Source organism: Lolium perenne, chromosome 4, assembly GCF_019359855.2.
Source record: "Lolium perenne isolate Kyuss_39 chromosome 4, Kyuss_2.0, whole genome shotgun sequence".
Lineage (NCBI taxonomy): Eukaryota > Viridiplantae > Streptophyta > Magnoliopsida > Poales > Poaceae > Lolium > Lolium perenne.
Genome location: NC_067247.2, coordinates 88,772,815 through 88,844,903, shown reverse-complemented (window position 1 = coordinate 88,844,903; position 72,089 = coordinate 88,772,815). Strand labels below are relative to the sequence as shown.

The window sequence follows — 72,089 nt, the reverse complement described above, 5'->3', positions numbered from 1 at the left end:
GAATGCTTCGAGCGTTCCTCGCGACGTCACTGATGACGTTATTGACACTTTGATTTTGACTGACAAGACGCGACCCGCTGGGCCCATCCTTCCTCTGCCTAGCCCTGTTTTTAAGTAATATCCACATTTCTCGTACGGTTACCAAGGCGCCTCCTCGATTCCCGTGATCACCAATGGAAAAAGATCCCCTAAATGAACTGGCAGCAACGACACGTGCCCACGCAATCCTCAAGTTCTCCCTTACTTAAAATCTCACAGGACAAAATCCTTAGTACTTTCCCATATTCACCGTAGCATCTTCCTGTCCTTCTTCTACCTCTCTCTTTCACAACCGCTGCGCCGCCACCACCGCTTTTTAGATCTTCTCCAGATCTTGCAATGGTGAAGAAGAAGAACCTTGCTGCCGCCGCCAGCTCCACGAGCGGTGGCGCCGCCTCCAAGGCCTCCTCGAATCTTCTGAAGAGGAGCGCTCCAGATGCTCCGCCCCCAACTCCGGCGCCGCCAGCGCCGCCAAGCTCGATAGCCAAACCCGGAGACTGGCTAGCGTCCTCCGTCACGAAGCGTGATGAGAAGAGGGCCCGAAGCCTCGGGCTAATCTCCTCCGATGAGGGGAATGTGATTCTCCCAGGTGCGATCTCTCGGCCCAATCCTCCTGTTGGTTTTACCGTGATGTTCCTGTCATTCTTGTATCGGGGTCTATCGCTTCCTGCCCACGAATTCCTTCATCATCTTCTGCGGACTTACGAAATCCAACTGTGGCAACTCACCCCTAACTCAATCCTCCACATTGCTGTGTTCATCACCCTCTGCGAAGCGTTCTTGGGCATCGAGCCTCACCTTGGGTTGTGGAAGAAAATTTTCTCTGTAAAGAGATACAGCAGTAGCAATGGACCCTTTGTCATTGGGGGAGTGGGGTTTGTTGTCCGTTCAGAGGTCAACTATTTCAGTTTCCCAATGAGAGAATCTGTGCAAGGATGGAGACTGAAATAGTTTTATGTTAAGGATTCCTCAACAACCGAGTCCCAGCTTCCGTGCTTTGCCGACGTCCTTGAAGCCAAGCCTAAACATTATTGGAAGAACATCCTCTCTCCCGACGAAAGGACAGCAGCCGACGAGTTATTTGCCAAATTCCTTCAGATCAAAGAAGCCGATGGCCAAACTATGATCGGCACAGAGGTGGCCGCGGTGTTCTTGAAACGTCGAGTCCAACCAGTCATGGCCAGGGTTCGTCCGATGTGGTTGTATTCGGGTCCAAAGGATGAAACCAGGATAAACATCGCTGAACTATCGGAAAAGGAGCTGCTTGATGAAGTTCGTCGCCTCACTCTCTTTAGTCAGGAAGACTCGATCCCGTTGATATCTTCTTATTCTCCTCTTGATGCCGATCATCCACCGTCAGAGGTAAATTTTCCTTCTCATATTATTATTACCCTGTTCCACTCTGTCGACACAACTACTATTGTTCTTATTTGTTCTTTTCTTCGACAGATCCCCATAGTTTCTGAAAACTTGCATGATTTGCCAAACGACACTTCCGAGGGAAGAGGCTCCTCAGCCCCTGTTGATTTTCATACTGCTGAGTACACGAGCCCAAAGAACGAACATGATGACCCGATAGACTCTGAGGCTGTCTACACCGATCTTCCTCCCTCAGCCAATGATGCTTGCGACACAGAGCTTTGTTAATGCAGCTGTGGAGGAGACCAGAGCTTCACCCACGAAGAGATCAACCGGCGGCTTTGCCGATGAAGATGATCTCTTTGACATGTAAGCGCCTTCTTCCTAGGATTTGTACTCTAATTCCATCATTCACTTTTTTTTAACTTGTGCCAACCATCCCCTTTCGTAGTGACGAAGGTTTCATTGAGCCTCCATCTAAGAAGGCCAAGTCTGGCGCCGTTCCGCCGAATGTCGCGGCTTCCGAAGCTTCGGCTCCTACAGCAGCCCCCGCGGCTCAAGTGTCGACTGCCTCCTCCCTTTCTAGGGGGAAGGATATTCCTTCGACTGCTGCCACCACGACCCTTCCTTCAGGGAAACCTGTAAGTCTTTCTCGATCATAACATAAATCTTCATAGATATGCCTTGATTGATGGTTCTTTGTCAAACACCTGTTTTTCCCCTTTCCTTAAGGATCTGCGGGGCGTTATATCTTCTTTGGAGGCCTTCGCCTCCCAATTTACTTCCCTTGAGGCAGACAAGGTTCGGCTGCAGAAGAAAGTTAAATCTTCTTCCTCGAAACTAGACGGTGCAGTCAAAATAGCCGCCGCAGCTCGCCAAGAAGTCGACTCCCTCAAAGAGGAACTCGGCAAGCTGAAGGAGAAGCTGAAGGAGGAGGAAGCGTCTAGGCTGGTTGCCGAAGCTCGGGCAGCCGAAAAAGATGATCTTGTTCGCTAATCTTCGTTGGCTTTGCTTGGTAATTCCTCTTTATGCTTCCTTGTTGACTATTACTTTGCAATTCTAATCCTTTGATAGTAATCTTTCCCATTTCATTCCTTTGCAAAGGCCGCTGACATCCCTGTCGATGCCTTGGATAAAATTCCAAACAACTCTCCGGCAAACAGTGTGTCAATGACTCTTGCCGCACACTAGCTTACACGGGAGCTTCTTGATAAGGGCAAAGGTGCCATGGCACGGATGCACTCGATGATCTTCCCCAAGATCAGTCAAGACAAGACTCTGGGGCAGCTGATCGATGCCTTCGCAGTCGACACCAAGGAGGTTATCGAGGTATTCAAACGCACTTCACGTACCTATGGTGCCCTCCTAGCCTTCCAACTTATGATGGGTCATGGCTTCAAGGCCGATATCGAAGAGATGTCTAGGGAGCTGCCGAAAGAGCAAGATGGGCGGTTCATTGATTTAAGCATCTTCAAAACGCCAGCCCTTAAGTGTGCACGCCAGCTCCTTGAGCTGGTTTCATCAAGGAAAACATCGGCTGGCCCCAGTTTATCGACCCAGACCCAAGCCCCTTGATTTTTGTAACAAACTTCCCTTTGAGTTGATGTGAAACAATGTTCTGTCGCAAAACTTGTGGTTGTAATAAACTCTGTGCTAGCAATGTTGCTAGTACACCCTTGCTATGACATTTTTACTTGTACTCTCCCGATGGGAGTAACTTCCGATGCTGAAACGATGCAATCCGTCATGCTTTTGACGCTGTTCCTTGCAGGTTTTCCCAGTGCCTGCGTTTGTTGATGATTCTTCGGGTGCTCTTTCTGAAAATGATCGACTCCAGCGTATGAAGGATCGGATCGCGCAGCTGGAAAAGGACTTGCGCAATACCTATGCCTTGGCTGCCATTATCAAGAAGAAGGGCGAGATTGCAGCCGACGTAGAGCGCTATGCTCTTACTGAGCTGCATAAGGCCACTGAAAGCTTGAACTGTAAGTTCTCTGATCCTTTGTGCTTATTATTCTTTGTCAGAAATGCATTGTCTGATCTTCCGTTGATTCCTTTGCTAGTCATAGCTCTAAACCGTGTTGAAGAGAACAAGCGAATTCATGAGCGCGTTAACGCATTAACCCAGATGTCATCAGCCGAGGAGATTTTCTGGAGGGAGCACTCGAAAGCTTCGGCTGTCGCGCAGTTCCAAGATTGGGTCCAGCAGGTCCACCATTTCTTCGACAAGTGCTATAAAGCCCTAAGGGTAATTTGGATGACGATGTTCCCCTTGAACGCAGTCCCTCCTACGATGTTAACTCTGATGTCTGAGTTTGGGAATACCAAGAAAATTCGAGACTTGGTGCGAGCTCAGGTTTTTGCAGGGGCCAGATTTACACTTGCCCTCGTTCTTGCACGCTATCCTTCGGCAAATCTTCTGACTATCGCCAACGCGGTTGGAGATTTGGAGACGCTGTACCCGAAGGTAGTATTGCCCGCCAATATAATTGTGGACAAGCTTGAAAAGGATTCGAAGGTACCTGAAGAAAGAGAAACTCCGCAAGAGTAATTCAGGGTTAAGTTCTTATTGTAAATAGGTAATTTGGCTACTTCATCCAAGCGTTTGGATTGCGTAGTTGAAACTTTTTTGTTCAGTAGATACATGTATATGTACTTTTACCGTGTTAATGCCGTTGGCAAATTTTGAAGGAGCAAATCTTAATTGCCCGTTTAAACGTATGTGTATTCGTTGGTCAGCAAATTGTTTGAGTGATCAGCTCGTGTTGCGGGTCTTGCTAAACCCGTTTTATGTGCAACTTTGCTTTCAACCGATGTATGTTCGGAGAGCAGCTCCCGAATATATCGGGAGCATTAACTCTGCCGATGAGCCCGTTGTTCTATGATATTTCCATAAGTGAAATATCGAACGTGGGTTGTGTCATATGTATTTCCAAACTCTCGCTATTTACGGCGCTCGTAGAGGCATCTATAGCGGAGGGAAAGGTTAGCGCCCTTGTTTATTTTGCATCCTTTAGCACTCGTAGAGGCTTTTTCGGAGCACGATCTTTTGCCGCGTACTACGTTGCACCGTCGTTCGCCAAGGGGCGCAAGCAAGGTTTACGATGATGCGGTTTGGGTGCTCCGAATTACTGCAATGCTTTTCAAGGAATCAAAACTTAAGTTCTCATTAATAAAAGAAACACGAGACTAAGGGGCGAAAAAAGGAGAGCCCTATTTAAAAGAAAGGGAAAACTAAACACTAGTGAACCGCTTAAGCAAGGAAGGGGTTCTTCTCATCTTCCGGCTTGTCCACCACGTTAGTGGTTATCGAAGCGTCGTTGATTTCACCAGGGGTCTTGACAGCGATTGCCAGTGTCTTGCTGTCTCCTATGTCTTCTGTGCCATCAGCTGCCGAAGCTTCGGGAGCAAGGTCGGTTGGCTTCTTCTTCGTCTCCCTGACGTGTTTTTCTTCCTTATTATCGCGTGACGATGACTTGGAAGGGAGATCGGTGATTTCCTGTTTCATCCCAAACTTGGCAGCAATCCTCTGAAAGTCGCGATCACAATTGTCCGAGCGTGAGAATCTTCCATAGACTGTGATGTTTGTCCCGTTGCTCCCAGGCATTTTCAGCTTGAGGTATGCGTAGTGCGGTACAGCCATGAACTTGGCATAAGCTGGTCTTCCGAGTATAGCGTGATACTGCGATTCCCAGTTCACGACTTCGAACTCGATCTTTTCCTTCCTGAAGTTGTCGGGTTTGCCAAAGACGACATTCAGGTAAACTTTACCAAGAGAGTACGCCGGTGAAGTAGGGAGAATCCCATGAAAACAGGTGTCTGTTTCTTCTAGCATTCTCATGGTGATCCCCATACTATTGATTGTGTCGACGAATATCAGGTTTAGTCCACTTCCACCATCCATGAAGACTTCGCTCATTTTGAACCCCCCGATCTGTGCCTCGACTACTAAGGCAGCGTGTCCTGGTTTTGGTATGGTCATCGGGTGATCTGCTCGACTGAACGTAATGTTCTGAGACGACCACTCGACATACTCAGGGATGTTCGCCATGATACTCTCTGCCAGATTGATTTCTCGGGTGAGCTTCTTCATTTCTCTTCTTGAAACACATGTCTTGTGGATCATGCTCATCTGCCCACGTGGTGGTTGATACGTCTCCGACGTATCGATAATTTCATATGTTCCATGCCACATTATTGATGATATCTACATGTTTTATGCATACTTTATGTCATATTTATGCTTTTTCTGGCACTAACCTATTGACGAGATGCCGAAGGGCCAGTTGCTGTTTTCTGCTGTTTTTGGTTTCAGAAATCCTAGTAAGGAAATATTCTCGGAATTGGACGAAATCAACGCCCAGCATCTTAGAATCCCCGGGAGCTTCCAGAACACCCGAGAGTCACCAGAGTGGACCCACAGGGGGCCCACACATGGGGCTGGTGCGGCCCAGGCCCTGGCCGCGCCGCCCTATTGTCTGGTGGCCCCAGACCCCTTCTGACGCCGCCTCTTCGCCTATAAGAAGCCCCTCGACCTAAAACCTCGATACGGAAAATCCACGGTACGAGAAACCTTCCAGAGCCGCCGCCATCGCGAAGCCAAGATCTGGGGGACAGGAGTCTCTGTTCCGGCACGCCGCCGGGACGGGGAAGTGCCCCCGGAAGGCTTCTCCATCGACACCGCTGCCATCTCCACCGCCATCTTCATCACCGCTGCTGTCTCCCATGAGGAGGGAGTAGTTCTCCATCGAGGCTCGGGGCTGTACCGGTAGCTATGTGGTTAATCTCTCTCCTATGTACTTCAATACAATGATCTCATGAGCTGCCTTACATGATTGAGATTCATATGAGTTTTGTATCACTATTCATCTATGTGCTACTCTAGTGATGTTATTAAAGTAGTCTATTCCTCCTCCATGATGGAATGTTGGCAGTGTGTGCATCATGAAGTACTTGGTTTATGCTATGATTGTGATCTCTTGTAGATTATGAAGTTAACTATTACTATGATGGTATTGATGTGATCTATTCCTCCTTTCATAGTGTGATGGTCACAGTGTGCATGCTATGTTAGTACTTGGTTTGGTTATGTTGATCTGTCATGCACTCTAAGGTTATTTAAATATGAACATCGAATATTATGGAGCTTGTTAACTCCGGCATTGAGTGTTCGTGTAAGCCTACAGAATTAGTGGTGTTCATCATCCAACAAGAGAGTGTAGAGTCTAGCATCTATCTATTTATTCTGTTATGTGATCAAAGTTGAGAGTGTCCACTAGTGAAAGTATGATCCTGTTGGCGTCCGAAACCCACCGGCGAGTAGCGACGGGCAACACGTAGAGCCGGGAGGCTCCCAGAACTGCGGCTGGCCCTGGTCCCTCGAGCGACGGCCCGCAAAGCCCCGGCACGCACGTCCCGATGCTGGTGTAAGGGTGTGCCACCTGACCTATACCTGGTCAGGAAGGTGATGGATTGCTTCGCTTAGTTTCCTGCATGGCATACACGTAAACATTAAATACGAGCCTCGATCGGCTCTCAGGTTGTCCTGTGAATCGGCTCAAGGAGCCGATCCACCCATGATTCGTATGAGGTCTACGATCACATGGTGGTCCTGCTTGATCAATATAAAGCTAAAACGACCTACGACGATTTAGGGTTTTCACCACATAATCAGAACATCCTACATGTGATTGAGCCTGGCAGCCACGCAAGATGATAATAAACCAGCCCTAGCTAAGGCCTAAAAACCAACATGGAGTTGATTCCCGGAACATCTTATCTAGGGCTAGCAAACTACACCCTACGTGCTACTGGATCCTTCAACCCGTTTGCAAGGCCTAACTATGCAGATATTAAACTAATCCTTGAAGAACAAGGAACAATCATAACAGATCAGATCTACTAAACACGGATCAAGCAAGGTGCCGCCCTTACACCTAAGATAGGTGTAAAGGCGGCTAGACGTCTAGGGATAGCATGGAGCAAAGCATATATCGTGGTAACGCAATGCTAACCCTAACACATCTATGATAACTACGTTGTTCGCCATCAACAAGGCTTCAGCACGAGCAACGCATGAACAACGAATAAACGTATACTGCCTAGATCGCGAGATGCGATCTAGGCAGCATGATGCTTATCCGGAAGAAACCCTCGAGACAAGGGGTTGGCGATGCGCCTAGATTGGTTTGTGGTGAACGTGATTGTTGTCTTTCTCAATAACCCTAGATACATATTTATAGTCCGTAGACTTTCTAACGTGGGAATAATCCCAACCGTGTACGAGCCAAATTCTATCTAACCGACATGTATCCTACTATATTTACAGATACACGGGCAAACTAGCCCAAACTTCGTGCACAAGGCCGATTCATGTATATCTTCCGTGTATATTCTTCAAGCCCATCTTTAATCACGGCCCACCTCTGATCCGGTCAAATTCTGGTGATAACACATGCCCCCCTGGTTTTGGAAATGATAATTCCAAAACCACTCTGCTTTTTCTTCGTCGGGTCATGTCGTGGCAGGGCAAAACCGCCGCAGTATCCTTCATCATGATGCCTTGCCTTCTCAACTTCTCCGCGTGATTTGACCGTTGTTTTTTTTTCTTTGGGCACCACTTCCTCGTAAACTGTTGTGGCATTAAATCCACTATACCCCCTTTTATTTAACCACGCCGAACAGTTCGCCTCTTCATCCCCTCGCTCTGTTCTAGCCATCGGCACCCCAAAAATTCCCCATCTCCTGTAGCAATGTCTACCTCTTCTTCCTCCTCCGCCTCGTCGGATCTTTCTTCCCAGTCCTTCTCCTCTTCGTCCTCCTCCACCTCATCGGATCTTTCCTCCCAATCTTCTTCATCTCGTGAGGCGACGCCGGAGTGGGGCTCGCTGGCGGCGCACGACATCCTCGCCTCAACGGAGTGGGACAACGAGGACCACGAGCCCTTCGTCTGGTCCGAGGACGACAAGTCCTTGACCAGCGGCGACGATGACCTCCAGTTCCTTGCCAACGGGGAACTGGAAGCGACGAGTGAAGACGACTCGTTCTCCTGGGATGGCTACACTTCCTCCGAGGAGGAGGAAGAAGAAGACGACGACGACTCCCTCGAGGACTATCCGCCGGCGAAGCGCTTCCGCGCCGGATCGGATGACGACGACGACGACGAGGAGGAAGCTCCCATAGAGGGCTATGGGAGCAGTGACGAGGAGCCCGCCAGCAGCAGCGCCGACGAGAGCTCCGACGATGAGGGCAGCGACGGCCCGTAGGGTAGCGTCTACTAGCATAGGTCTAGTAGTAGTAGATTGGTCAATAGACCTCTCTTTTGTTCTTCCTCCTTTGAGCAATCGGCTCTTTCTTTGTAAGAAATCTCCCTTATTAATGAAGAAAATATTCATCTATTGATTTTGTTTTCTCGTCCAATTTGCCGATTGCTAATCGAAGTCAACACTCAAAGAGCCGATGGCAAGGCATCGGCTTTTACTAAAAAACTCAATTTAAGGCCACAACAGGTCCCATCCGTGTCCACGCTATCCTCCAATCTCGAACGCGCAGATCCAACTCCTCAGCAAATCCAATGGGAGAATCATCTGGCCTGAACTGATCTGTTAACCTGCTCAACTGAGCTTGTTCCTCTAGAGTTGACGAACATGCGTCGGCTTTTTATTCTTCTGAAGTCGATGTCCGTGCATCGGCTGTACTGGTCTCCATATTTCTAAAGTTGATGTCTGTGCATCGGCTGTGAATTGTACATGAAATTTTTTTTTTACTGGCCGATTTTATACATCGGCCCCCATGTTTCACTGTCCATCGTCCCACATGCTTGGGAAATATTTCTTGAGGTGTTGACCATTGACAGCTACTGGGAATTTAACACCGTCCAGCTGCTCGAGCATGTATGCATTACCCTTCAATACCTGAACGACTTTGTACGGACCGTGCCAATTAGGAGACCATTTGCCATATGCTTTATCCTTGGTTCCTAATGGCAACACGGCTTCCCATACTAGATCACCAACCTGAAACTCCTTTGGTCTCACCTTCTTATTGTATGCACGAGCTACTCTGGCTTTATTTTCTTTAATCTTCTCCAACGACCAAAGTCTAAGTTCCGTTGCATCCTCCATGGTATCACTCATCAGGGCTGCATATTCTTCAGCTGTTAGATCATTTTGAAACGTGACACGTCTCGATCCAACCGTAATTTCCCAAGGTAATACTGTCATAGTATCGTCACGGCATATGCCATAGGGTGGCTAACGAAGGTGGTTCCTAGGAGATCTCACGGCGGTATCCGGATGCGGGTATGGGGACGAGCGACACGGCGACGTACCCAGGTTCGAGGCCCTCCGATGGAGGTAACACCTCTACTCCTGCTAGAGTGTATATGATGATCACACAATACAAGGTTGCTCCTTGAGCTGTGTCCGGCTGCTCCTGGGAGGCTAAGGAAGACAAGAGTCTCTCTCACAAGGCAGCGCTAAGGGTGGAAGTGAAGTGAGAATGATCGATCCCCTGTACGAGAGGGGGTAGTGCGGCTTATATAGGCACCGGCACTTTACATATAAGACCCTATAGTCTACTAGCCGGCTTGGCCGGCTCCGGCTTCCGCTCCTTCCCGAGGCAGTGACGTCAGGAGCCGTTGAGGCCTCATGGCCTGTCCCATCCGGCTGCCGAAGTCAGCGGTATGGAGAGGAGGTGTCCCTATCGCCATCAGCCACTGTAGCCAGTACGGATTGACGTGGACCATGATGGCCTGTCCGGCGCGTGGCACTATTGCTCCACAGTGCCCCGCGCTTTACGGAAGATGAAGTCAGCGTGGACTTTGGGAACCCGGATCACCAACCCGGTTCCTTCTAGTGCAAGACTCGCCAGCCTCGAGTCGGTGCGAGTCTGAGACCCCAGTCGGATATGGCTTGTAGAAGCCGGCCCAGCTACAGCATTGGCGGCCGTAGCCAAGCCGACTAGGACCTAGAGCCAGCCGGCTTCCGGACCAGCCGGCCACGGCGCCAGCCGGCTGCTCCTCAGCCGGCCTTTGCCGCGAGCCGGCCAGTGGCCAGCCGGCTGCTCCGCGTCCATTTCCCTACCCGGGGTCTTCCCCCCGACAAATACGGCTTCCTGCCCATAGACAAGCTGGTATGGCGAAGTTTTTATAGCTCCATGGCATGACATGCGGTAGTCCCACAAAGCTTCTGACAACGTTTCATGCCAAACCCTAGGGTTCTCGTCAATTTTCCTTTTGATCAGCTTGATCAGGCTCTGATTGGACGCTTCAGCTTGCCCATTGGCTTGAGCGTAATATGGAGATGATCGGATCAGCTTAATTCCCATGTCATCGCAGAACTTTCTGAATTCCTTAGAAATGAAGACCGAACCTCCATCGGTCGTGATGGTTTGGGGAATCCCGAACCTATGAATGACGTGTTCTTTCACAAACTTGATCACATCTTCTGATTTTACCTTCTTCATAGGGACGGCCTCCACCCATTTGGTGAAGTAATCTGTAATGGCCAGAATCCACTCGTGGCCTTTGCTCGACGCAGGATGGATTTTGCCGATCATATCCATGCCCCACCCTCGGAATGGCCAAGGCTTGATGATGGGATTCATTGCTGATGCAGGTACCATCTGAATCTTCCCGAACATCTGACACGCTTGGCACCCTTTGTAGTAGTTGAAGCAGTCCTCAAGCATGGTGGGCCAGTAAAACCCTAATCGCCTAATCAGCCACTTCATCTTATGAGCCGATTGGTGAGTTCCACAGGCGCCTTCATGCACCTCACGTAAGAGCCGATTAGACTCAGTTGGTCCCGGGCACTTGAGCAGTAACCCTTCCAACGTCCTGTAGAACATGTCATCTCCTATAAGGACATATTTCATGGCCTTGTACCTTATCCGTTTAGGTGCCCCCCCGAGCCGAATCCTTCAAGTAATTGAAGATATCGGCTCTCCAGTCATCCTGTTCCAGGAACTGCACCTGAACTTCTGACCCGTCTGGTATGTCCTTGTAGCCTGACGCCACCTGTGCGAGATCGTTGGCCTCGGTATTTTGAGATCTTGGGACCCAATTGAAGTTGATGTACCGAAATTTTGCCATCAGCTCGCGGCATTCCATCCAATATGGGAAGAGTGACTCACTCTCACACTTGTATTCATCCGTGAGCTGGGAGATCACCAACTTCGAGTCTCCAAAAAGTTCCACCGCTTCTGCCCCGGCTTCCAAAAGCAACTCCATTCCCTTGCGTATCGCCTCATACTCAGCGACATTGTTGGTGCAAGGTGTAGATAGCCTGATGGAGAAGGAATATGTTGCCCCCCGAGGCGACACGAGCAGAATGCCGATGCCACAACCATCGTCACAAGCCGATCCATCGAAGAACATAGCCCATGCACGTATAGATAGTGCTGCTATATTAGTATTGATCCGTTCAGCTATGAGATCGGCCAACGCTTGTCCCTTGACTGCTTTCGCAGGCTGATACCGGAGATCGAACTCCGATAACGCAAACATCCACTTACCAAGTCGGCCTTTCAAAACAGGAGCCGATAGCATGTGCTTGACAACGTCTGACTTGCATATGACGATGATTTCTGCCATCAAAAGGATATGATGAAGCTTGGTGCAGGTGAAGAATAGGCAGAGGCATAACTTCTCGACCTCAGGATACCTTGTCTCTGCATCCAACATCCTTCTGCTGAGGTAGAAAACGACCTTTTCAACACCCTCATAGAGTTGCACCACTACTGAAGCGATGGACGTGTCAGCTACCGATAAGTAGATATAGAACGGCCTGTCTTGCTGAGGTGGAACTAGCACAGGCGGCGTTGTTAGATACCGCTTAATCTCGTCAAACGCCTACTGCTGTTCTGCCCCCCAGTGAAACTCGTCATCAGATTTGATCTTCACCAATGCCATGAACGGCTCAATTCGTCCTGACAGATTAGAGATGAACCGTCGGACGAAGTTGATCTTGTCGATAAGACGTTGGAGCTCCTTCTTCGTGGTAGGCGGCTGCATGGTACGTACTGCCTCCTGACTTTTCAGGCCGATCTCAATTCCTCGTTCATGAACCAGAAAACCTAGGAACTAACCGGCCGTCACACCAAAGGCACACTTCTTTGGATTCATTCTAAGTCCGAATTTCCGAGTCCGGTCTAGGATGCGTCGCAAATCATCCAAGTGTCCTTCCATGGAGACAGACTTGACCACCACGTCATCGATGTAGATCTCCACCAACTTGCCGATCAGATCATGAAAAATATAATTCATGGCTCGTTGGTACGTTGCACCGGCATTCTTCAACCCAAAAGTCATGACCACATATTCAAACAAGCCCACGGATCCTGGTACTCTGAATGCAGTCTTGTGTATATCTTCTGGAGCCATGAAGATTTGGTTGTAGCCGGTATTGTCATCCATGAAGCTTAACACCTTGTGGCCGGCAGCTGCATTGATCAATGTCTCTGCCACAGGCATTGGATATTCATCCTTTGGAGTGGCTCTGTTGAGATCTCGGAAATCTATGGCCACACGCCATCGGCCGTCCTTTTTCTCTACAGGTACGATACTGGAGATCCATTCAGCATACCTGCATGGCCTGATGAATCCGGCGGCCAACATCTTCTCGATCTCTTTCTTGACTTCTTCGAGAATTTCGGCCTTCATCTGACGTGCTCGCTGTTGGAACGGCCGAAATCCTTTCTTGAGCGGGAGCCGATGCTCAATGATGCTCCTGTCTAACCCAGGCATCTCTGTGTAATCCCATGCAAAGCAGTCTGGGTATTCTTTTAACAGAGCTATCATCTGGCTCCTGAGATGTGGATCTAACTTTTTGCTGATGAAAGTTGGTCGTGGCTTATCCCCAGGACCAATGTCGACTTCTTCTAGCTCACCAGCCGATGTAAACCCATACCCTAGCTTTCCGTCACCTGTTAGATCGACGCTGAACACAGGCAAAACGTATGGCGAGGATAATAATATGGGCCGATTGCTGGAATCGGCCCCCATTTTGATTGCATTGCTCAATGAAGGTTTACATCTTGGTCGTGCTTTACTACGTCTACGTGGCATGCTTGGGACAAGATCATCACTTTTTATTTTTTGGGGCCGATCACAAGGATCGGCCTTGCCACGTACGTCCATAGCCTTTGCTCTTGTTACACGGTCAGGCCGGTGGATAAGACCAGCCTCACCCCATTTTTTGTCACGTCGATGCGCTCACAGTCGTCCAAAGTGATGCCGGAGAGTGGCTCTTGGCCTGCCGTCTCCCAAACGTTCATGCCAGCCGTTGAGATCTCGGCTGAGTCATCTGCATGGACGATTTCTACTTCATCTCCATCCCACTGTATTAAGCATTGATGCATCATGGATGGAATGCAACAGTTGGCGTGGATCCAATCTCTCCCTAGCAGGACGGCGTAGGTGCTCTTGCTATCGACAATGAAGAATGTTGTAGGGATGGTCTTCCTCCCCACGGTCAGATCCACGTTCAGAACACCTTGTGCCTCTGATGCTTGGCCGTTGAAGTCGCTCAATGTGACGTTGGTCTTGATCAGATCCGAGCTAGAGCGTCCCAGACGACGTAGCATGGAGTATGGCATGATGTTGACTGCCGCTCCGGTGTCGACCAGCATCTTGTTGACCGGCTGCCCATTGATATAACCTCGTAAGTACAGGGCCTTCAGGTGTCTGTAACTTCTTTCTCGTGGCTTCTCAAAGATAATCGGCCTTGGGCCGCAGTCAAGTTGTGCCACAGGTGCCTCTTCGGTTCCAGGAGCACAAAACTCCGCTGGAAGGATGAACACCATGTTTGTGCCAGCCGATGTCTCATCATCGGCTTTCTTCTGCTTGGGGCGCCACTCTTTCTTCTGTGGTCGACCCTCCTCGTCCAGAGTTCGCTGAATTTTCGCGGCCAGATCAGGCTGCGCTTTCCTCAACGTATGCAGGTATAACCTTTCGGCTTCCTCCAAGCAACGTAGTCGCTGAACCCTACGTTTTTGGGAGTGGCTGAGTCCATCAGGGCACCACCTTGGCCGGTGGTATCTATCTTCTTCTTCTTCTTCGTTATCTTCTAACTCCTCGAGATCTTCCACCCGAGAGGACTCAGCCTGCTTGTTCCGAGATGGGAGAGGTCCTAGACGCTTGAACACTGACACGTCTCCCGTGCCCTTCTTCTTTTGTCTACATTCCGGGCAGTTGCCGATTGTGGGCAATCGGCTCATTCCTGAATCCCAGCAGTGCTTGAAGAAGGGACAGTCCCAGTGCCTGTCCACGTCGTCCTGCTCTCTTGACTTCTCCTTGGCATGGCGCTCATATCTTTCCTCGTCTCGATCATGCCGACGATGTCTCCTGGCGTCCCTGCTAGCCAGACGATCTCTTTCGTCATCATCGTTGAATCGTCGGCGTTGGTCGTACTGACTCACATGTTTGTTGAGGAGATGATCAGAGAGAGGTCGTTGATATCGTACCTTCACTTCTCCCTCTGTGATGTAGCGCTTGCCATCGTGTCGGAGCCGATCGCGTGGAGCGGCTTCCTCCTTGTCCTTGCCACGAGAGCGGGTGCCCTCGTCTCTGTCCTTACCAGAGTGGTGCCCAGGCCCGACCATGTTAATGCTGAACGAGAAACATGGCTGGCACCTCCCAGGGTAAGTGCACTCCACCATGTTAACGGCGGGGAAGGGGTGCGTGTCGACTTTCATGGCGTACTGGCTGAAGATTAGACGCCCTTGCTCTATCGCCATTTGGACCTGCTGACGCCACACCCTGCAGTCGTTGGTGGTATGGGTGAACGTGTTATGCCATTTGCATTATGGCTTTCCGTTCAACTCCTGTGCCGTGGGGATTTTGAGGCCTTCGGGTAACTTTAGCTGCTTCTCCTTGAGTAAGAGATCGAAAATTTGCTCAGCTTTGGTCACATCGAAGTCAAACCCTCTTGGAGGACCTTGTGGCTTAACCCACTTGCAGGACACGGGGCTTGCCCCCTGAGTCCATTCAGCCACTGCTACCTCTTGATCTCCCGCAGAGCCTTCATCTTCCTCTGTCTCAACCAGGACTACCGCACGCTTGAATTTGTCCTGGTACAACTCTGGGTGGCGCTGTTCATATAATGACAGTTTCTGAACCATATGCGCCAGTGAAGGGTAATCTGCTTGGGAAGCCATATCCTTGATCGGCGATGCAAGACCCACCACCGCCAACTCGACTGCTTCTTTTTCAGTCAAACGAGCCGAATAGCATCGGTTCCTGATGGCCCTGAAGCGCTGGATGTATTCTGACACTGTTTCTCCGCGCTTCTGCCGTACTTGTGCTAGATCGGCAATGCCAGCCTCGGAAGCCTCTGAGTGATACTGCATGTGGAACTGCTCTTCCATCTGCTTCCAAGTCCGGATTGAATCTGGTGGTAGCGAGCTGTACCACCCGAAAGCCGATCCTGTGAGGGACTGTGCGAAGAACCTCACGCGTAGTGCATCTGATGCTGAGATCGTGCCCAGCTGCGCCAAATATCGGCTCACATGCTCGATTGAACTGGAGCCATCTGACCCACTAAACTTGGAGAATTCAGGGAGCCGATATTTGGGTGGTAGTGGGATCAAATCGTACTCGTTGGGGTACGGCTTGGAATAGCCGATTGCCCTCCTTTTTGGCACCATGCCGAACTGGTCTCTCAAGATGGTACTGATCTGATCCGCGGTGCTAGCTGCAGGAGGCGAACTCTGAAGATTCGCTGGAGTGGCATACTTAGCTAGCCACGCTTGCTTCTCAAGATCTGAGCTAGCTGCAGGAGTTGAGCTTTGGAGATTTGTTGGAGTGGCATACTTAGTTAGCCACGTCTGCTTCTCAAGATCTGATCCAGAAGCCCCTCCTGCTGTTCCAGAAACCCCTGCTGTTGCAGTCTGGTTCGTGAGTGCCCAGTTACTGTAGTCTGGCACATAGGTGCACGTGTATCCGTGCGGGATCTCCTTAGGCGCCTCATACAAGAACTGGTAATCACTAGGATCACCACCGATCTTGTGGACGACGAATGCCGGTGAACTCGGCACCTCTGGTGCTGCCAGCACGAATGGCAGCGGTGGTCGGGTCTGGAGTGGTATCTCTCCTTGGTGAGTCCCTAGAGCAGGTCCTGACGGAGAGTACTGGCGTCTCATGATTTCCTGGATCACCCGAAGCACGACACGCTCCAAAGCGTTCACCAGGCTCTCAGAATGGCGGTGTAGCGAATGAGCTACCATGTGATTAACCTCCTGACGAAGAGACCTGGTGCGTTCTTCTGAAGGGGTAGACAGGTCCACTCCATCGAGCGCGCCTTCAGGTGAGAACCCTTTCCACCTGATGCCGTGTGAGCGGGTCCTCTGGAAAGAGCCGATGAGGTCGGCTTCGAAGATAGCTTTGACATCGTCATACTTCTTCTTGAGCTCCTCAGTCAGATCTTCGTACGTAACTGGAGGACCTTCCGCCATCTCAGATGTAGATGGCGATGCCGTTGATGTCGAAGACTGTCCCACCGGGCGTGACAGAATGTGTTGGCGTCCGAAACCCACCGGCGAGTAGCGACGGGCAACACGTAGAGCCGGGAGGCTCCCAGAACTGCGGCTGGCCCTGGTCCCTCGAGCGACGGCCCGCAAAGCCCCGGCACGCACGTCCCGATGCTGGTGTAAGGGCGTGCCACCTGACCTATACCTGGTCAGGAAGGTGATGGATTGCTTCGCTTAGTTTCCTGCATGGCATACACGTAAACATTAAATACGAGCCTCGATCGGCTCTCAGGTTGTCCTGTGAATCGGCTCAAGGAGCCGATCCACCCATGATTCGTATGAGGTCTACGATCACATGGTGGTCCTGCTTGATCAATATAAAGCTAAAACGACCTACGACGATTTAGGGTTTTCACCACATAATCGGAACATCCTACACGTGATTGAGCCTGGCAGCCACGCAAGATGATAATAAACCAGCCCTAGCTAAGGCCTAAAAACCAACATGGAGTTGATTCCCGGAACATCTTATCTAGGGCTAGCAAACTACACCCTACGTGCTACTGGATCCTTCAACCCGTTTGCAAGGCCTAACTATGCAGATATTAAACTAATCCTTGAAGAACAAGGAACAATCATAACAGATCGGATCTACTAAACACGGATCAAGCAAGGTGCCGCCCTTACACCTAAGATAGGTGTAAAGGCGGCTAGACGTCTAGGGATAGCATGGAGCAAAGCATATATCGTGGTAACGCAATGCTAACCCTAACACATCTATGATAACTATGTTGCTCGCCATCAACAAGGCTTCAGCACGAGCAACGCATGAACAACGAATAAACGTATACTGCCTAGATCGCGAGATGTGATCTAGGCAGCATGATGCTTATCCGGAAGAAACCCTCGAGACAAGGGGTTGGCGATGCGCCTAGATTGGTTTGTGGTGAACGTGATTGTTGTCTTTCTCAATAACCCTAGATACATATTTATAGTCCGTAGACTTTCTAACGTGGGAATAATCCCAACCGTGTACGAGCCAAATTCTATCTAACCGACACGTATCCAACTATATTTACAGATACACGGGCAAACTAGCCCAAACTTCGTGCACAAGGCCGATTCATGTATATCTTCCGTGTATATTCTTCAAGCCCATCTTTAATCACGGCCCACCTCTGATCCGGTCAAATTCTGGTGATAACAGATCCCTAGGCCTTGTTTCCTAAATACTGTTATCGCTGCTTGTTTACTGTTCTACTGCATCTGTACTGTCCGCAATATTACCACCATCGACCACACGCCAGTCCTGGATAGCAAAGCACTTTTCTGGCGCCGTTACTACTGCTCATACTTATTCATACCACCTGTATTTCACTATCTCTTCGCCGAACTAGTGCACCTATTAGGTGTGTTGAGGACACAAGAGACTTCTTGCTTTGTGGTTGCAGGGTTGCTTGAGAGGGATATCTTTGACCTCTTCCTCCCTAAGATCGATAAACCTTGGGTGATCCACTTAAGGGAAACTTGCTGCTGTTCTACAAACCTCTGCTCTTGGAGGCCCAACACTGTCTACAAGAATAGAAGCTCCCGTAGACATCAAGCACTTTTCTGGCGCCGTTGCCGGGGAGGAAAGGTAAAAGGCACTCATACTCCGATTCCAGGTAACAGTATTTTTCTGGCGCCATTGTGTGTGTGCTCGAAGCTATTTCCTTTAGATCCTGCAATTGCATCTTTTTGTTTCTTGTTTACACTAGTAAGGCATAATGGACAACAATGAGCTTCTTATTCTATTTCCTGATTTAAGACATGGATGGTTTGATCCAAAAATTAAAAAACCCGTGGAACATGTTAGTATGAACGCTTTGAATACCATTGTTGCTAATGATATGGAAAATTCTAAGCTTGGGGAAGCTGGCTTTGATGAGCATGATATTTTTAGTCCCCCAAGCATTGAGGAGAAAATTTACTTTGATGATACTTTGCCTCCTATTTATGATGATTATAATGATAGTAGTCTTTTGGTACCACCTACTATGGAGAGTAAATTTTATTATGATTACAATATGCCTCCTATATATAATGATAGCTACTTTGTTGAATTTGCTCCCACTACAACTAATAAAATTAATTATGCTTATGTGGGTAGTAATAATTTTATGCATGAGACTCATGATAAGAATGCTTTATGTGATAGTTATATTGTTGAGTTTGCTCATGTTGCTGCTGGACATTATTATGAGAGAGGAAAATATGGTTGTAGAAATTTTCATGTTACTAAAACACCTCTCTATATGCTTAAAATTTTGAAGTTGAGCTTGTCTAGTTTTCCTATGCTTATTGCATTATGCCTACATAACTTGTTTATTTACAAGATTCCTTTTCATAGGAAGCATGTTAGACTTAAATATGTTTTGAATTTGCCTCTTGATGCTCTCTTTTGCTTCAAATACTATTTCTTGCGAGTGCATCATTAAAACTGCTGAGCCCATCTTAATGGCTATAAAGAAAGAACTTCTTGGGAGATAACCCATGTGTTTATTTTGCTACAGTACTTTTGTTTTATACTTGTGTATTGGAAGTTGTTACTACTGTAGCAACCTCTCCTTATCTTAATTTTGTTGCATTGTTGTGCCAAGTAAAGTCTTTGATAGTAAGGTTCATACTAGATTTGGATTACTGCACAGAAATAGATTTCTTTCTGTCACGAATCTGGGCCTAATTCTCTGTAGGTAACTCAGAAAATTATGCCAATTTACGTGAGTGATCATCAGATATGTACGCAACTTTCATTCAATTTGAGCATTTTCATTTGAGTAAGTCTGGTGCCTCTTTAAAATTCGTCTTTACGGACTGTTCTGTTTTGACAGATTCTGCCTTTTATTTCGCATTGCCTCTTTTGCTATGTGGGATGGATTTCTTTGTTTCATTAACTTCCAGTAGCTTTGGGCAATGTCCAGAAGTGTTAAGAATGATCGTGTAACCTCTGAACATGTGAGTTTTTGATTATGCACTAACCCTCTAATGAGTTGTTTTGAGCTTGGTGTGGAGGAAGTTTTCAAGGGTCAAGAGAGGAGGATGATATACTACGATCAAGAAGGGTGAAAAGTCTAAGCTTGGGGATGCCCCGGTGGTTCATCCCTGCATATTTCAAGAAGACTCAAGCATCTAAGCTTGGGGATGCCCAAGGCATCCCCTTCTTCATCGACAAATTATCAGGTTCCTTCTCTTGAAACTATATTTTTATTCGGCCACATCTTATGTACTTTGCTTGGAGCGTCTGTGTGCTTTTGTTTTTGTTTTTGTTTGAATAAATGCTTGTGTGGGAGAGAGACACGCTCCGCTGGTTCATATGAACACATGTGTTCTTAGCTTTTATTTTTCATGGCGAAGGTTGAAACTGCTTCGTTAATTGTTATATGGTTGGAAACGGAAAATGCTACATGTAGTAATTGGTATGATGTCTTGAATAACTTGATACTTGGCAATTGTTGTGCTCATTTTTAAGCTCTTGCATCATATACTTTGCACCTATTAATGAAGAAATACATAGAGCTTGCTAAAATTTGGTTTGCATAATTTGTCTCTCTAAGGTCTAGATAATTTCTAGTAAAGTGTTTGAACAACAAGGAAGATGGTGTAGAGTCTTATAATGTTTACAATATGTCTTTTATGTGATTTTTGCTGCACCGGTTCATCCTTGTGTTTGTTTCAAATAACCTTGCTAGCCTAAGCCTTGTATCGAGAGGGAATACTTCTCATGCATCCAAAATCCTTGAGCCAACCACTATGCCATTTGTGTCCACCATACCTACCTACTACATGGTATTTCTCCGCCATTCCAAAGTAAATTGCTTGAGTGCTACCTTTAAAATTTCTATCCTTTATCTTTGCAATATATAGCTCATGGGACAAATAGCCTAAAAACTATTGTGGTATTGAATATGTACTTATGCACTTTATCTCTTATTAAGTTGCTTGTTGTGCGATAACCATGTTCCTGGGGACGCCATCAACTACTCTTTGTTGAATATCATGTGAGTTGCTATGCATGTCCGTCTTGTCTGAAGTAAGGGAGATTTACCGCTAGAATGGTTAGAGCATGCATAATGTTAGAGAAGAACATTGGGCCGCTAACTAAAGCCATGATCCATGGTGGAAGTTTCAGTTTTGGACAAATATCCTCAATCTCATATGAGAAAATTAATTGTTGTTGAATGCTTAAGCATTAAAGAGGAGTCCATTATCTGTTGTCTATGTTGTCCCGGTATGGATGTCTAAGTTGAGAATAATCAAAAGCGAGAAATCCAATGCGAGCTTTCTCCTTAGACCTTTGTACAGGCGGCATAGAGGTACCCCTTTGTGACACTTGGTTAAAACATATGTATTGCGATGATAATCCAGGTAATCCGAGCTAATTAGGACAAGGTGCGGGCACTATTAGTATACTATGCATGAGGCTTGCAACTTGTAGGATATAATTTACATAACACATATGCTTTATTATTACCGTTGAAAAAATTGTTTCTTGTTTTCAAAACCAAAGCTCTAGCACAAATATAGCAATCAATGCTTCCCTCTGCGAAGGGCCATTCTTCTACTTTTATGTTGAGTCAGTTTACCCATTCCTCTCTATCTCGGAAGCAAACACTTGTGTTAACTGTGCATTGATTCTTACATACTTGCTTATTGTACTTGTTATATTACTTTGTATTGACAACTATCCATGAGATATACATGTTACAAGTTGAAAGCAACCGCTGAAACTTAATCTTCCTTTGTCTTTGCTTCAATACCTTTACTTTGAATTATTGCTTTATGAGTTAACTCTTATGCAAGACTTATTGATGCTTGTCTTGAAAGTACTATTCATGAAAAGTCTTTCCTATATGATTCATTTGTTTACTCATGTCATTTACCATTGTTTTGATCGCTGTATTCATTACATATGCTTACAATAGTATGATCAAGGTTATGATGGCATGTCACTCCAGAAATTATCTTTGTTATCGTTTACCTGCTCGGGACGAGCAGAAACTAAGCTTGGGGATGCTGATACGTCTCCGACGTATCGATAATTTCTTATGTTCCATGCCACATTATTGATGATATCTACATGTTTTATGCATACTTTATGTCATATTTATGCTTTTTCCGGCACTAACCTATTGACGAGATGCCGAAGGGCCAGTTGCTGTTTTCTGCTGTTTTTGGTTTCAGAAATCCTAGTAAGGAAATATTCTCGGAATCGGACGAAATCAACGCCCAGCATCTTAGAATCCCCGGGAGCTTCCAGAACACCCGAGAGTCGCCAGAGTGGACCCACAGGGGGCCCACACATGGGGCTGGCGCGGCCCAGGCCCTGGCCGCGCCGCCCTATTGTCTGGTGGCCCCAGACCCCTTCTGACGCCGCCTCTTCGCCTATAAGAAGCCCCTTGACCTAAAACCTCGATACGGAAAAGCCACGGTACGAGAAACCTTCCAGAGCCGCCGCCATCGCGAAGCCAAGATCTGGGGGACAGGAGTCTCTGTTCCGGCACGCCGCCGGGACGGGGAAGTGCCCCCGGAAGGCTTCTCCATCGACACCGCTGCCATCTCCACCGCCATCTTCATCACCGCTGCTGTCTCCCATGAGGAGGGAGTAGTTCTCCATCGAGGCTCGGGGCTGTACCGGTAGCTATGTGGTTAATCTCTCTCCTATGTACTTCAATACAATGATCTCATGAGCTGCCTTACATGATTGAGATTCATATGAGTTTTGTATCACTATTCATCTATGTGCTACTCTAGTGATGTTATTAAAGTAGTCTATTCCTCCTCCATGATGTAATGTTGGTAGTGTGTGCATCATGAAGTACTTGGTTTGTGCTATGATTGTGATCTCTTGTAGATTATGAAGTTAACTATTACTATGATGGTATTGATGTGATCTATTCCTCCTTTCATAGTGTGATGGTCACAGTGTGCATGCTATGTTAGTACTTGGTTTGGTTATGTTGATCTGTCATGCACTCTAAGGTTATTTAAATATGAACATCGAATATTGTGGAGCTTGTTAACTCCGGCATTGAGGGTTCGTGTAATCCTACACAATTAGTGGTGTTCATCATCCAACAAGAGAGTGTAGAGTCTAGCATCTATCTATTTATTCTGTTATGTGATCAAAGTTGAGAGTGTCCACTAGTGAAAGTATGATCCCTAGGCCTTGTTTCCTAAATACTGCTATCGCTGCTTGTTTACTGTTCTACTGCATCTGTACTGTCCGCAATATTACCACCATCGACCACACGCCAGTCCTGGATAGCAAAGCACTTTTCTGGCGCCGTTACTACTGCTCATACTTATTCATACCACCTGTATTTCACTATCTCTTCGCCGAACTAGTGCACCTATTAGGTGTGTTGGGGACACAAGAGACTTCTTACTTTGTGGTTGCAGGGTTGCTTGAGAGGGATATCTTTGACCTCTTCCTCCCTGAGATCGATAAACCTTGGGTGATCCACTTAAGGGAAACTTGCTGCTGTTCTACAAACCTCTGCTCTTGGAGGCCCAACACTGTCTACAAGAATAGAAGCTCCCGTAGACATCAGTGGTGGAAACGCCTCATTGGGTTGGTGAGGTTGAGCCTGCTGGACCTGATGCTGCGGTGGATGGGGTGGTGGCGGTGGTGGCTGTTGCTGATGCTGGATGAGTTTCTGCATGTCAATGAACTCCCTACAATCTTTGAGCAGGTGGCTTGACTTCATTTTGTTGTCTTTAGAATCAACGTACGAGTGCAAGTAGCAGGGAGCGTTGATCTGCTCGGCGTAAGGTAGCTCGGGAGTCCTCTGTGGTCGTGGTTTGTAGTTGCCACGGTTTCCAGAGTTGTTCCGATTGCCGTCCTGTCGATCGTCTCGTCTGTTGTCATATCGATCGTCCTGCCGATCAGAGTATCCTGCAGCTACCAGGTTACTATCGTCATAGCTGCGGTTTTTCCTCTTCTTGTGGCGATCCCTTCGTCCACCCGAGTCGTGCTTTGGCTGGTCGTCGTCTTCGTCATCACTGCGTTGTCGCGGCTTTCGTACGTTGTCTTCGCCATCAGCCCAGCTGTTGGCGATCTCCATTAAATTGGTTATGGTTTTTGGCTTTTTGCGTCCGAGTTCCTCATGTAGCTTTCACGTCGGATGCCATCGCTGAAGGCATCGATTGCTCTGTCGACAGAAACATCTTCGGCAGCGTTTAGGAGCTTGGTGAATCTCCCGATGTATGCACGCATCGATTCCTTCTGCTTTTGCTGGCAATGCCGTAGTTCCTCAATCCCGACGGGCCTTTTGTATGTTGCTTGGAAATTGGCAACGAAAGCATCTACTAGGTCGTCCCATGATTTGATGGAACCCTTCGGCAGGCCTCTTAACCAAGCTCGTGCTGAATCCTTCAGGTAAAGCTGCAAGCATTGCATTGCTGCTATCTGATTTCTTTTGTGCAGAATCACAGTCTGCAAGTAGTCGTCTATCCAGGACCTCGGCTCTTGCTGTCCATCGTATTTGGCAGCATTAGTAGGAGTAGGTTTGAACTTTCTGGGTGGCATCGCCTCACGGATCTTGTAGCTTAAACAATCAGCTCCCCTTAGCTCGTCGTCGTTCTCCTGGCTCTCGTCCGAAGAATCACTGTCGTATTCCTCCCTAGCAGCGCGTCGTCGCCTTGCTTTGTCGATTCTGCTTTGTGTGATTTCATCTCGAGCATCTCTCGCGTGATGCTTTGAGCCGCCGGCCTGTAACGTGGTCTTTTCCTTCTGCGGGACCAGATTGTCTCCCAATATTGCGAGACTTTCTAGGGCACCTCGGTGGGCTTGGGCCATAGAACCTTCAGGGCGTTGATTGATGAGGTATGCTGCGAGATTGGTGGTCGCTCCCGTGACGGTTTTTGGCCGTGGCATGCCCGCGGTGTCCGTGGTCATAAAGGACTTGGTCAGGTTCGACGTTATTTCTCTGGCGTCATCTTCCGAGAGCCTAGACAATCTTGATCGGTGCTTGCCTGCCCCTTGAGTGCTTCGAGAGGCGCTTCCTCGTGAGCCTCTCCGTCGTTCACTAGATTGGTCTACAGCGGATAGGCGTCTCTCGAGGGTGGCCTGCTCTTTCGATAGGCGCTCCCGGTTTTTCTCCAATATAGAGCGATAAGCGTTGAGGGTTCCAACTGAGGTTCCTGCAGGGAGCGATGTGTTGTTAAGCACGGCTGCTTTGGCTGCTGCCCACTCCTCCTCTGCGATGGTGTAATCGCTATTGTTGTTACTGGCGTTGCTCCCAAAACTTGCTCGTCTGCTGGAGCGGGGGGTGTGATCTCCGTCCCCCCTGTTCCTTGTGTTTCCCGTATTATTGGCAACATAAACCTGGTGGTGTGCCGCTCTCCGGGTGGCACCTTGGACGATGCTGTCGACACTGTCCTCTCCCGATGAGTACTGGGCATTGCAGATGAACGGTGTGTCGCTTGATCCTAGCCCGTGCATGGTATCGCAGTTCAAGCAGTAGTATGAGGTCATCTCCGAAGAGGCGGGATTGTCGGATCCAACCGACATGGAAGACGTCGAACGAGGGGTCGATGGCGCGAGCGAGTTCGTTGAGCCTGTCAGACCAGATGAAAGGTCGGCTGATGACGACGTGCTTGGACCTGACGATCTGGAGGCAAGTGGTTCCAGCAGTCGAAGGACTCCTTCCGAGTTGACGTTGTAGCGGACGCTGCCGAAGGCATCTCCATGTTTCCTTGTAGATCAGAAAAGGTCGAGCGAGACGAGTCGCTGGCGGGGTGAATTCATAGGAGCCGAAGCGAATCGGGCTTCCCAGACTTGGCGATGACGGTGTCGATGAAGCTGCCGATGACATAACTGGATCTGTCGATGACCGATCTTGTGCCGACAGGGTTCCCACAGACGGCGCCAATTGTCGAGGGTACTCCTCGGCAATGCCCTCCGATAGGGGCTTAGGGTTGATGGAATCCTGTAGGCTGACACGAGACATCGGTTCACAGACAAGCGGGGAGAGCGATTTACCCAAGTTCGGGGCCCTCGATGAGGTAAAACTCTTACGTCCTGCCTGTCTGATCTTGATTATGAGAATATTGAGTTACAATGGGGTGCCGAAGAGTTCGGCTGAGATCTCGTCGAGAGGCTAAGTGCTGTGGCGACCTAGCTCTAGACTTTTGGTGGCTAAGATTGCTATGATTGAACGTGTCCCTCGGCAGCCCCTCTCCTGGCCTTTATATAGGAGGCCAGGTCTCAAGAGGTCTAACCGAGTACGACTAGGTTTACAATAGTCCTAGCTCTAAACTTTCCTTGTTCGGCTCCTTCCTTGTCTTGCCCGCCAAGGAACCTTCTGGTGCGCCATCCAAATGGCCCGCCTTGCCTTTGAGTGCCTTCATGGGACTCCAACTAGATTGTACAGGATAGGGCAATGTCGGTTACTCGAAGGGTAATGCCCACGTCACCGCCGGCGAATGGAACATCGCATCTTTTGCCTGGAATTTTCTGGATCGGATGGTATTCGGTAGCGCGCACCCATGCTTTTCTTCCAACCGTTTGGTTCTGGAGGGAGCTGCGCGAAGCTCTTTTTGTGTTGACACCAAGTGACATTGGATCCATGGTGAAAGACATAAGAAGAGAATATCATGAAGGCCGGATGGGAGGACTAGCTAAGGGAGGTTCAAGTCTCCACGTTGTTGAGGGACTTGCTTGGTGTTCTGGGCTTCACAACAGTGGTATGAAAGTGGGGGCGATAGCAGGTGAAGTTCAGAGTCCTACCTTTCAGGGTGAAAACCCAAGGTCAGGCCTTAGCTGGTTGTGCCTGGCAATGACCTTGTTGGAGGCATTGTTTTGGGAGCGGGGATTATCTTTTGGGTGAAAACCTAAGATCGTTGGTCGGGCAACGACGGTGTTGGAGCATTGTTCCCTTCTTGGAGGCATCACTTTTGGAGAGTTTGTATTTCAGGTGTTGTCTTGGTGGTGGATGTATTGCTGTTGTTAGGCCTGGGATACTGTAGCGGGACTTTTATTTCTTAGTTTTCTTTTCTCCTTTTTAGCTGTGTGCATATGTACTGCTATTAGGGTGTTGCGTTGTTGTAGAGGCTAGGTGTAATTGGTATCTTTTGATATTAATATATTCCCTTTATCGAAAAAATATAAATAATTGTGCATATTAGTTGGTTGTGGTTTCTTGTATATCTGAAATGTTAGTTTGTGGTCTTATATATATAACCGAATAGGAGTACGTTCGGTTCTATAGCCAATACTGGCCTTATGGCATCTCCAACGGTCCGACACAAACGAATGCATAGCAACCGTTTCGGATCGCGCGGTCGAAATATGTGTCCGCACCCAGGCCCAGCGGCGCGACGCATAGTGACCGGCATATCCACAGAGACGCAAATGTGGCCTAAATATGCGCTGAGTTTGCGTCTGCGAGAACGTTTCGCTGTCACGCCAAGTGGCCGGCGTTCCTCACTTAGGGCCCACACGCCAGTGGCTCAGAGGCCACTCGCAGCCCCAAAAAAATCAAAGTTGAGCGGCACCAACACTCCAGCCCCTTGCGATGGATGTCCTCCTTGCCGCAGCCGCCATGGAATCTGAGCAAACCCTCGCAGCCACCGCCTATACATCACCGTAGTCACCGCCACAGCCTTGATGGAGACAACATCTCCTGCGAGCTCAAAGCGTGCCACCACCGGAGGATGCGAAACAAAGGCGAAGGCGCCAAAGAAGCTTCCGACGAATGAGGGGAAAGGCGTCATGGCCGCGAAGCGACGGGGCAGGAGCAGGAATCTGAAGGAGAGGTAAAACATTATGGTGGTCGCACAGCAGTCAAGGGTTGCCGCCGAAATGATAGTGCCCAGCAACTTGTTTGAGGAAATGCCACCATCTGTCCCGACGATTGATGGACGACGTGGTACGTTCGCTCTCATTGTCTCGGTCTGGAGTGTCTCATTCATCTGACATCCGGTGATCTGTATGCCTATTGGGTGGGACGCAAGGAGGGCGATATTTCGGCTGTGATCTTCGGCAGTGGTTTCATCTACGAAGGTGGTGGTGGAACATGGACGCAGGATCCCTGCCTAGATCCGCAAGATCGGTGGCCACACACTTTGGATGTGGCACACATTGATGGCGAACGGTTGTTCTTCACCCAGCCAACGCAGCTAACAGCCGTCTACATCGATGCCGATGAGGAGGCATTGGGCCTGACCTAACCCAGGCTGATGATGCCAGGAAGAAGGGGAGAGCCATAGGACCACCGGCTTCACCGACGATGCGGACAAATGTTTCTGCGATCCGTGGCTCACAACCAGCCATGACTGCATAAATGGTTCCCAGCAAAAGGTCAAGGTATACTGGAGCAAGATGGTCCAAGAGTACCATGCATGAGAGAAAGCTCCACAAGCCCTATGAGATGTGAAGTGATCTCATGGAAGAGTCCATCAGAAAAAGATGGACCTACATCAAATAGGAGACCTCCAAATTTTGCGCCGCCGTCGACTATGTTTTTAGCCACTTCGAGAGCGGCATGGGTGTGATGGCAGTGGTAAGTAATGGGCATCATCATTCCATCTACCTATGCGACATTTAGCATATCATAAACCTAACTTTTAGCTATTTTAGGTACCCAGGGCCTTGGAGAAGTTCAAGGCAACACATAAGAAGGGCTACCATATGGTCAATTGTTGGGAGAAGCTGAAGGAGGCGTCGAAGTGGAGGTTGGCTATGCAGCCTACCATGAAGTTGTCAAGAATGGGACAGCCAAGTTGGTCGTCCTCGACGGTGAAGACGATGATCCTGGGCAGAATACCCTTCCACCTCGTCCCCGGGGCCATAAGGCTAGCAAGGCCGATCTTGCCCGGGAGGCATCAGCCCTTGCGTTGAGTCGGGTCTTGGAGAAGATCATGGTCGATTCTCAAGTCGCCCTGGCCAAAAGGGACGCGAAGAGGCGCCTGGAAAAAGAGGCTTCTACTGCCATCTAATTCGACCTCACCAAAGAGGGCATTGAGGTCCAAAGGATGAACGTCGAGGCCAAAAGGGAACACGTTGAGGCAAAAAGGCTTGGCGCCGAGGCCAGAAGGATGGACGTTGAGGCCAAGATTTTGGCAGAGGACACAAGGATCATGCTGGCCGACTTGGCCACCATGGACGATGACACCAGGGCCTAGTTCCTGAAGAAGCGTGCCGAAATCCGCGCGTGAGATGTTTGATCTACCGCGCCCATGTCAAGCACCATGGCCTCCTTGTGGACTATATTTGTTGATCATGGACATGTTGTGCCCCTTTTGGACTACATTTTGTGCCGTACCATGTCACAATCTGGTGGACTTATATATGAGACCTAATTTGAGCCAATCTAATGGTCATATTTTCGTGGAATTTACTTGTTTATGCTATTTTGGCAGATTTTAAAAAACAAATGGCCCAGGCGGAAAAAATGTGTCAGCCCGCCAGGGATACCCCTCGACGCAAACGGACCCTGACCGTTTTCGTGCCGCGGCCGATGCAAACTGACGTGCATGACCACTTTGGGCGTCCGAAATGCTTTGGGCCGCTGGAGATGCCCTAAGAAAAAGACTAGCTCGCTACCGAACTTCCAATGCTGCTTGGTTAGGCTCCAAATTATTATTTTTTGAATTGGGGCAAAAAAGACTTTGCCCCAATCGATTAATTAAGGATAAGTTTTACAAGACTATAAAGTAGGTTTATTACAAGGATTAGTCTCCATCATTAATTCACCCAAAGGCTTGGCACCCGCCAAAACCCATAGCCTCGCCTCACGTTTTGTCCTATCGAAGACAATTTGCGAAAGAGCGATCTTGTTTCGAAAAACTCTGGCGTGGCACTCACACCAAACTTCCCAAGAAACTAACAAAGTGAGTGAAGCCATAGCTTTGCGATTGATCTCAGCTTCGCTTGACATTCTCCTCCACCACTCCACAATAGAAAGACCCGCACAATGCGAAGTAACAAGCTCGGGAATGCCCAACCACTCTTTTACCCATCCCCAAAGGTGGACGGTGAAGCGGCAATAAATTAAGAGATGATCCACCGATTCCGTGACTTGTTTGCAAAGAGGGCAAAGACCGCGATTAGGCCAACCTCTCTTCTAAAGATGATTTGCCTTCCAAATGCGATTTTGGTTTGCAAGCCACGCAAAAAATTTAATATTGGGTGGCGCCCAAGCTTTCCAAATTTATTTATTCATGGCGAGGCGATAGACCCAAGGAACTGCACTTCATAGGCCGACTTGGTGGTGTATTCTCCATGCGGCGTGAGCCTCCAAACAAGGTCGTCCTCAATGTCACGATGGAGGGGCCAAAGCTCGATAAATTGGAAACGGTTGACATAGGCATCCCCAATGGGCCTGCCGAAGATGGTACCCGGGGTTTGCTGAAGGCCCACGACCCGAAGTTTATGAAGCCTGGAGGCCCAGTCAAGAGATAGTGTGGAAAGAAAGAGTTGTATTAGGAATATTGATTTGTAACTATTACGGGACGAACTCAAAGAGTCTCCCGGACTTTGTAACGTGTATATCACGAAACCCTCGGCTCCGCCTCCTATATAAGGGGGAGTCGAGGGACAAAGAGAGGATCAATTTCATTGTCAACACAACCCTAGTTTCATAACAGTCGAGTACTTTTCCGGCTGAACCTTCGAGATCTACTTGCCCTTTACTTCCCTGAAAACCCTAGTCTACAATCTGTAGGCATTGACAAGTCGATACCTTGTCAATTGGCGTTGTCTGTGGGAATTGAAGGCGGCAAGGAGCTGATCTCGATGGCACGCTCAACATCATCGACATCTTCGGTGGCAAGCAATGCGATGGATAGAGGTAAACGGATCGAAACTGATCTAGTCGATTTTGTTCCTCACCCGCCCTCCCGTGTGGATGCATATGCGTATCTGGAGGAGCCTATGGAGATGACGTTCGGGAGGTTCAACTTCCGCGTCGGAAAAGAGGGGTCGCGTCGTCTTGAGGTTCCGGTTACGTCGGGATTATCGGCGGCTGACTCCGATTTTTCGGAATCATCGTCATCGTTCAAGATCGACGCCGAGAAAATCTGGTCGCCACGCTTCGCCAAGTCGGCGACAAGCGGAGAACTCGTCAAGATCTTCGGCAGCATGTCCTTTGAGTCGTATGCGGACTCCAATATAAGAAGCGAGTTAGACAGCGTCGACAGCTTCAACTTCATCGACAGATCCACTACTGTTCGGGAGGTCTTCACCGATCTATACGACGGTGTCACCAACCCCAGCAAAAGTCAAGCTTCAAAATATCATCAAGTTTACGTAATTGGAGAGCAAAGTCGCCCACAGGAGGAGACATCAGAGGCTTTCGATAATTTGGGAAATCCATATGTCGATCCCGCTGATCTTACGCGAGGTTTGGGCACTAAATACGTCGGGCCTGCGGAACGACAGATGGTGCAACTTCCACAAGCGGCTTGGGACAGAGCCGCAAAAGCTATGGACGGTACAGAGCTGATGGATACAACTGCTACGTTCGAAGAATTGCAAGCATACCAATATAGACTCGCCCATGCTGGACGAGAACTCGAAAAGCAAACAGGTGAGCTTAATAGGAGGAAAGCTGCAGCTTCTGCGTCAAGCCGAAGAAGGCGGAGCTCAGCGACATTCAGGAACTTCGGAGTCCAATCATAGGGCAGCCCGTAATAGAGCAAGGTCTAGGCTGCAGAATGTGCCCGAAGGCGAGAGGGACAATCTGATCCAAAATCTTGATATGTCCTTTATGTCAATCAATACAAGGGGAAACATTATTCCCAAAAGACCGGAAGTTGGATATATGGCGACTCAGGCTTTCATACTGGCAAATAGACCACCTCCCGGAGATCTGAGGGAAGCATTGTACAACATGGCTATGGCAGGAGTTGGAGTCATGGGAACAGTGTTCGCAAACACGGGCACACCTCCCGAAGGTGCTCCAAGGCAAAACAGTCCACGACCAACAGTGCTAGTACAGGACCCGCCAAGAACAAGCGCGGCAAGAGATACATTGACACAGGCGCGAGTTGATAGAGCGCGGCAAGAAAGGAGAGAACGTCGGCAGTCACCAGAAGTCGACGAGGAGGAGATGTGCGGGCTCCCCTGTTTTACTCGAAGAGTTTGCAAAACGCGAGTTCCATCTGGTTTCAAGTTACCCGATAATTACAAGAAGTTCGATGGCCTGCAAGATCCAGAGGATTGGCTAGTCGATTATCTAGAAATGGTGAAATTAACGGGAGGAACCAAAGCAACTGCCATGCAAAGAATCCAAGTGCACCTAAGTGGAGCAGCGCGGTCATGGATAAAAAAGTTACCACCTGGATCCATCGACAGTTGGGAAACTTTCGAGGACATGTTCGTGAAAAATTTCTTATCTACATGCAAGAAACCTGCATCCATTGAGCAGCTACAAGCCTGTAGACAAAAGTAAGATGAGTTGATGAGGACGTACATTCAAAGGTGGAACATTATCAAAAACTCGGCGGAAAACATATCTGATTAAAGAGCGATAGATGCGTTTGTCGCCGGAATTCGAAGGAAGGATCTAGTCGAGGATTTGGGAAGGACTAATCCAAAAACAATAGCGGCATTGATGGAAATAGCGAATCGTTGGGCAGATGGAGAAGATGTTGTTCACAACAAGCGGCATAGGTCACCTGAGGATGACCGAAATCGAAATATTCAAAATAGACGACGATTCTCTTGCCAATTCTCCGACTATGATGGTCCCGGCCAAATATCGGCTGGCTTCAAGGAAATAGCGGAAATAATAATCGAGATGATTATCAAAAGAGTGGTGAACAGCGTAGCGACTACAGGGACAGTCCACGTCCCAACAGGCAAAATAATGGTCCAAGGTTCCAGAGGCCATACATATCTACCGAAGATATGATGAACGGACCATGTCAGATGCATATTTACCTTGACAACAACGGGATGAGGCAGTCGGGGCATTTATAGAAGGATTGCCGAACTTTTCAGGCGTTGAACAGATACGCGGGACATGCCAACGCACAGGCAGCACATAGAAACCCTCAGGGGCCAAGGAGTGAGATCCACCTTCCACCTCCTCCCGCGATCACGGAAAAAAATCGACATCAGTTACAAATAGCGGCAGCCCCACACCCGCCTCCTTATATCGACACCAACGGCGCGGTCTCGATGATTCAGAAGGCCAGGCCATCCAACAGAGCTCAAAAAGTAATTTCGCGACAAGTCTTCATGGCAGAAAAGATGCCTCCACCGACAATCGAGTACTTGAATTGGTCGGGACAGGACATTGGCTTCACCATAGCAGACCACCCGTAGCAGGGCAATCAGCTTTGATCTTACCAGCGGTGATCGCAGGATTCGATGTTTCACGAGTATTCATAGATGGAGGCAGCAGTTTAAACCTCATGTATGCAGATACATTGAGGAACATGAACATATCCCTGGCGAACTAAAAACCAACTGAAACACGTTTCCATGGTATCACACCAGACAAGCCAAGTTATCCGCTGGGAAAGATCAATCTCGACGTTCAGTTTGAAACCCGAGAGAATTCCAGGATAGAAAGGTTGGAGTTCGAAGTTGTGGATTTTCCATCACAGTACCATGCTCTACTGGGACGACCCGCGTATGCCAGGTTTATGGCGGTACCACATTACACATATCTGTTGTGGAGACTCCCTGGACCCAGAGGCCCAATCACCGTAAAAGGCAGTTTCGCGCTAGCGGATAAGTGCGACAAGGATTTTCATCGACTGTCAGAAACATTCGAGATGCAAGCGGAGTATATGGCGTGCAGGCTAACAAGTGATTATGACATGTTGCCTGATGGAGGGAGGCCGTTAAAGGAGCCAAACTTCAAAACAACCAAAAATTCAAAGGAGGTGCAAATCCACCCGACGGATCCCAAGAAGATGACAGCTATCGCCACAAATATGGATCTCGCATAGGAAAGCGCGCTCGTCGAGTTCCTACGTGAGCACTAAGAAATCTTCGCTTGGTGTCTAGCAGACATGCCAGGAGTACCCAGGGAACTTGCCGAGCACCCCCTTAACTTGGATCCATTGGCCATGCCAATCAGACAACCTCTGCGGCGTTTTTCGGAACCAAACCGCAAAGCTATGCTGTCGGAAATTAATCGACTTAGAGAAGCTGGAGTTATCAAAGAGCTACATACAGAGGCCACGTGGCTAGCTAACCCAGTGCTGGTCCCGAAGAAAAACACAGAGGTCCTTCGCATGTGCGTCAACTTCACGTGCCTCAATAAACATTGTCCAAAGGATCACTTTCCCCTCCCAAGGATCGATCAAATTATCGATTCCACGGCAGGCTGCGAACGTCTTTCCTTCCTGGACGCGTATTCTGGTTACAACCAGATCCGCTTAAAAGAAGAAGATGAGGTCAAAACAGCTTTTATAACAACCTATGGCATGTTCTGCTACAGAACAATGCCCTTCGGGTTGAAAAACGCGGGAGCAACATATCAGCGGATGATGCAGAAGTGCCTTGCCACTCAGATTGGAAAAAACGTTCAAGTGTACATCGACGATATCGTCATAACAACAAATAAAGGGTCAACCCTGATTGATGATTTCAAGGAAACTTTCGACAACCTCGATAAATTCTGTCTCAAGCTGAACCCGACGAAGTGTTCTTTCGGCGTTCCTGCGGGAGAACTTCTCGGGTTTCTGGTGTCAGCAAGAGGAATCGAGGCTAACCCAGAGAAAACTCAAGCCATCGTGACGATGCGGAAGCCAACAAAGCTCAAGGAAATACAACAGCTAACTGGGCAAGTTGGAGCTTTGAGCAGATTCGTCGCCAGGTTGGGAGAAAAGGCGTTGTCGTTCTATGCCTTGATCAAACAGGGAGAAAATTTTGAGTGGAACGAAGAAGCAGATATAGCCTTTGAAGATCTCAAACGCACAATTTCGACACCACCAATATTGGTGGCGCCCAAGGAAAAGGAACCTCTTCTGTTGTATATCGCGGCCACACCCCAAGTGGTCAGCACAGTACTTGTGGTTGAACGAGAAGAAGAAGGAAAACTCCATAGAGTCCAGCGGCTGGTATACTTCATCAGTGAAGTTTTATCGTCCTCAAAACAGCGGAACCCGCAGTACCAAAAGTTAGCATATGGAGTATTCACAACCGCAAGAAAACTGCGACACCATTTCTCGGCACATCCGATAATAGTGGTCAATGAGGCGCCTTTGTCCAATATACTGAATAACCCTGAAGCTACGGGTCATGTCTCCCTTTGGGGAATAGAGCTTTCCCCTCGGGACATCACGTATGAAAAAAGAAAAGCAATAAAGTCACAGATCTTACCAGACTTCGTCGCAGAATGGATGGAGCTGCAAAATACGGGACCCCCAGACTTGTCGAGAACCTGGACTATGAACTTTGACGGGTCCAAAAGGTTAGAAGGAGCTGGAGTAGGCGTGATATTAGTATCACCTCAAGGAGATAAACTGAAATATGTACTGCGGATAACATTCCCCAACGCGTCTAACAACGAAGCGGAGTACGAAGCACTGATACATGGGATGAAGATGGCGAAAGCCTGTGGTGCAACCCGATTAAAAATCTTCGGTGACTCCCAGTTGGTGGCTCAACAGGTGATGAACCAATGTGACGCAGTCAATGATAGTATGATAGCATACAAGGAGGTATACAATGAACTCGAGAAGCTCTTTGACGGGTGCGAAGTAAATCATATCAGTAGACTCAGCAACGATGAAGCCGATGTTTTGGTAAACATCGGGTCGCAATGCTTAGCAATACCACCCGGCATATTTTGGGAGGAGATAAGTGAAAGGTTGACTAAGGCAAAGAAACAGACAAAGAAAAAGGAGAAGGTCGAGAAAGACTCGGGGCCTCTAGCAATATCGGAAGCAAGTGCATCAGGAGATGAAGAGGAATCGCATGAGGTGATGGTGGTCCAAGTTCCTTGGATGCAGGTTTACATCGCGTATATCTTAAAGAAAGAAGTACCCGAAGATCCAGTAGAAGCAAGGCGAGTTATTCGACGATCCAAGGCTTTTACCGTGGTTAAGGGAGAGTTGTATAAGCGAAGTATATCGGGAGTATTGCAGCGATCCGTTACACCCGAAGAAGGTCGAGTACTCTTAAAAGATGTGCACGAAGGCGTGTGTGGACATCATGCAAGCAGTCGAGCTATAGCAGCCAAGGTTTTCAGAGCAGGATTCTACTGGCTAATAGCAATCGAAGATGCAAAGGACATAGTGTGTACCTGTGACGCGTGCCAAAGGTTTGCCGCAAAACCTCGTTCTCCGGCAGCGGAGTTGATACCAATACAATTGTCATGGCCCTTTGCTCAATGGGGTCTTGATATGGTGGGAAAATTGCATAAGGCGTGGCCAGGAGGATACGAGTATATGCTCGTAGCTGTCGACAAGTTCACTAAGTGGATTGAGGCGAAGCCGATAAACTCGCCAGGTGCAACATCGGCGGTCAAGTTCATCAAGAGTATCATTTTTCGATTTGGAGTTCCTCATAGCATCGTCACAGACAACGGCAGCAACTTCACCTCCAAGGAATTCAAGGCGTATTGCGTAGAGGTAGGCATCAAATTACAATTTTCCTCAGTTGCGCACCCGCAAACCAATGGTCAGGTCGAAAAAGCGAACGGCATCATCTGCAACGGCATCAAGAAGCGCCTATTAACACCATTGGAAAAAGCTTGACACACATGGCCAGAGGAGCTGCCTAGCGTGTTATGGAGTATACGGACGACACCCAATACATCGACACAAGAAACTCCGTTCTTTCTGGTCAATGGAGCTGAGGCAGTGCTGCCGATAGAGATAGATCACAGTTCCCCGAGAGTGGTGGAATTTAATGAAGAAACCTCAAGAAAGGCACTGGAAGATGATGTTGATGCACTCGACGAAGCTTGAGATGAGGTATTGTCAAGGGTCACCAAGTACCAGCAAGATATGAAAAACTACCACAGTCGACGTTTGCGACCAAGATCTTTCCAGGTAGGCGACCTAGTCCTTCGGCTCACGCAAGATAGCCACGAGAAATTCGAGTCGCCATGGATAGGATCGTACATCGTCACCGAAGTAACTGAAGGAGGAGCATACAGGATAAAGGACAAGAAGACAGGGATTGTCGAGCCAAATCCCTGGAACATGGCGCAGCTTAGGCGTTTTTACGCCTAAGTAGAAATATAGTCATATATGTAAACATACAATGTACTAAAACGCCCGCGAGTTTTCAGACGCACTCTTTTCCTTTCAGGGCACCGAGTGGGGCTGGAAGGTTTTTAATGAGGCGGCTCGCGGTGCTGCAATATAGTAAAGATATTGGTGATATACATTTTTTTCTGCGACAGGCTCGGGGGCTTGCAACCCGCAAATTCAATACATATACACAAGTCTCTACAATATACAATCTACAAAGTTACTTGCCTTGGTCTAAAACACCTCGCAAACCAATAAAAATAAAAACACTAGCCACCGAGACGTTCGTGGGCTAGAGGGAAGGAAAAACATACAAGTTGTTTTACAATATACATAATGCTTACAATATACAGGGTCCCTTTATCAAGAAATTTTTTGACAGAAGAAGCAGACTTATTCATGACCCATCAGGTCATCTATGTTCACTCTTTCATCGTCAGCAGCACTCATGTGATCAGCATAATTACCCGTCACGAAGAACTCAGCATCCATCCGAAGTAAATCATCCATCATCTCCTCGGCCACGGGTGTTACAACTTCGTTGATTTTGTCGATATTCCTCCTCCGTTTCTTCAGTTTGGCATAGCAAAGTTCAACGATTTTGGTCATATCTAACCTCGGGTAGATGATCTGCAACATGATCATAGCAAACCTAGCTCCAGCAGTTAATTGGGCTTTCACAAATCATGGATTCGAGGAGCATCTCTGAATTTATTCATCAAATCAGGAAGAGTCTTCGGTTGGGAGTTTCGAGGAAACATGGTGTTGTAAACCAGGGCCAACGTCCTTGTGCAGAAATCAAGATAATCACGGACTTGACCTGTGCGGTCTTGAAATCTGACGATTCCTCGGGTACGGTCTGGTGTAGCCCAAAAGCTGGAACCATGGTCCAGAGCAAGCTTGACAAGGAGATTTGATCTCGCGTCAACTCGTTGGTCTTCGGCAGATGCGTCCAAAAAGGAACCTATTCGATGGAAGTAGCATAGTAAGAAATGAAAATCAAGTAAATAAAGTGGAGAGGAATTTCAAAGATGTGAAGCGTACCCGCCATATCCTGGCTAGCGTCAGTCATCAACTCAAGCATATAATTTTCTCGGGAAGCAGCCTGTGCAGCTTCAGCGACCGCAGCCTCTTTGAGAGCCAAGGCTTCCTGGGCCTGTTGAAGAGCAATTTTTTCCCTCTCGGATGATTTTCGAGATTGTTCCATTATCACAAGTGCCTGCTTCCAAGTTCGCTCAAATCCTGTACTGGATCAACGTTCGAAGAATCTTCAACGAAATCATCAGCGGAAGTTTTCCTCGAGTAGGAGGAAGCGGGCAAAGCATCCGAAGAACGAAGGGTTGCGGTATAGTTGTCAAAAACCAACAGGAAAGAAAATCCCGATATCAACCATTTGGCAAAATAGCATTCCATTAATTCATTTGGATATTTACATGTCCATTACAAGAATTGGTTCCTAGTGAACCAATGGCAGGCTGTCGCAAGATACTACTAAGGCGACAGCAACAAAAGAAGAAGAAAAAAGAAAAACAGAGACAGGATGGTCTACTTGACCTCCGGCTTCGCGGAACTGGGGGAAGGAGCTGGTTTGTACCCGAGGAAGGCGAGGATCTTCTTTGAGTGCGGTTTGGCAGCCCTAATCAAGGATTGCCATTTCTCTGTCTTCATCCTCTTCACCTCACCAGCTTTCGCCCAGTCGAAGTTTTGCTGGCTTTCGGCAACCAAAGCTATGGTGCCTTCAATGCCAATCTTCAAGTTCTCCTGCCGGAGAGTTAGCCCAAGATCTTCTTCAGGAATAAAGTGCTTGGTAAGGGCAGCGAAGGTGTCGGGTTGCTCTTTCTTCGGGAAGAGGTAGGGGAAAAGGTGTGAAAATGTCATCTTAGCTTCAGAGATAGTGCAGCGCACCAAGTCCCCATGAATTTCGAGAAGGGAAAGAGCGTCGAGAAGACGGTCATCTTCAGGTTTCTCAAGTTCGAAATCTTGACTCATCTTCCTTTCTGAAACAAATTTCGGGTTATCAACAAGTATAAGGAGAAGATAATGTTGGAGGCAACTTGATCAAAGTAATTTGCGAACTTACTGACAAAACGCCGTTTCTGCGACTCCAAGCGGGCGATGACATCTTCCTCACGAGAAATTTGCTGAGCTGTTTTGTCGCTTAAAGCAGTTTCAGCTTGATGGAGTCTCTCTCGAAGACTTCCAACAGAGTCAGCGTCCAGCTCGGCCTTCTCGCGAGCTTTTTCGCTTTGCTCCATCTTGAGGGCAAGGTCATCAGCACGCTTATTAGCTTTGGCGAGAGCCTCTAGCAAGAGAAAGGATGACAATGTCAAGACAAAATAGCAAAGGAAAGTTTACTCGATAGGAAGGGACGAGAGAGTACCTTTCAAGTTATCAACAGTGTCACGGTACCCAATAAATTGAGTACCAAGACGAATAAATTCTTTCATCAGAGGCTGAAAAAAGAAAGTGGTTGAGAAGGTCAAAAAGGAGAAAAGTTCGACAGAAGACAAAATAGTGGTAAGGGTTCTTACATCGTCCATAGAAGGAGTTACCGAACTCCCGGCCAAAAGGCTTGGTCCTTCGCCAAGCTCAACCCTCGCTCTCTTCGGCGAAGGGGCACGGGGGCTGCCGACAGGAGTCGGTTGTTCTATGTCCTGCTGAGGAGGTGAGGTTTCCTCCGTGGCAGGGCAAGTCTCTGAAAGAACTAAAGTTTGTGACGTACTCGTGGGAGCAGTCACATTGACAGTAGGCTCTTCTTCTTCGTCACCACTGTGCACAAAAGATAGTATAAGAATACTCAAAAAACGATATATCAAAAGAAAAAAGACGACAGAGTAACTTACGATCTAACGAGGGCATCGTTGTAAGGGTTGAAGGCATCTTCCTCTTCGGGGGAAGTTTCCTCGACAGGTGACCCGTCGGCTTTGGAGGTGCTGGAGTCTTCGACATCACCCCTCTTCCTTCTGTTCTTTGGGGAAGCAGCAGAAGGGAGAGAATGTACTGACTCGGAAGCCTCAGATTCAGTTTCTCTTTCCGAGGAAGCCACGGATTTGTGAGATGTCACGACTTCACTCACGGGGCGAGAAGTACCCTGCGCATCGTCGGCAACGATGGCTCGATCATCGACCTCTCCACCTTCAGGTAAAGGAGGCAGAGAAGAAGTGATTTGGTGGTTATGCAAAAGGAAAAACAATAACAAGGGATAGTTGAGGATGGAAGTCGATAGCAAAATAGCAAGATAGCAGTAGAAATTTGAATCAGATTCGAGAAAAAGCAGGTTAATCGAGATAAGAATCAAAAAAACTCGAGAGGCAGGCTACTTACTTTGGGGAGAGCATGGGTACCACTGTATGGTTCCACGCGGCAGGAAGTTGGCACTGAATCATTTTTGCTTAACGACGAAAACACGTCGAACAAGCTTCTCCAAATCCTTCACAGAGAGATCTTTGGATAGGCGGTCGACATCTTTCTCTCCAGCATACATCCACATAGGGTTTTTGCGAGCCTGCAGAGGCTGCACCCTAATCCTAAGGAAATAGGCGGTAATTTGGATACCCGACAATTCTTTTCCTCGGGTATTCTGCAGCTCAAGGATGCGCTTCATCAGTGCCTCTGTCGCCATTTTCTCTTCTTCGGTGATCTCTGCATCCCAGGATCGGCGGCGAAGGATTTTTGCGCTACCGTCAAAGGGGGCGATGTTGTATTCCAGCGAGTCAGAGCACTCCTCGCGGATGTATAGCCATTTTTGCGCCACCCTTGGACGGAGTCGGGGAATTTAACTTCGAAATACTCGACGTCAGGGCGGACACAGATAACAACACCACCTATGTTGTAGGCGATGTTGTGGGAGCCGTTGCGGCGAAGGCAGAAAATGCGTTTCCACAGAGCCCAATTTGATTGGGTCCCGAGAAAGCACTCGCAGAGGGTGATAAAAATAGAAATATGGAGGATGGAATTGGGAGTCAGCTGGTGCAGCTGCAACCCATACACAAAGAGTAATCCACGAAGAAATTCATGGATAGGGGCGGAGAGACCGCGGATGAGATGGTCAACAAAGCTAACCCGATATTGGATGGGGGCGCCGGAAAGCTTTCCTCGCTGGGGAAGATCAGCGCCTCCTTCTTATTCATCAGGCCGAGCTTCTTCATCAGGTTCGTGTCCTGGTTCGAGATCTTAGATCTCTCCCACTCAGATACTTCAAGATCTTGCGTCGCCATGCTTGTTTCTGGGGTGGTGTGCCTTGTGAGCCTTGACCGCGATGGCATCAACGCTGGAACTCGAGAGATTGAGGATGAGGACGAGCGCAGGAGTTTGTTTGTTTGCAATGGAAGCTTTTGGACAGAGAGAGGATAGGAGCGCGGCGCAGCGAAGGGGATTTCTGAGGAAGACGATGGTTACTTATAGCAAGTCAGCGAAGCGTCGCGCCGTTGGATGGTGGGAGAATGGATTTGATGCCCTACACGTGTCTCCAGGGGTAAAAACAGTATTTTTACCTCGAGGTAACTAAATAGGCACCACAGTGTGCGTGTCAGAAAAAGCGGAGGACGTGTGTCCCCCACTTGCGTAACGTGTCAAAAATCGTGGAGTTTCGGGCCCACCGGTCAGTGACAGGACAGAATTCGCATCTTCTCGGAACAGCGGTCGTGGCTATCATCGGCACTGATGTCATTCTAAAAGAAAAACTTCGACTGCGGTGCTATAAGGATTGGTGACAGAGAAGGATTAATGATAATTTCGGGAGCCTTTGATCAAATACAAGTTTTTGTTCAAATACTCGGGGGGCTACCTTTTAAAGAGGTTTGGTAAAGGAGTGGATTCAGAAGGATAAACGTTAGTCTACAGCCGTCATCAAAAACAAGTGTTACTAAAAGAGAACTTTGAGGAGTTTCATCAAGAATGTCGACAGGGAAGTTTCGAGTATTGCAACAAAGAAAAGGAGAGAGCCTATGATCAAATACAAGCATTTGTTCATATGCTCGGGGCTACTCTTATCAGAAGTATTGTTTGTACTTCTGATAAGAGGATGGCGCGGATGATAAAATATAGAGTTGTTTAACAGTTAAAGCAAGTTGAGCCTACAGCCAAGTATAAATACTCGACTGTAGCCTCGGGGGCTACTCCCATCGGGAGCGCTGGTCGCACACCCGATAAAGATGGGAGAGTTCGGAGAGATGACAATATAGCGACAAAGATGCTAAAAAGGTGAGCCTACAACCAAGTACAAGCACTTGGCTGTAGCCTCGGGGGCTACTCCCATCGGGAACGCTGTTCGCGTGCCTGATGAAATTAAAGAAGGCATGGTGAGCATATTTCAAGTTATACAAATAACTCTTCATATACTCCCATCGGGAGGACAAGATAAAATTATAAAAGTCATCAGGCGACTCGAATAAATGTGCTATTCCAGCAGCCGAAAAAGGCACTCGACAATATATTCTCAGAGCGCCTCAGTCGCGAATTAATCTCTGAATGCCACAATATTTTGCGAAGGTAAGTCCCCAGGATCCGTCCTGTGCAGCGTGGCACCGCCTCTGACGGCGCTTCGCTACTTTTTCCGTATCAGTAGATACGAAGAAAAATCCTAACGGACGTGTTATGTACCCGATAAAACATGACTGGAATTCGGCATCTGGTAAGAGCTTAAGCGGCACATGTCGAATTACGCCAGTATCCCGAGAACATGTCCAGGGACGTGATCTTGAAGTAGGTTTTTGCGGATTGCTACAAGAGCAGTTAACTGGTACCTGATCCGTCAGATGAACCAGCCCCAATTACAGTTATCCCTGTAAAATATACGACTGTTTTATGAAAGTTATTTGTTGATTTGAAGAAGTCATATGATAATTGTAAAGATGGAGATTTTCCCTAATTCTTCGATTCAAGTAAAATCTCGGGGGCTACTAACATAGGCATCCCCAATGGGCCTGCCGAAGATGGTACCCGGGGTTTGCTGAAGGCCCACGACCCAAAGTTTATTAAGCCTGGAGGCCCAGTCAATAGATAGTTTGGAAAGATAGAGTTGTATTAGGAATATTGATTTGTAACTATTAGGGACGAACTCAAAGAGTCTCCCAGACTTTGTAACGTGTACATCACGAAACCCTCGGCTCCGCCTCCTATATAAGGGGGAGTCGAGGGACAAAGAGAGGATCGATTTCATTGTCAACACAACCCTAGTTTCATAACATTCGAGTACTTTTCCGGCTGAACCTTCGAGATCTACTTGCCCTTTACTTCCCTGAAAACCCTAGTCTACAATCTGTAGGCATTGAAAAGTCGATACCTTGTCAACGGTGATCCATGGAGGAAAGATGCCCCAAGCCAATTTTGGTGATCCAAGCATGCTCATTCAAGGCTTGAGATACTTTCCAATTCTTCATCGTATATGAGCCGAAGATGAGGGGAGAGATATCAATCGGCTTTCTTCCGTTTAACCAAGGAGCATGCCAAAAAGGGGTTTTCCCCATTTCCGATAGTGATGGTGGTGGCGGCGTAGAAGATATCCATATCATCCTTGTTGCAAGGGTTTCCATAACCCACCCAAATATTGTTGGGGTCCTTCCACTCCAACCAAGGCCAACGAAGCCAAAGTTTCATAGCAAATTTTTCGGTGCGAAGGATTCCAAGACCACTAAGCTTCTTAGGTTGGCACACCGTGTCCCAATTGACCTAACACTTGGCACCGATAGTAGTGTCTTTGGTGGATCAAAGGAAGGCTCTTTGGATCTTATTGATGTATTTGATAGTTTCCGGGGGGATGTTAAGCGGAGTGAGATGGTAAATGTCTTGAGATGCGTTGATGGATTTAATCAAAGCGATGCGGCCGGCTATGGTAACAAATTTGCCATTCCAAGTTGGAAGCTTCCCAATACATTTATCCTCAAGGTATTGAAAGTCCAACCTACTCAAGCAATGAACTGAAAGAGGCAACCCAAGGTATCGCAAGGGAAAAGAAGCTCTTGCCGCCGGCACCCCCTCAAGAGCATCATCAAGGTACAAACCATCGCACCTAATGGGCACCACTGAGCTTTTTTCGAAGTTGGTGCGAAGACCGGTGACCTCCCCAAAATGGCCAAGAATGTCCGCAAAGTTTTGAATATCCTCTTTGAAGGGGGGAAATGAAGACCTCCGCGGCGTCCGCCTAGAAGGAAGTTCTAAGAATGGAGCCTCTTCCCCGGAGCTTGTGAAGGAGACCCAAATCCGTTGTGTTTTCCAAGATTTGAGTAAACGGGTCAATGGCAAGGACGAAGAGGAGCGGAGAGGTGGTTCCCTTGCCTCAAACCCCGGCCATGCAAGACTGGGGCACCGACCACCCCGTTGGGGAGGACTCTCGAGGTGGAAGTGGTGAACAGGGCCAAGATCCTTTCGTGTAAGCGGCTAGGGAAACCCCGGCATTTTAAGGAGGTCAAGAATGAATTCCCAACGGTTGGAATCAAAGGCCTAGCCTAAGCCAACGTGTTTTTCACGCCAAAGTGTTAGCGAGCAGGCAACCGACGAATCAATTTTTGGTAGGTTGTGTCGAGGAGAATCCAAACATAAGCTTTATGGCTAAAGTTTGTGCTTGCCAAATCGTGTCTTCTGTCGTGCTTATTTTACGACCAATGTGAGTATCAGCCATAAAATAAACAAAGAGGGACCAACCAAACACTAAAAGAATGTGATATAGTCCCACCTCCCATGTATATAGTCTACATAACATGGCTGGTTTTATGGCGTGATCGGTGGCTTGACGGTGTTGCGTCTAGACAGAATGCTACCTCTCTTTTGGCCCTCACTAAGAGCAAAAGAAGATCCATCCTAAGGGTGATGCAAGGCAAGCACTTGATTAGCTCTCTCAATTCTATCATTATTCTTATTTTTCTTTGAAAACGGACTATAACCCTCCCTCTACATCAATCGATGCACATAGTCATCATTATTACTAACTTTGTGATTCAAACTGTTACAAATTAAGGATGACATAAGGTTGATTCATGAATTAACCAACGAAAAAGATAAAGCATATTGCATATATGCATTTTGCAGTTTATTAATATGCCGTCACCTAGTCCACCTAAAGTTACCTTAGCGATCGTCACTACATGGTCATCCAGAAACTATAAGCTTCCGCTGATCTGATGGAAAAATAGTCCCATAGCTGAAATGCTGAATCCAGTGGGTGGACTATGGATAACTTGCAAAAAAAATATAGAACAATCTAATCTTGTTAAAACAATGTTATTTCTGCAATTTCATATCGACCAACAAAGAGTTGAAACTCCTATGCGAATTCTATCTTTGTTTTCTTGTCGATTACATTCAGCCCATTCCCATACATATGTGTGATATTGGTTGGTTGAGCAATATTATACGTTATATTCACTATGCGCCATAACAGAAGAACAAATGGGCAGCAGAGAAATATATGCTCATTAAATAAATGCTCACTGCTCTTCTTTGGGTCGCAGAAGAAGTATGCTTCCACTCGTTTGAGTTTCTTTTAGCCAGATTATCCTTACTAAATAAAACTTTTCTATAGAACCCATTATTTATTCAGCGGCAACAGACCACTGTTTGCAGTTTGCTGGGCTTCTATCTCTTTCCATGCCGAAATTTTTGGGAGGCAAAAGTTGAGCCCAAACGCAAAATTTTCGCTTGGTTTATCACCACTACTATTAATCACCACTACTATTAAAAGGGAGAGAGAGGCAGATCCAACAAATCTGAGCCCTACACTCACAAGATCTAACGATTCAAATCAACCCAATGTTGAGGTGCTCAACGCGTTGAGCGCCTAACTGCTATTCCCGTCTCCACTACTACTGTGCAGCGCATCGCTCTAAGAGGAAAAGCAGTTCCAATGTGTGAGGGAAACAGGGGAACATGACGCGGCGGCTGTCGTAAAGCATCCCACGATCCCCTCCTCCGGATTCGCCGCCCGAGAGACAAACGGAATCGCCGCCGCCGCATTACACATCTACACGCCATGTCTGCAGGCGGCGCCGCGAGACACCATCTCCGCGTCCATGTGCCGTACGCCTCCATCCCCACGTCGGTCCGCCGCATCCGTACGTGGCTCCTCTCCTTGCCTTACCCTTCACCTCCACCCGAACCCCTCTGTCCTCCCTGCCTCGACCCTCGACTACCGATCCGGGATTCCGGGGAATGGGGTGGCGCCCGAAGACTCTCAGGGAGGGGAGGGAATCAGCGTGTTGATATGGAAACCATCCGCCCGCAAGTGCTCACCGTGTCGCTCCACCAGAGGGTTGCAATTGGGCGCCTCCGCGATGGCCGCGGCGAGAGCTGTGTCCGGGACGTCTCGATCCCGCTGGCTCGATCACCTCCTCGCAATTTGCTCACTCCCCTGACCGTGTACTCGCCCATCGAGGGCCATGTTTAAATTCAGACAACGGTGCATGGTCCGGTACTCTCCCGAGTGTTTCTGATTTTTGTTCTGCGTATACATTCAGATGTTACAGTAAGGTGTTATAATTTTGGTACATGGTCATACCCTTTTGCGCTGCAGAATTTGACAAGTATTCCTGCTCCTAAATGAATATTGTGTCTCATTTTCACAGGTCCACAACCTTAACTTGATTTCTGAACGGGATGAAGGATTAAATCTTGTGCTAGATGAAACCAGGTGTCCTTTTAACCTTGCTGTGCACGAGCTCAAGAGGAGATGTGCTTGTGTATGATGTTTGGTTAATTTCAGATCAAATGATGAAGGATTAAATCTTGTGGTAGATGAAACCAGGTGTCCTTTTAACCTTGCTGTGCACGAGCTCAAGAGGAGATGTGCTTGTGTATTATGTTTGGTTAATTTCAGATCATAGGATGAAGGATTAAATCTTGTGCTAGATGAAACCAGGTCTCCTTTTAACCTTGCTGTGCACGAGCTCAAGAGGAGATGTGCTTGTGTATGATGTTTGGTTAATTTCAGATCATATGAAACAATAGGAGATGCACAATTTCATTTATGAAATCAGTTGTATTCTGCATTATCTGGTACAGTGTCAGTGTTCTTCCTTCTATATTTTTGCTGGGTTAGTATACGGCTTTGTAGCACAAAAAATGGCCACGATTCTATGTAGCTGGAGAAGCAAAATAAAAACCATATGCTCATTTAGTTTTTGTACATTATTCTTTTCATTATGCATGCTATTCCTTTGTATTTATGCCATTGTTTCTTTGCTAAAATATATTTTATATGTCACTTACTATCTCAAAACTGCAGGATGGAACATTAATTCAGTACTATCACTGGAAACTGTACAATATTCAGGAATCTGAAAGATTTGCTTTTGCACTTCTATTTTTCTATCATGGAATACTTTCATCTTGAAGCACCTACTGATGGAAAGCCAATTGTGACAAGGTGTACATCTTGTTTCTATCAAGTAGTTTTTTAATCCTGTGCCTCAATATCACAAGAACCATTTCTGTATTACCCTTCCTTTTATTTTCTTTTATCATATATGGTATTCATTACATATACACAAACTAGGCTCTTTCACTCTTGACCTTAAAGGTGAGGGTAACAACCAGTAGATGCAGTGATCTATATTTAAGCACCTCATTTCTTCATATTTATTTACGTTGTACTATATGTGTTCTATTTTCATATGCATGCATAATTTGTTCAAAGTAATGTTAATCACTTCCAACAGTATTCAGATTTAGAATTATTACCGATTCTCGATTAAATTTAGAGAGTTACCTCGGATTTAGCAAGAAGGGAGTTGTTGATCCTTTTCTCACTTTAGTAGAAAGTTACTGAAATCTGGTGTGTTGCTGCATGAGTAATAAACATGATCAAGTGACACATCATTCTCCACACACCCAATGGTTAAGGAACTTTCTTAGACTTGAGAAACAAGTAGGCAATTTGCAAGCTTCCAATAAGCGCTAGGCGCTAAGCGAGCGATGAGAGCCAGATTAGTGTAATTGCAGCTTAAGCGCGAACAGTTTGGTATTTATGTCATATGGCCAGGAACAACTTTTACTCCGGTAACATTTTAAACCAGCAAGTTCTTAAGAATGCTATTCTTTCTGCATATTGCATAGTCATACTAGGCAATGAACAATTATGCTCAAGTGGACTTTTACTGGAGACTCAGTTTCAGGCTATTAGCATCTTGTGCATTTCAGGTTGGCAGGAATTCGTATCTTATCTGAAATGTTTTTTTGTACTTTTGTATTTATGGAGTCTATTTGGAAATTGAAGTTATGTCAATAAGAGACTAAACTGTATTGTGCCCTTGAATGCTTCATGTTGGATATAGGCGTATAGCAGTAATCAAGAATGCTAGCTCGAAGAGGGGCGTATGAATGGTATATTGAACTCAAGCCAAATCAGACCTATGATTTATTTGAACTGTAACAAAAAATTGTGCACCGGGACTCTCATGTACTGTTAGGATCTAAACTTCCGAAGCTTTCATTGTGGCACTTATCATCTCGGAGAGTTGTTTATCGTATCCCCTGAAAATGTCGTGTTGACAATTTGCCTTACTTTACAGCTAATTGACACTACATGCATCTAGGTATAGCATGAAGGTTTTGAAAGGCCGACAATATTCGACAGATGGTAAATATATATTTCCTACGTTGCCATTTTCACATTTTCTGGCTTTTTTCTTTCTAAATCATTGTGTAAATGTGGCTATTCTCTATTTCACATACCTGCCTATTTATTGTTTGGTGACCAAGCTGAACTGAAACTTGAGCGTAGTATTGTGTTGCTTGCTTAATCATATTCGTGTTTGCCAGAAAAAGGTATTATTCATATTTTCCAAAAAAGAAGGTATTATTCGTCTTCAATGTTCTTTAAATTACATATAGCAGATTTGAATTGACTCGGGCGTATATGGGCCTAACATATTACTGTATCAAAATAAAATTTGCAGGTAAATACCCTACACGCATTGTTTAGTGTTCTGCAACTAAATCCTACGTTGTCTACACAGTTCATATGATGCAAGACTCTGCTAGCATGTGACATTCACCTCTTTTCAGTGAACTTTGGGTCACCGAGCCGTGGTGGAAGACAAAAAATAATAAATTATTTGAGAGAGTTAGATTGATGAAGCAAGCCTGGTTTTGGCTTTATAAAGACGAGCGCTCACTTGATAGTCTTCATTTGTAATTTCTATGAACACTTGCCCTGTGTTACCACTTGTACATATGTAATAACTTATATAATATATGTATCAGTTGTAGGAGCTTTTCCTTCTATAAGTTCCCTAAAAAAAGGTTGATTTCATTACACTCAAAGGCGTGGTTTTGGAAAAATCTGTTAGAGCAAAGAGAAAGGACACACACCATATACTATTCCATATATTTCACATATTAACCTCTCTGCGCTATAATAAAAAGCATCACGAGTACTTTCACTCTGGTTGGTGAATATTTAATTGCGAGAATTAACATCTGTTAGAGCATAGATGAAGCAATAAAGAAATCAGACAAAACAAAACAATTTGGTCTGGTTGCCATCTTCTTGATTGGGAAGAGATAACACTTACAACGTGTCGTTCGTTGCACGTGCAAGCTTACTAGTCAATTAAAAGCCATGTGCAAAATTTTGATGTACGATCGTCTTGTAGTTCTTGGTTGGCCTCATGAGGGGATGTGCAGTGTTTGCCTGGTGGAGATCGAGGCCATAGATCATTTCACGCACGGCTGTGTTTTTGCTCGTGGGGTTTTGGGGGCACTGTGAGCGGTTTTCAATCCGACATAATATACCGCCACTTTTATGTTCTCCACAGGATTGGTAGAACTTGCAGGACGAGGGCTTGAGACGCTGGAATGCAAGCTTCCCAGCGAGGATAGGTTATCTCCAGCGGCGCGACGCGAAGCGTCCGTTCGCGTCCGCGTCCACCGGGACCGGAAATGCGTCTGGCACCCTCTTCAGCGGCGGGACGCAAAGTGATCGGGCCGTCCGCGGAGACGCAAACCTGCCGCAAATATGCGCCAGGTTTGCGTCCGTTCGGCGGACGCGGAAAGTGTCCGCTCGCTTCCCCACCGGGCCTGTCTGGCAGCGAGTCTGCATCGAGGGCATCGCTTCAGGTGGTCAGCGCTTCCGCGTCTGCGCTGCAGCCTTCGCCATCAATGGCGTGGCTGCCTGTTCTGTACGCGCACTGGCGGGCGGCGGCTGGGCTTTTGCGCCGCCTTCAATTGCATCGTATCCCGTGCGCGGTCGCCCTTAAGACCACCGGCCGCGTTCCTCCTTCCCCCACACCTCCACTCGCACCACCACCGCCGCAGCGCCATGGCGAAGAAGAACGACTTCGAGGCCTCCGGCAGCGGCAGCAAGAGGGTGCCGCTCCCCGTCACGCTGGGGAGGCTCATGCACGGCAAATGGTTGCGGTGCGAGGCCTGGTCCGGCGTGCAACTGTCTGGCGGCTGGTGGCTCAGCTGCCGCCGGGTGCCCATCCCTCCCGTCCCTGCGCGCGAGCCTGATCGGACCGCGGAGATCCGGCGAAGGAGGCGGTACCTGCCGCCGGACCTCCGCGCCAATCCGGCGTACGCCGTCGACTCCGACACCTGGCATACGTATATGACAACCGAGACGGATAAGAGAAGAAGGGCGGGCTTCATGGGCGACAGGGATTTCCCCTTTGGGGCTGCACCGCCGACTCGTCCACGAAGACAGGAGGCGTCGAGGCGTCGTCAGCAGGTGGCGACGCGCGCGCAGCAGAACGACGCCGACGACAGCGACGACGACGACGCCGCCTACGCCTCCTATGACGACGACGACGACTACATCGAGGCGCTCGCGTACCAGAACGAGGAGGTGAAGGACGACAGCAACGACTACATCGCGGCCGTCTTCCACGAATGGCAGCGGGCCGTGGCGGAGGGCCGCGTTTTCGAGTTCCCGGAGAACATGACGGACGACGAGATGGCGAAGCTCGGCGTCCTCGTCTCCGAGAACGACGCGCCTGTGCAGCCGCCGCTACCCCGCTACGCCACCGGCGTCATGCCGCCGGGCCTGTCGGAGGTTGAAGCCCTTCGACTGGCACTACAGGACTCGGCGGCGCCACAAACGCAGCCCTGGGCGCCTCCTCCACCGCCGCCACAGCCGCATCCCTGGGCGCCTCCTCCACCGCCGCCACAAACCATATCCCTGGGCGCCTCCACCGCCGCCACAGCAGCAGCTCTGGGCGCCTCCACCGCCGCAGCCCTGGGCGCCTCCTCCACCTCCAGCACCGCCGGCGCGCCCGGTGTACGCTCCCCCGGATGGCAACTGGCCGTGGGTGATACCGGAGCTCATCGTGCTCGACAGCGACGATGAGCAGCAGTGGGCGTTAGGGTTTTTTTCATGTTTTAACTATGTAAATTATGTTTCATGTATTAAAAAAAAGTTTCGGCCAAAAAAAATGTGTCGTGCCGCTGGAGTCACCCCCGACGCAAACGGATGCGCGGTCGATTTCGACCATTTCGGCCGACGCAAACGGACGCGCGCTGAAGACGCCCTTACCATGTATATCTTGTGGAATGTGTGGAAGTAAAGGAACCAGCGTATACACTCCTGCCTCGCCGTTCTAAATGTTCCATATCTTGTGGAGGAGGCCATTGAGCAAAAGAGGTTGACTTTGGCAGCTGAGACGTAGGAGTGGTTCCGTTTTTTTCTTATCTGTTTTCTCCAATGTAAATATTCTTTGTACTCCACTTTATAGAATGAAATGGGCAGTGCACATGGCTTTGCCATCAAAATGTTATGAATTGAGATCAAGAGATAGTTCGATTACTAAAACTGAGCTCGATGCAAAAATTATATTCCTATCATACATCTGTTTCTGAAGCTGATAATAAAAAGATGCATTACTAGTTCCACACTTCCACTTGTTTCTTGTACCATGGTGTGAAAATCTAACAACTCACCTAGAACGTACTAATCCTGACCCGTCGCTGTAGCTTCCACCACTCCTGCACTTTGTCCGTGTTGTGTCGTTCACCCACCCTAGCATTGCTAGTTGCCACACTTCCCACCAAAAATACAACCCTACCTCAACAATACCGTGCATAAAGGTAGTAAGAGCATCTCCATAGGCGTGCCCCATAGCGGCCTCGATAGCGATTTGGGGGCCAGCGTGGTTTTTGGGCTCGCACCGGCGTGCCCCAAACGGTGTCGGCTAGTTTTCGAGCCCAATAGATGGCCGGCATCCCCTGCCGACCCCTTCGCGTAGGGCGTGAATCGGGCGCGCCGGCACCTCGCGGCACGTCAGATTACGAGCGTGGGCTCCGCCTGGCAGCCAGACACACCGATTCCCCGCGTCTTACGCACGCACGAGCCAACTCTCACCCCTCTAGATCGCCATCGTAGTCGTCGCCGCCGTGTCCCCCCCCCCCCCCCTGACACCGCCGCATGTCTAGGAACCGCCGTCCATCAACATGGCCACAACCCCCTCGACCGGTGGCCGCTGTTTCGCAGAGCTCGCCGCCACCGCGGCACAACCGCCACGCCCGCAAGGTGTTCGGCCGATTGCTGCGATGGACAGCGACGACGAGATGATGGTGCAGATGTTCACGGAGGAGCGGAACGCTGAGGTTGTCCGGCGGCAACAACAGTAGCTAATTCTGACGAGCATGTTGCGCGTTCTCCAACCTTTCATCGTCGTGCCTCGGCGCGGCGGCTCAAAGCCAGGCAAGATGAGGAACATCAATCGACATCGTCAAGCCGGCGTAATGCTGCTTGACGCCGACTACTTCAACGACGACGCGGCTCATTCGCCGAAGGAATTTCGGCGCCGGTTTAGGATGAAGGAGCTGTTCTTGAAGATTGTCTATGGCGTCAGGGAGTACGACAACTACTTCGTTGCCAAGCAAGATTGCACAGGTTTGTGGGGCTTCACCTCAATTCAGGAGTGCACTACTGCAATGCGCTGTCTTGCATACGGAGCTCCTCCATATGCAGTCAATGACTACCTACGGATGGCAGAGTCGAGATGTACAGAGACTCTCTACAGGTTTTGCCGAGCCGTCATAGCGGTGTTTGCTAAAGACTATTTGAGAGCACCAAGAGAAGATGATACAGCTCGGATCCTGCAAAAAAATGCAGCAACATGGTTTCCTGGTATGCTCGGAAGCATTGACTGTATGCATTGAGGCTGGAAGAATTGTCCTTTTGCTTGGCAGGGGATCTACAAGGCCAGTGGCGGAGCCACACTATGGCTGTGTAGTCATATGACCACAGTTTTCCACTTACATAGGCATACATAATGTAGGAAATTTTAAAAAAATCATATAAATACATGTATTTGACTACACAACTTTAAACTGACTACACAAGGTTAATATCTTGGCTCCGCCACTATACAAGGGGCATACTGGTGAGTGCAGTGTCATTGACTAGGACCTTTGGATTTGGCATGTATTTTTGGCATGGCAGGAACAAACAATGATATCAACGTGTTGCAGCGCTCTCCGGTGTTTGCCAGGCTAGCTGAGGGACAAGCTCTTGCCGTGAACTTTGAGATAAATGGCCACGCATACAACAAGGGGTACTATCTTGCTGATGGTATCTACCCGACGTATGCTACATTTGTGAAGACAATTCCTTCTCCAGCAAACGAGATGGAAGCTTATTTTGCAACATGCCAGGAAGCAACACGCAAGGATGTTGAGTGTGCTTTTGGGGTGCTTCAGCAGCGTTTCGCCATTGTCAGGTACCCTGCTCTCACTTGATCTAAGTCTCATACGTGGAAGGTGATGAACGGCTGTGTGATCATGCACAACATGATCATTGAGAGCGAGCGCGACGAACCTGTGCAGGATGATCAACCATTTGATTATGAAGGGCAACTTGCTGAGGTAGAGCATGTACCCAAGAATTTGCCGCCTTTCTTCATATGTACAATGAAATTCGAGATGCAGGTGTCCATGTACAACTTAAGACGGATCTAACTACGCATTTATGGGCAAGGAGAGGAGCTGCCAACAATGCATGATTTTATTTATATTTATGTGATTGTATGATTTGTTTGGTTGTACTATTTGTTTGATTGATTGTATGAATAATTTAAGTACTGTACTATTTGTTTGATTGCATGAATAATTTAAATAATATTTGTGTGATTATATGAATTATTGAATATAGTATGAATAAAATGTGATCGATATGTTATTCCAAAATATTATTAAAAAAAAGTTTTAGGGGCCATCGTTTGGGAGGCGCCGGTGTGGGAAAACGTCCCCAAAATAGAAGATCCACTGCTGACGCAACGCCCCCCATACAGCAGTGCCAGCCCAACGTGGAGATTCTCTAAAGTTTACCAAACTATCGTATCACTTGTTTGTTTTTTACCAACCGGCAAGTAACATGTGTGAGTTAGTTAACACATAATGCCATCTTCGTTCTCTATCATGATTCAGATAAGACAACATTAAGCTCAATAATGTTAGCACGTCGATTTTAGGATACCAGATAACCTAAAATCCTTGATTTCATCATAACACGTAATCAGGCCAAAGCCTCTGAGCATTTTATACTGGGAGTCCTACTGGGAATGATTTCCCTCCAGACGAGACAGGCAGACATGCTCACGAGTAAACCCTTTACGACATGAAGGGCCACACAGCACTTCACCAAGTGGTACAATATTCCAATAGAAAATAGTTCCCATCAGATGCCACTCTAGGAGAACTTCACTTTTTCTCACTCAAGGCCAAGGAGCACAGTATTCAAACAACATGGACACACTTTTATTTACAGTGAAACACGATCTAAGTAAAACTGAAACATCTATGAGGCACAAAAAGAAGCCAAAAGCCAAGGATGGCATACTTACAATACTTACAGAACATAACTGGGACCAGAAACCGCTCAGCAGCTATCTTTCCTTCCTTTTGGTTAGACAAGATATATTTCCCCATATTTGCTAAACTTTTCTGAAGTTGTGCAGATCTCAATCAGCTTAAAGTTGTGATCGAGCCCCATATGCACGACATCTCACAGCCCACATGTACAGATTTGTAATGTTCAGACCAGTCAGTGAAGTTTAAACATCATATACAGCCATGCGCTCATCAATGGGGTTACGGCAGATTGGACATCTCTTGCACTTATCCGAACAAGACCTAAACAACAAAGAAAATGGTAGTTTCTAATCAACAACACATTGAAAAGCCCAGTTGCAAAGATCGAAAACAGTTACACAAGCAGTTGAATCGTACTTGCATAAAGTTCTGTGCCGGCAAGGAAGTAAGACCATGCATATTTCTCCTTCATAGCAAATCCTACAAAGTACCTTCTCCTGAAACGAGGAGTATTTGTTTGACCTTTTCAATAGAGAGAATGACAACACGCCATCCAAAAAACTGATTTCAATGAAAAACGGGCCAGGATAAGTCGGAGAAAGGGAAAGTACATTTTGAAGCCTTTCATATTCCTGCTGAGTAGATTTCGTGATTTCAGACTGCTCTCCCAATGCAGCTTGGAGTCTCCAAACCTGAAATAGAATAAGTAGGAAAGTTATTGCTTATGTTTATAATCCTTAAGTGAATAAAACTGTAATATGGTAAATGATTGTCCATAGAACAACAAAAGGGATACCTCTTCTGCTAAATCCTTCTTAGGCATTTTCTTTACTACCTCAGGTGGGTAGCCTGAGAATGTGTTGTACCTTCAACAAAAGGAAATAAACATACAGCTTCAGAGACCTTATAAACATTAGAGGCAATGACACATAGCAGCACCTTGAGCAAATTAACAAAATATATATGAACTCGTATGAACAAGATGAAATCGATAATTATACCCATTAGATTCAGTATAAAACAGCCGGGCCTGCTCTTCCTTGCTCCCTTCATCGATAGACCACCAACCAAGAAGCCTGAACAACATATACAGATGCTACCTTATTAGAAATCGGTATGAAGGTGGAATATTATTATACTGCTGCCTCTCCAAAAATAAGCCAGCAAGAAAATAAATGAACATAATAATAGATCCATAGTAACTATCAGTTTTACCTTGAACCGTGATGAAGAAAAGCAAAGCAATCGCGGACTTTTGATGATACGGTAAGGTAATTAGGACTAACTGGTCCATTACGCAGTAGCAGAACAACTTTCTCAACCAATCTTCCTAGTGAAAATAGGACACCAGCTCCTTGTAGAATAAATAGTGGGGAGAAAAGAGCAAATATAGGAATGTAGCGAGCACTAGGTGGTGTACCCTGAAAAAACAGACAGAATTAAGCTACCAACAATGAGGTTATGAAGATCATTATTGATGGAATTCAGTTACTAGGAGGTCAAGTGTTTTTACTTTTTATTTAGCATCCTATTTAACTCCAGAAATATGTTCAAACCAGTTGCCAATGTTTTCAATAATTCAAGCAACATGTTCTTTCAAAAAGAAAAGAGAAAAGTATTATTTCACTGGCAGTTTTTCATCTGCCACTGTGTCTAATAGTAGATATGACCCATTAATCTCAACCATAGTATATGACTTGAATGGCATGTACCTCTAACCGCATACAAAGCAGAACTTGGAAAACCACCAGAGGTATTTTCATGAAATGACCTCCTATGTCTGGAAGGCCACAAATTCTCTCATGTTCATGGTCTTCCAGTGATGGGAGGACAAGACCACTCTCCCAATCACGATATCTAATCGCGGTTGACGACGAGCTAGCCTCCCCGTGAGTGGGAGGCCTATGAATCATGGGATTGAACCATCTTGTACAAACAAGAAAAGCAAAACACTCCGCAATCCTGTATAAACAAGTTGATACGTTAGACTATCAGACATTCCAGCTGTTAAATACAAATGTTATCAATATCAGTCTCACCCATAATTTATAAATAAATCCCACCATCCCAAAGCACCAACATCACCTGTCATATCCAATAAGTCACTATTAAAACATAATATTGTGCAAAGTAAGGAGGCCCAATAAAAAATGATTTTATATAGATAATGCTTTGGAAGATCTGATTGGATGTACAGCAGGCTCAGGAAGTACTCCGTCCGTTCCATAATTCTTGTCGTGATTTTAGTTTAAATTTGAACCAAAACCACAACAAGAATTATGGAACAGAGGGAGTATGTAGACAGCTTCTACAACCTATACAGCAAAAAAATCCTTCTTGGGAATCTCAGAACAAGATTGTCTCCCATTCAAATCCTAAGTCGCACTCAGAGAAGAATAATCTCACAGTGAACAGTCACCCTTCTACTCTAGTGAACAAATAAAGAACCTTTAGAAAGCCTAGGCATTTCATACAATAGAACCATAACAAAGAGTATTGCCAAGTGTATAGAAATAAAGTTTCAACTATACAATGTAATACAGAAGCACAAAACAATCAATCCATAGAATCATTGTTTTGTGCATCTGGATTACATTGTAAGCAAACAAAGAGTGTTGCTCTATGGTGAAGGACTCTGGGAAGAAAGATATGCCTCAGAACATCCACTTCCTTATAGTCATTAAGAAAAAATATAATATTTGTCAAAACACCAATAAAAAGAAACTCATTTTAACAAGTAACAAACTACCAATTAAAGGCAAGTCAGGATATTTACCAGACAACTTGAGAAGTGTGAAGGTTGTAGCAGCTATAAGAAACACCATAGAGATTGCGACCCAAAAATGCTGGTTACAAAATCAAAGTCATCTAATATAAGATAAATGTGTATTACTCTACTGTATGTAACAGAAAAATGGCTAGTATTTTCACAATATGTGCAGTCAAAACTTCAAGAATTTAATAGTGATATACAACAGAACAACACATGATGAAATTGTCCTTGAAAATTCCAAGTCACTGTGTTTTATTGATTTGCACTAACATACTCCTCCAGTCGAAAAAACTTGTCACTTGGATACATGAATACCATGTATTATATTTTGTGGAAAACATCCATTTTTCAAGGTTCAACTATCACCCAAGTTTGACATTGGACCATAAACACCAAACAGTCTAAAATAGACCGCTGAGCTCTGAAACGTCCGAAAACACAGGATTCCATCAATCTAGGAGGGTTTTGCACTTTTGCCCTGATGTGGCAACCAATTTGGCAAAGGGTTGCTAACAGTGAGCATTGCACATTGCAGAGTGAGTCTCTTGCCCTGGAGGGGCATTCAATTTGACATCTACAAGTAGAGTATCAAAGAGAATGAAATAATCCAACCACATATTTGGTGAAATAAAGCTTAATAGATATATTTGTGCATTTCAGTTATTTCAGAGTACATTGATGCAAGATATACGAGCAGTTGGACCATGTTCCTATTTTGGGCTACATAGAAGCATTCATACAAACATGCTTTAATGTGGAAGAGGCCATATAATGCATTGTATCATATCACTATATTATTTAATTCCAAACAACGAAACAAAAGAGCTAGCTATTTGGTGCATGGCTTTCAAGTCTATAATTAAGTGGCATCGGTATCCAAATATATTTTTTGCATTTCTTTCCTTGTGAACGGAAGGAGATGAAGCAATTGTTTAATGAATAAAAGTTGAACTGTGATAGTTTAAGAATACAAGATAACTTACAGGAAGTGTTTCCCAAATAGCTTCGTCGCTCATGCTTTCTTCATCTCCTGGCATTAGAGCTTTACACATTCTGAAAAATGGATATCCCATCAAAAAACATATATGTTAAGATCCATACTTGCTACAAGCATAATTATTCTAGTAAAATAACAAACAGTACTTTCACTGTTATTGCAGAGTTCCATCGAAGGGGATCTTTAGTTAAAGTTGCTGAGAGGGGATTGACACAACAATAGTTTAAAAAATTGGATGCCAACATTTTAAATGATAATTGCTTATATCTTAAGTACTTCCTCCGACCCATAATATAACGTGTTATACTCGAGTGGTGGTTTGGACCTCGGGCTACATGGAGCCCTTTTTTCAAAAAAATCAAAATGGTATTTCATAGTTTTAAAAATTGTGAACAAATTCTGGAGGTAGACAATAATGTACTCTGCCACTATGCAAAAAAGGAATACGAAAGACACAATATTTTGGGCTGTACCAAGATTCACAAAACTATGGATCTGAAATAGTGAACAGTACAGATTTTGAAACCTCCAACATTTGTCAGAATTTTTATTTTTGTGTAGCCTAGTATACAATGTATTTCATCTGAGATGTGGCACAGTGGTAGAGTACATCATTGGCTACATCTATTAAAAAATTCAGAATTTTTTGAAACTATAAATATCGAATTCGAATTTTGAAAAGGAACAGAAGCCATGTAGCTTGGGCTACATTTGGGGTTTCGCAATATACTCCTCCTATATTGGTTGTAATAACATCTTATATTATGGGTCGGAGGAAGTACTTCTTAAGATATAAGCAACAATATATTGGTGAATGCCATTATTTTATTTGTATGAACAGAATAAGGGTGGATGCAAAGTACATTTATATTTCAATAGAGCTAGATACTATTGATACATTTAAATCGGAATGGGGCTGTAGAGCTGTTATGTTTACAGCTCTTAATGCTTATTACTGAAAGATCGTTGCATCTTTGACCAATACGCACCTTTGTAATCTATACCCCTAAAAGATAAACCATTCAGAACTCTCTTTTCTTTAATTAATGTGAGAATTGTCTCTTAGAGCGAACATGGAAGCTATTAACATAGTTTAGAAAAACACAATACATGAATTGATTTTCACATGCTGTCTGACAACTATGAAAAGGGAATCACCCAATTTTAACAGTCCACAACAAAAGTTCTTCAAGTTTAGAAGCTATAAATTTGCAACCAACAGAAGCAAGATCAAAACTGTGATTACAAGCAATGTTGTCATAATGGTGATTCTGAATCGAATCGGAACCTCTATGGTAGAGTCGCAAACTGTAGGATCTTAACTTTTAGAATCGTAAAATCTTAGATTCTACTTAGCAGAATCGTTGAATCGGTTCACTTAATTTGGGTCGTATAGTTGTACAATCGCATAGCAGAATCATGATTCTGACAAGATATAACTGAACTCTAAAATGAGAATAAAGTGTCATTGACATTTGTCTCCAACCGCTACAATAAGCAACAATAAGCAGTGAGATTGAATGCAGATTCCACGCATGGGTGCATCCACAACCATTTACAAAAATGCACCTTTTTACATTTACAAAATTTGTCGAGGAAATCGCAGATATAGAACATGCTATAACATGTGCACTTTAAATATGTATGCAAAAGTATGACCATTAATAAATTATACAAAAACAATTACATCTGTAATTGCTACAATTGAAAAGAAATCTTGCGTTATTAGTGAGGTTACCAAAACAATTTACATCTATAATTGCTATATTTGAAAAGAAATCTTGCCTTATTAGTGAGGTCCATAAATAGCCATGTTGTACAGCTTTGAAAACTTCTACATAATTTTTTCTAATGTGCAAAGTCTATTTAGTAATATACTGAAAGTGCATCCATGTGCATGAAGTCGTTCCCTGCTGAAATTGACCTAGCATGAAGTGCATCCATGTGGTTGCAAGAAAATGAATCTAGCTGCTTCTGATAGGCGAACCACATTAAAAAAAAAAGTGAGCAGTTCATTTCTCTAGATTTCCAGATATAGTCTAAGCAGTAGAAAGCTACAAGATATGTAAATAGCATGAATGAACAAGGAGCAGGAAGCAGAAATGTACATCATTACAGCTTTCACTTGTAGTAATTACCTAATCAGGAGAAGATTCAACAATCTATATCAGGATTTAAAAAAAAAATTAAGCCAGATCTGTTTTACAGGTAATGTCCAGAGTATACTGCATCTGTATATCCACTAAATTCATATATGTAAAGAATGGAAATTCGGTACTAGTATTCTAAACAACAGAATGAGAAATAAATGTTACCTAAAATTGTCGATGAGAATGATCACTTCAAAGGTGAGCAGAGGGAGGAACACAATCTTCATATCAACAGCTGGTTGATTTCTAACTGGGCAAAAACAAAAGGAAAGAAAAGGTGGGGTTCACAGAATGGAGTGGAGCTAACAATGACGGCTTCATTCATGTAGCGGCTTCAGAACGTACCTCTTACGCTTTCAAGATAAATGCAGAGAAGCAGCTCGAACGCGATCAGCAGCGGCGCGGCGACGACGGAATGGCAAGGAGCCCACTGCGTGCGTGCAGGACATGCGCTTATCAGATCCAACGCGTGGTGGTAAATGAACAATACTTGCAGACAGAGATGCAACAGACTTAAATAGGGAAATCAGTAGTGAATCTTACATGTCGCCCGTGAGGCAGCGAAGGGGCTGGCATTGAAAACCTTCCGCGGGCGGCGACGCTATGGAATAGCCATAGCGGGATGAATATAATCCTGGGAGAGCGAAGTAATGAGCATTCGGTATTAGGGTTGTCACAAACAGACACACGCACAAGCCAGTGGTGTACATGACAGCTATGTTGCATTAATTTAATTCGTCTGTATTCTGGTAAGAGCTCGATGGTTTCCCAAAACACATAGACATTGCAAACAGCAAGATGTTAAGGTTGGAGAATTGAGCAGGGAGGTATAGGGTAGTTCAGCAATGGAACAAGCAGAAGCCTGGCTACTGGCGAGATCAAATTCACCAATGGCCCATCGCACTCAACTCCCCCACCCTCATTCATAGAAAGTCGTACGCCCGCCCCAGAGCAGACCAGTCCACCGCCCCAATCGAGCGTACACGAAGCCCAATCCGCCGCGCAGCGCAGCGCAGCGAGCGCTCGATTCCCTAGACCGCATCTACGTACGTACATCCCGGGGGGAACAGAGCAGCTGATGCAAATCACGAGAGCCAGTCCACGCGTACCAGCAGCAGCCACATCCCAATCTCATCCCCGAACTGTAGCAGTCCACGCGCAACCAGATCGACGCGCGCCGGGCCGAGGCGGGATCGGGGGAGGGGGAGAGGGCGTAGCTAGGGTTTACGAGACGAGACGTACCACCAGGAGTAGTCGGTGCGGCCGTCGACCCTGAGCGCGAGGAGGAGCGTGAAGCAGAAGAGCGCGGCGTGCGCCGCCGCCGCCTGCGCCGTCTTCCCGACCCCGGCCCACGTCTGCGCCCGGCGCCGCTGCATCTCCCTCTCCTTCGGCAGTCAGCAGCAGGCAGAGCCGCCTCCTCGCCTGGGAGCTGTGCCTTCCTCTCGGGGGCAGTAATGGTGGGGGGAAAGCGGCGGCGAGGGTTTCTCGGGTTTGTTTACTCTTTGGTGATGGACTAGGATGATTAACAGACGGATTGAGGCCTTCCTTCCTTGTGTTGTCTGTCTCTACCTCCGCTGTTTGCTGAGCAGAAAATTCCGGTGTGCGGACGCTGACGATGGAATGTTAATCTCTCCTCTCGGGGGAGCGAGCGGATTGGGTTTGGGTTTGCCCCGGTCGGCTCGGCTCGGCTCGGCTCGGCTTGGATCAGATCAGATAGGAGGAAGGAAGTGCCCGCGCGACTCTTGGTTGTTCGGGGTTGCCGACGAGGTAGATATCACTTTTTTATTTGCGCTATATTTAAAATGATTTAAAAAGCTGGATATTTTCTTCGGGCCGGTCCTTCCATTCTATCTTGTCGCCGTTCTCCGCCGTAGATTGATTTCCTGCGTTGTTTAATTCAGGTTCCGCTCCACTGGTTTGGTGGCTCCGCCCGCGCGCACGTCCCGTCCCGTCCGCGTCGCTTGCACGGCACGCCCAACACACATGACGGTCCAAGGGAATCATTCCCTGTAACGGTGCCCGTACCCGTGCGCCGGCGTAGGGTGTCGGTACTCGGGCGAGCGGGCGGGCGACGACCCGACGAGGGCGAGTGGTTGGATGGGTGGCGTGGGTTGGGCGCATTCCGCGACGGCGGGTGATGGCTACGGGTCCGTGTACGCTCCGGGGTTGCCAGCCACCCATCAATCATGCAGATGCGTCATGGCGCAATCAAACAAATTCTAGTTTCATGTTCTCTTTCCTGTTTTATAAAAAAAAGGCGGAAAAATCAATGGAAAGCGACGTTTTCATTAATAACAAGGCATTTACATTGACTTTGTCAATCTAAAGACCCATCAAACGAATCTTCCGAGCTCATTTTCTTTGAGGAAGGGTGTGCCTTCGTACATCCATAGACATGAGTGAGGCATTTTACAATCTGACTTATAAGTTTGGCATCAACTAGTGTGGAGCCAATATAGTTCGGCTGGGGCCATTGCACTTGCGCCAAACCACTTAAAAATTCGTTTATATATTTTATTGGCGCTGAACCACTTAAAGATTCATGTCGTTTCCCGTGGGCGACGGGCGGGCACTCCAGAACCCTAGCCTCGAGTCCTCCCCTCCTATTCCTCCCCCACCGTCACCGTTGCCACTAGCCGGTAGACAAAGCCCATGCGGCGGATCTCTAGTCCCTGCTCGTGAGGTGGAGGGGTGGGGCGATCCCGACCTAGCGGCGGCGGACTAAGGCGGCGAATCGGCGGCTCCTCATGCAGTGGACCGACGCACCGCAGCGAGGCGGTTCTTCGTGCAGGAGGCGGCGGAGCTCGACGGTGTGGGCTTCTTCCTCGCGAAAGTCGAAGATGTAGCTTCTTCAAGGATTCTTCTCATACGGTCTGGCGATGGCGGAGGCATGTGCTGGTCGTCGGGCGCGCATCACGGGAGGGAAGTGAAGTGTTGGCGGTGGGCAGGCGGCTCGCTAGCCAGAGGCATGGGCGCACATACGGCTGAGACTGTCGCGCGCACAACGGGCTGGATTTGGGCCAGGCGACCCTAGTCGAGATCTACCTGTAGCATTGCGGCGACGGCTCCATGTGGTGCGGGCCACGGAGGGGTGATGGGGCTTCAACCAAGGAAGCGTGTGCTAGTGGGTGGAGGTGATGGTGGTTGTGAGGTGTGTCAGGCTCGGGTGTTGGGTGGGTGCAGAGTGGCTAGGCGTAGGCGTAGGCGGCCAAGGCAGACTTGCGGGGCAGATCTAGGCCAGGCAGGCCTGGATCTAGTACCTGCTTAAGGGCCTTTGGGGAGCGCTTTATGTCGTTTGTTGTGGTGTATATTTGTAGGGATTCGTTGCATAGAAAACAAAAAATTTCCTACCGCGAGAACGCAATCCAAGCCAAGATGCAATCTAGAAGATGGGAGCAACGGGGGGATGAACGAGACTAACCCTTGAAGATTTCCAAAGCCTATAAGAGTAGGCTCTTATTGCTGCGGTAGACGATCACTTGCCGCTTGCAAAAAGCGTAGAAGATCTTGATCACAGTGCCACAATCGGGCAGCACCTCCGTACTCGGTCACACGTTCGGTGTTGATGAAGACGACGTCCTTCTCCCCGTTCCAGCGGGCAGCGGAAGTAGTAGCTCCTCCTTGAATCCGGCAGCACAACGGCGTGGTGGCGGTGGCGGTGGAGATCTCCGGCGGAGCTTCGCTAAGCGTGCGGGAGAAGAGGAGGAGAGAGGGGGCGGCTAGGGTTTGGGAGAGGGGGTGGCCGGCCTCCTTGGGTGCGGCCAAGGTGGGGTGGTTGTGGTGGCCGGCCCCCTCCCCTATGCCCCTCATTATATAGGTGGATCCCCAAGTGTTGGACTACAAGTCTTCGAATAAGACCCCAACACAAGAACCTTCCATGTAGTAGGGAAACCTACCCAAGGTGGGACTCCCACCTCAAGTGGGATTCCCCCCTTCCATGTGGGGGGGTGGCCGGCCCCCTGATACGTCTCCGACGTATCCATAATTTCTGATGTTCCATGCTTGTTTTATGACAATACTTACATGTTTTACTTGCACTTTATGATGATTTCATGCATTTTCCGGAACTAACCTATTAACAAGATGCCACAGTGCCAGTTCCTGTTTTCTGCTGTTTTTGGTTCCAGAAAGGCTGTTCGGGCAATATTCTCGGAATTGGACGAAATCAACGCCAAACCTCCTATTTTTCCCGGAAGCATCCAGAACACCGAAGAAGAGTCGGAGAGGGGCCAGAGGGCCACCACACCATAAGGCGGCGCGGCCTGGCCTGGGCCCGCGCCAGCCTATGGTGAGGAGCCCCCAGGCGCCCCCTTGCGCCGCCTCTTCGCCTATAAAACCCCTTTCGACCTAAAAACGCAGTACCAATTGACGAAACTTCAGAAAGACTCCAGGGGCGCCGCCGCCATCGCGAAACTCCAATTCGGGGGACAGAACTCTCTGTTCCGGCACCCTGCCGGGACGGGGAAGTGCCCCCGGAAGCCATCTCCATCGACGCCACCGCCTCCATCATGCTCCGTGAGTAGTTCCCCCATGGACTACGGGTTCTAGCAGTAGCTAGTTGGTATACTCTCCTCCATGTACTTCAATACAATGATCTCATGAGCTGCCTGATACGTCTCCAACGTATCGATAATTTCTTATTTTCCATGCCACATTATTGATGTTATCTACATGTTTCATGCACACTTTATGTCATATTCGTGCATTTTCTGGAACTAACCTATTAACAAGATGCCGAAGTGCCAGTTCCTGTTTTCTGCTGTTTTTGGTTTCAGAAATCCTAGTAACGAAATATTCTCGGAATCGGACGAAATCAACGCCCAGGTTCCTATTTTGCCGGAAGCATCCGAGAACACCCGAGAGCCGCCAGAGAGGGGGCACAGGCCCACCAAACCCTAGGCCGGCGCGGCCAGGGGGGCCCGCGCCACCCTATGGTGTGGGCACCCCTTCGACCCTCTGGCGCCGCCTCTTCGCCTATTTAAAGCCTCCATCGCGAAAACCCTGATACGATCGACGAAACCCACAGAAACCTTCCAGAGCCGCCGCCATCGCGAGGCCAAGATCTGGGGGACAGGAGTCTCTGTTCCGGCACGCCGCCGGAACGGGGAAGTGCCCCCGGAAGGCTTCTCCATCGACACCGCTGCCATCTCCACCGCCATCTTCATCACCGCTGCTGCTCCCATGAGGAGGGAGTAGTTCTCCATCGAGGCTCGGGGCTGTACCGGTAGCTATGTGGTTCATCTCTCTCCTATGTACTTCAATACAATAATCTCATGAGCTGCCTTACATGATTGAGATTCATATGATGATGCTTGCAATCTAGATGTCGTTATGCTAGTCAAGTGAATTTTACTTATGTGATCTCCGGAGACTCCTTGTCCCACGTGTGTAAAGGTGACAGTGTGTGCACCGTGTGGGTCTCTTAGGCTATATTTCACAGAATACTTATTCACTGTTATGAAGAGCATAGTGAAGTGCTTATTTATATCTCTTTATGATTGCAATGTGTTTTGTATCACAATTTATCTATGTGCTACTCTAGCAATGTTATTAAAGTAGTTTTATTCCTCCTGCACGGTGTAATGGTGACAGTGTGTGCATCCGTGTTAGTACTTGGTTTATGCTATGATCATGATCTCTTGTAGATTGCGAAGTTAACTATTGCTATGATAGTATTGATGTGATATATTCCTCCTTTCTTAGCATGAAGGTGACAGTGTGCATGCTACGTTAGTACTTGGTTTAGTCGTATTGATCTATCTTACACTCTAAGGTTACTTAAATATGAACATTGAATTGTGGAGCTTGTTAACTCCGGCATTGAGGGTTCGTGTAATCCTACGCAATGTGTTCATCATCCAACAAGAGTGTAGAGTATGCATTTATCTATTCTGTTATGTGATCAATGTTGAGAGTGTCCACTAGTGAAAGTCTAATCCCTAGGCCTTGTTCCTAAATATCGCTATCGCTGCTTGTTTCTTGTTTCTTTGCGTTACTACTCTGCAATACTACCACCATCAACTACACGCCAGCAAGCTATTTTCTGGCACCGTTGCTACTGCTCATACTTATTCATACCACCTGTATTTCACTATCTCTTCGCCGAACTAGTGCACCTATTAGGTGTGTTGGGGACACAAGAGACTTCTTGCTTTGTGGTTGCAGGGTTGCATGAGAGGGATATCTTTGACCTCTTCCTCCCTGAGTTCGATAAACCTTGGGTGATCCACTTAAGGGAAAACTTGTCATTGTTCTACAAACCTCTGCTCTTGGAGGCCCAACACTGTCTACAGGAAAAGGAGGGGGCGTAGACATCAAGCTATTTTCTGGCGCCGTTGCCGGGGAGGAAAGGTAAAAGGTACTCACACTCCGGATCTCGGCTACTAAGCTATTTTCGCCGTTGTAAGTACTCGAAGCTATTTCCTTTAGATCCTGCAATTGCATCTTTTGTTTCTTGTTTACACTAGTTTGGCATAATGGACAAGAATGAGCTTCTTATGCTATTACCTGATTTAAAACATGGATTGTTTGATGCGAAAATTAAAAAACCTATGGAATCTTATTTGCATGCTGGTAGTAATATTAGTATGAACGCTTTGAACACCATTGTTGATAATAATATAGAAAGTTCTAAGCTTGGGGAAGCTGGTTTTCATGATCTTTTTAGTCCCCCAAGCATTGAGGAGAAAAATTTCTTTGATGATACTTTGCCTCCTATTTATGATGATTATAATGATACTGGTCTTTTGGTGCCACCTACTATGGAGAGTAAATTTTGTTGTGATTATACTATGCCTCCTACACTTGATGAGAATAATAATGATAGCTACTTTGTTGAATTTGCCCCCACTACAACTAATAAAATTGATTATGCTTATGTGGAGAGTAATTATTTTATGCATGAGACTCATGATAAGAATGCTTTATGTGATAGTTATATTGTTGAGTTTGTTCATGTTGCTACTGAAAGTTATTATGAGAGAGGAAAATATGGTTGTAGAAATTTTCATGTTACTAAAACACCTCTCTATGTGCTGAAATTTTTGAAGCTACACTTGTTTGATCTTCCTATGCTTGTTACTTTGCTCTTCATGAACTTGTTTATTTACAAGATCCCTATGCATAGGAAGAATGTTAGACTTAAATGTGTTTTGAATTTGCCTCTGGATGCTCTCTTTCGCTTCAACTACTATTTCTTATGAGTGCATCATTAAAAACTGCTGAGCCCATCTTAATGGCTATAAAGAAAGAACTTCTTGGGAGATAACCCATGTGTTATTTTGCTACAGTACTTTGTTTTATATTTGTGTCTTGGAAGTTGTTTACTACTGTAGCAACCTCTCCTTATCTTAGTTTTGTGTTTTGTTGTGCCAAGTGAAGCCTCTAATCGAAGGTTGATACTAGATTTGGATTTCTGCGCAGAAACAGATTTCTATCTGTCACGAATCTGGGCTGTTTTCTCTGTAGAAAAATCAGAAAAATATGCCAATTTACGTGCGTGTTCCTCAGATATGTACGCAACTTTCATTAGTTTTGAGTTTTCTGATCTGAGCAACGAAAGTATTTATTAAAAATTTGTCTTTACGGACTGTTCTGTTTTGACAGATTCTGCCTTTTATTTCGCATTGCTTCTTTCGCTGTGTTGGGTGGATTTCTTTGTTCCATTACCTTCCAGTAGCTTTGAGCAATGTCCAGAAGTGTTAAAAATGATTGTGTCACCTCTGAACATGTGAGTTTTTGATTATGTACTAACCCCTCTAATGAAGTTTATGAGAAGTTTGGTGTGAAGGAAGTTTTCAAGGATCAAGAGAGGAGGATGATATACTATGATCAAGAAGAGTGAAAGCTCTAAGCTTGGGGATGCCCCGGTGGTTCACCCCTACATATATCAAGAAGACTCAAGCATCTAAGCTTGGAGATGCCCAAGGCATCCCCTGTAGGATAACGTTGCATAGAAAACAAAAAATTTCCTACCGCGAACACGAAATCCAAGCCAAGATGCAATCTAGAAGACGGTAGCAACGAGGGGATTATCGAGTCTCACCCTTGAAGAGATTCCAAAGCCTACAAGATGAGGCTCTTGTTGCTGCGGTAGACGTTCACTTGCCGCTTGCAAAAGCGCGTAGAAGATCTTGATCACGATCGGTTCCGGCGCCACGAACGGGCAGCACCTCCGTACTCGGTCACACGTTCGGTTGTTGATGAAGACGACGTCCACCTCCCGTTCCAGCGGGCAGCGGAAGTAGTAGCTCCTCTTGAATCCGACAGCACGACGGCATGGTGTCGGTGGCGGTGGAGAAGTCCGGCGGAGCTTCGCTAAGCTACGCGGGCTATATGGAGGAGAAGGGGGCGGCTAGGGTTTGGGAGGGGGTGGCCGGCCACTTCAAGGGGGGCGGCCAGCTTGTGGTCTTGGGGTGGCCGGCCCCCTCCCTTGGCCCCTCATTATATAGGTGGATCCCCAAGTGTTGGTGTCCAAGTCTTCGAATAAGACCCGAACCAAAAACCTTCCATAAGAGGGGGAAACCTAGCCCAACTAGGACTCCCACCAAAGGTGGGAGTTCCACCTCCCATGTGGGGGGGTGGCCGGCCCCCTAAGGGGGAGTCCACCTGGGACTCCTCCCCCACTAGGGTTGGCCGACCATGGAGGTGGAGTCCCATGTGGACTCCACCTTCCTTGGTGGTTTCTTCCGGACTTTTCTAGAACCTTCTAGAACCTTCCATAGAACCTTCCGCGACATTTTAATTCACATAAAATGACATCCTATATATGAATCTTATTTTCCGGACCATTCCGGAACTCCTCGTGATGTCCGGGATCTCATCCGGGACTCCGAACAAATATTCGAACTCCATTCCATATTCAAGTACTACCATTTCAACATCCAACTTTAAGTGTGTCACCCTACGGTTCGTGAACTATGCGGACATGGTTGAGTACTCACTCCGACCAATAACCAATAGCGGGATCTGGAGATCCATAATGGCTCCCACATATTCAACGATGACTTTAGTGATCGAATGAACCGTTTACATATAATACCAATTCTCTTTGTCTCGCGATATTTTACTTGTCCGAGGTTTGATCTTCGGTATCACTCTATACCTTGTTCAACCTCGTCTCCTGACAAGTACTCTTTACTCGTACCGTGGTATGTGGTTGTTATCACCAGATTTTGGACAAATCCAGAGGTGGGCCGTAAGAGAGATGGGCTTGGAAGACTACACGTGGAAGATTTCTGAAGCGGCCTTGCACGGAGAATTTGGGCTAGTTTGCCCGTGTATCTTTAATTATAGTAGATTATATCTTAGATCAAGATTTAGAGTTTGTATCGCACACGGTGGGATATTCCCACGTTAGAAAGTCCCCTGGACTATAAATATGTATCTAGGGTTTATGGAATAAACAACAACTCACGTTCAACCCAAAACAAACCAATCTCGGTGCATCGCCAACTCCTTCGTCTCGAGGGTTTCTATCAGGTAAGCGACATGCTGCCTAGATCGCATCTTGCGATCTAGGCAGCACAAGCTCCACGTTGTTCATGCGTTGCTCGTACTGAAGCGTCTTTGATGGCGAGCAACGTAGTTATCATAGATGTGTTAGGGTTAGCATAGCTCTTCGTATAACATGCTTACGTAGTGCAACCCTTGCATATCTAGCCGCCCTCACATCTATCCCAGGTGTGGGGGCGGCACCCCGCTTGATCATTATTTAGTAGATCTGATCCGTTACGGTTGCTCCTTGTTCTACAAGGATTAGTTTAATATCTGCAATAGTTAGGCCTTACAAAGGGGGGGAGGATCCAGCGGCACGTAGGGTGGCGTTCGCAAGTCCTAAACAGGATGTTCCGAGGATCAACTTCATGTTGGTTTTTAGGCCTTGTTTAGGATCGGCTTACAATCACCGTGCGTGGCCGCGAGGCCCAACCTGGAGTAGGATGATCCGATTATGCGGTGAAAACCCTAAATCGTCGTAGATCTCATTAGCTTTATCTTGATCAAGCAGGATCACCATATATTCGTGCACCCCGTACGAATCATGGGTGGATCGGCTCTTTGAGCCGATTCACAGGATAACCTGAGAGCTGATCGAGGCTCGTATTTAATGTTTACGTGTATGCCATGCAGGAAACTAAGCGAGGCATCCCCATCACCTTCCTGACCAGGTATAGGTCAGGTGGCACGCCCTTGCACTTCGCATCGCCGCGTGTGACCAGAAGAGCATTGCGGGCCGTCGCTCGAGGGGTCTCGGCCAGCCGCAGCTCTAGGCTCTTCCCGGCTCTACGGTGTTGACAAGTCGCTGCCCGCCGGTGGGTTTTGGCAGTCAACACATTACGGCACGCCCGGTGGGACAATCGTCTACATCAACCACATCGCCATCTACATCCGAGATGGCGGACGGCACGCCGATCACCTACGAGGAGCTACTCGACGAGCTCAAGAAGAGATATGACGAGATCAAGGTCACCCTCGAAGCCGACCTCATCGGCTCTTTCGAAGAACCCGTTCCCATGGCATCGAGATGGAAGGGATTCTCACCGCAAGGTGCACTCGATGGGATAGATCTCTCTGCCCGTCGGAGGAACGCACCCGGGGGCCTGCGGCAGAGATCAACTACTTGGTGGCTCACTCGCTACACCGCCACTCGAAAACTTGGTCAACGTGTTGGAGCGTCTCGCTCTGCGCGTGATCCAGAGATCATGAGCCACCGGTACTCGCCGTCAGACCAGCTCTCGGGACGCATCAAGGAGAGTTGTCACTCCGAGTCCGTCCACCGCTGCCATATGCGTTGGCAGCACCGGTGAAAGTGCCGGCTACACCGGCATTCGTCGTCTACAAGATCGGTGGTGACCCTAGTGACTACCGGTTCTTGGCCGAGGCGCCTAAGGAGATCCCTCAAGGATACGCGTGCACGTATGTGCCGGATTGTGGCAACCGGGCACTCTCAAACCAGGCCACAACATCGGGGACTCCGGCGAAAACAGGAGGAACGTCGCAACAGAGCTTGAGAAGCGTACGTGGCTAACTAAGTACGCCACCCCGACGAAACTCCCGAGCCCAGCTCCTGCAGGTGGCTCAGCGCGGGACAAGCAAACATGGCTGGCAAAGTACGCCACCCCGGCGAATCTTCGAGTGCAACTCCTGCAGCCGACAACGGCGGATCGATCGGTACCATACTGAGAGACCAGTTCGGCATGGTGCCGAAGAGAAGGGCAATCGGCTATTCCAAGCCGTACCCCGACGAGTACGAGATGATCCCGCTGCCACCTAAATATCGGCTCCCTGACTTCTCCAAATTCAGTGGATCAGATGGCTCCAGCTCCATCGAGCACGTCGGCCGATATTTGGCGCAACTAGG

General features: G+C 47.2%; 1 protein-coding gene and 1 long non-coding RNA gene across 2 annotated transcripts; one reads left to right on the top strand and one right to left on the bottom strand.

Annotated features, from left to right (window-relative positions):
• The first annotated feature begins 45,898 nt into the window (after window positions 1-45,898).
• Window positions 45,899-49,312, top strand: LOC127293240 (uncharacterized). The gene is made up of 2 exons (XR_007845663.1): window positions 45,899-46,115; window positions 46,626-49,312. It is a non-coding gene; the product is annotated as an uncharacterized lncRNA (long non-coding RNA).
• A 5,377-nt stretch (window positions 49,313-54,689) lies between these two features.
• Window positions 54,690-62,383, bottom strand: LOC127293238 (uncharacterized). Its single transcript, XM_051322820.2, has 14 exons — window positions 61,973-62,383; window positions 61,274-61,364; window positions 61,076-61,160; window positions 60,896-60,980; window positions 58,567-58,636; window positions 57,587-57,656; window positions 56,850-56,895; window positions 56,523-56,772; window positions 56,026-56,231; window positions 55,812-55,886; window positions 55,607-55,676; window positions 55,422-55,502; window positions 55,228-55,307; window positions 54,690-55,131 (listed from the first exon to the last, which is right to left on the bottom strand). Exons 1-14 carry the CDS (start codon window positions 62,104-62,106, stop codon window positions 55,053-55,055), a joined length of 1,422 nt encoding a protein of 473 aa, XP_051178780.1. The 5' UTR covers window positions 62,107-62,383; the 3' UTR covers window positions 54,690-55,052.
• Window positions 62,384-72,089: the final 9,706 nt, after the last annotated feature.

Bases quoted from the DNA above. Each gene is read 5' to 3' on its own strand.
- LOC127293238 (XM_051322820.2), bottom strand. From the start codon at position 62,106: ATGCAGCGGCGCCGGGCGCAGACGTGGGCCGGGGTCGGGAAGACGGCG. The intron at 56,896-57,586 runs GTAAATATCCTG...TGGATATGACAG, and splicing joins CACACTTCTCAAGTTGTCTG to GTGATGTTGGTGCTTTGGGA. The intron at 55,677-55,811 runs GTATAATTATCG...CTTTTGTTGAAG, and splicing joins TTTTATACTGAATCTAATGG to GTACAACACATTCTCAGGCT.